Source organism: Ascaphus truei, chromosome 7 (genome assembly GCF_040206685.1).
Source record: "Ascaphus truei isolate aAscTru1 chromosome 7, aAscTru1.hap1, whole genome shotgun sequence".
Lineage (NCBI taxonomy): Eukaryota > Metazoa > Chordata > Amphibia > Anura > Ascaphidae > Ascaphus > Ascaphus truei.
In genome coordinates, this window is record NC_134489.1 from 100,824,044 (window position 1) to 100,894,932 (window position 70,889).

General features: G+C 49.9%; 2 protein-coding genes across 2 annotated transcripts; both read left to right on the top strand.

The window, feature by feature from the left end:
* Window positions 1-6,858: 6,858 nt before the first annotated feature.
* AAMP (angio associated migratory cell protein) lies at window positions 6,859-30,368 on the top strand. The gene is made up of 12 exons (XM_075609684.1): window positions 6,859-7,071; window positions 7,855-8,031; window positions 8,895-9,050; window positions 9,546-9,665; window positions 10,227-10,366; window positions 11,284-11,428; window positions 12,251-12,334; window positions 13,041-13,156; window positions 14,085-14,188; window positions 15,107-15,197; window positions 24,451-24,605; window positions 28,689-30,368. The coding sequence occupies exons 1-12, from the start codon at window positions 6,888-6,890 to the stop codon at window positions 28,762-28,764; spliced, it is 1,548 nt and encodes a 515-aa protein (XP_075465799.1). The 5' UTR covers window positions 6,859-6,887; the 3' UTR covers window positions 28,765-30,368.
* A 4,295-nt stretch (window positions 30,369-34,663) lies between these two features.
* GPBAR1 (G protein-coupled bile acid receptor 1) lies at window positions 34,664-53,046 on the top strand. The gene is made up of 2 exons (XM_075609691.1): window positions 34,664-34,743; window positions 51,171-53,046. The coding sequence occupies exon 2, from the start codon at window positions 51,307-51,309 to the stop codon at window positions 52,324-52,326; it is 1,020 nt and encodes a 339-aa protein (XP_075465806.1). The 5' UTR covers window positions 34,664-34,743; window positions 51,171-51,306; the 3' UTR covers window positions 52,327-53,046.
* The last annotated feature ends 17,843 nt before the right edge of the window (window positions 53,047-70,889 follow it).

Below are 70,889 nucleotides of genomic sequence, written 5' to 3' on the forward strand. Positions count from 1 at the left end.
AAAAAGAGATTGCAAGTTAACCCCTTCAGTGCAAGAGTAGTTTGCAGGTCCCTTTGAGGTTACAATTCGTTTAATAAAATTGTACGGCGAGATGATAATCACAGATTGTGTTATTTTACAGTACCCTCTATAAACAAGAGAACATGTTAGAAAGAAAGCAGGAACTATGATCATTTCTATGTCTCCAATCTTCTTTTTAGATACTTTGAGGCATTGATGCTTAAAATAGCTCCGATGTTATCCAATCAAACACCCCCCTGGAACATGTCAAATGAGGTCAAATTCAGGCCTTCCACACATTCGTCTACTTATCCTACCTCCCACCAGTGAGATTCAAGAGCATGTATAAGGCTTTGTCGCGGGGGGCCGCGAGCGTGCCGCGCACAAGGCGGGCCCCAGTCGGCATGTGTGCGTGGGCGCACAAGGCGCGATCGCCTTTGCCAAAAGACAAGATTTTTGTCTTTTGGCACGGCGGCCGAGCATTGGCCACTTCGCTGCGGTGGTTCAGCCAATGAGGGCGAACCAACCGCGTGATATCATAGCCGACCCTCCCCCCACCCCCACCCCCCCCGTAGCGATCTCCTGCTCTTCACCACAGGTCGCGGCTCACACTGGTGCACATGCCGCCAGGCGCTCCGACGCGCGCACGCTGGGACTGGGGCCATAGCCTGAGCAGCGAGGGATATATGTTTTATAGCACACAAAGTCTACAGTTATTTTTCAAAGTAATCAACCCCCTTGACTCCAAAGGCAGTTTACCGTGCGATAGAGCTGTTCGCTGAAGTGCAATGTAGTAAGCCTGCAATAAACCGAGCACCATAAGCACTTATCATAATCCGGGGTCTGATCTCACAGCAATGCAAAGTTGAATAAAATATGTACAGTTTATATTATATTCATGTTAAAAAAAATAAATCAATATGCAAATGCAGCATTTGTGGCCAGACACATTTTGTTCTTTTGCACAGTAACAGAAAGGAAGTGATGAAGTCACAAGGGCGCTGAACCGACTTACTTTCTACCGCTCTGCTGGCGTTTTCTGATTGATTCACAGTTATACAGAATACACATTCTTCCCCCATATCTTTGCATGGTCATGGTACTATTGTTACAAGTTCTCAAATAGCTCTATGTATGTGGCTGAGGGTTCAGGTTACTGCCTCCCTTACCATGCAATGCCCACTTTCTTCATGGGGTTTTTTGCTTTGCGTTTCGGGATGTACTCCGGTCCATCGATAGCCGGACCCTCTGGCTCAGATTTTGCTCGTAGTGCTGAGGCGGTGTGGAGAGGTTTGGCATTTTGTGGGACCGATCTGAACACCGACGCCTGTCTCCAAATGTTCCCAGGGAGGGAGCCTTAATGATCAGAAAAGAAAAGTATGAAGTACACAGTACTGACCCAGGACTAACATCTCTGCTTCAACATGAATCGTGCCATATGTAACTCTAGCTAAGCTGGGCTGAGTAAGAACAATATGCGTGTTTGTGTGTGAAACTTGCAAGTAGGATTACTGAGAGATATAGGTCAATTATTGACTCAGATGTGTCAAGAGTATAAATAAAGGTTCAGAAGGAATAAACATCAAACAAAGGATCATGCTCTAAAGATAAAGGGGAGGTTGGACTCTAGGGAAATGTTAGGATGTATTTCTTCCAAAAAAAGTGTAGTTGGAACACCTGCCCAGCTGTGGTGGAAGGAGAAATACATTCTAGAATTGGTATGTGCATGTGCTAAAGGGTTAGGATATGCATTCTAACAGTTAGAAATCAACCGATGACTAAAGTTGCAGAATTCATAGGAAAAGCAGGCAGATTAGGTAGATCTTATCTAATATCAGCTTCTGCACCTTTGTGTTAACTATATTGTATGAGCAGAGACTAGAACTAGAAAGGAAAGCGTTCTTTACAGTAAAGGCGGTTAAAATGTTAAAATTAATTTCCCATGGAGACTGTGATGGCAGATACAATACATATGTTCAACAAAAATGGTTAGACATCCTTTTAGAAAGGAAAGGGATACAGGGATTTACCAATTAAGTAAACATGGGAAGGATGTTGATCCAGGGAGAAATCTGATTGCCATTATTGGAGTCAGGAGGAATGTATTTGTTCCCCTTATGAGACATTGTCTGATGAGTCACTGGGGTTTTTTGTTTGCCTTCCTCTGAATAAATATATTGTAAGTACAAATATAAGCTAAGTATCTGTCTAAATTTAACATAGGATGTACTTGATGGACGTATGTCTTTTTTCAACCACATCTACTATGTAACTGGCTCTGTCTTTTCGTGAGCAGCTGCTAGCCAAACTTCTTATTCCCACATCTATTGTTTTACTGCATACGTTTTCTAGTGAGGTAAGAATTACTGAAATTGTATTTTTGGACCAAATACAAAATAGTATGATATGCGCGCGCGCACACACACACACACACACACATTTATATAGTACACAAATTAATAGAGCAAAAGAAACCAGAAGTTACAGTATATTGAACAGCAGCTGAAAGGTTTTGTACAGTTTTTGGTGTTAAAAGTGACAGTGGGAAATTATTTTGTAGAAATTCAAAAGTAATAAAATGTGCGACTTCTAATACAGCCTCAGAAGCAGGTTATTAAACGGAAGTGTGACGGGTTTCAAATGCACTGACAGGTGTGTAAGGTCAGTGCCTCCAATGCAGGAATAATACCAGCACTCCCAGGCATGTTAATCTCACACACGTGTCACTTCTTACGCCACTATTCCTATCAGCTTCCACCATGCAATACGTATCCAAAAGACGTGTATGTACCCGGAGATCGCACCCATCTTTCCCGTATGCGTTTCCTTTGGTTGCACTAATAGAGTAATAGTTCTCATCTATAATGCTTGTGTTGCATCCATTACTAATATACACATGCACCTTGTTGTTGAGACTGTACAGGTTTATCTTACAGGAATAATACACCTTGCCAAATTTGACTCATTTCAGAGTCAGTCTTGCTCATTTTTTGAATCACTGGTTTTGCAGATTTTAGTGGAGTCTCCCTCTTTAAAGTCAACATAGTTGTACCAAAAAAAGATCCTTTTGTTTTGGTCCAGATGCCCCGAGACTGCCTGATTTGGGTCCTGTAAGCTGACAATCTCTGGCCAACTAGTAATGACTCCCACACAAGTGCGGTGTGTGTGTGTGTGTGTGTGTGTGTGTATATGTGTGTGTGTGTGTGTGTGTGTGTGTGTGTGTGTGTGTGTGTGTGTGTGTGTATATATATATATATATATATATATATATATATATATATATATATATATATAAAATCACTTTTCTATGGAGTGCAAGGACAAGGCAAGGAGCTCACAGTGCACAGGACTCAGTAACATTTCCCATCTCCTGCATGTGAGCAAACCTTCCCTTCTTGTTTATTCCATGTCTACATATTCATATTCTACAGACTGAAAGGCACTGACAGAATGGGAAAAGGATACAAAAGAATAATATATATATACTTACCCCAACAGCTCCCTCCTCTTCTTGCTACTGACACCAACAACCTGCTAATGGGCGCCGCCATGTTTGCTCAACTTGCCCCTGTAGGATTTAATGTGTCACTTCCTGTTTCACCTCTCGGCATCCTGGGAGTTGTAGTTTTTCATAAGCATTTGGACTGTAGTAGTTGATTGGCAGTGATATGTTTTATAAGAAGAAGAATGTTTTATTAACCTTAGTCTTCTTTATTCCAATCACCCTGCAAATATATGTATATATCACACTGGTTATTAGCAGGTTATTAGGTGGATAGAAATGGAAAAGCCTTATATACTCTTTCCCACAGTTACACTTAACCCTGCCTTGTGAATCTGGAGTTAACAGATCCTAATTGGTTCATTTGATTCCAGGTGTACATACCACAAGTAAAAACGAATCCTGGCACCAATTCAAGTTCTGGTCGCTGTATTCAGGGCCGCCAACAGAAATCATGGGGCCCAGGACAAATGAAAGGAGCAGCCCCCCCCCCCCCCAAACCCATAGCGCACCTACCACGAAAAAAAACAATTTCCGTGCGCAACTTTTACTTAACTGTTTTCTTCTTATTGTAACACGGAAAAAACATTGCAATGCAATCTGTTTATTTAAATATTTTCAACAAAAGACAAAGATACCCAATGTTACATCCAATGTGACAAAAGGCCTGGGGGGTTAAGTATGGGCTTGGGGGGGTTAAGTATGGGCCTGGAGGGGGTTAAGTATGGGCCTGGGGAGGGGGGTTAAGTATGGGCCTGGGGAGGTTAAGTATGGCCCTTGGGGAGGGGGGTTAAGTATGGGCTGGGGGGTGTGTGGGAGTTGGGGGTTAAGTATGGGCCTGGGGAGGGGGTTTAAGTATGGGCCTTGGGGGGTTAAGTATGGACCTAAGGGGTAAAGTACAGTATAGGACTAAAATTAATTATAGTACCTCAATTCAACCGGCCCGCGGGGGGAGGCTTCAACCAGCCCGGAGAGGGGAGCCTTCAACCGGCCGGGGAAGCCTTCAACCGGCCCGCGCTTCAACCGGCCCGCGCTTCAACCGGCCGGAGGGGGGAGGGGGCCTTCATTTGGCAGGCGGTGGGCTGGTTTCAGAGGGGAGATGGAAGGCACGTGGGTGACTGACTGCCTGGGTTGGTGACTGACTGACTGCCTGGGTTGACTGACTGCCTGGGTTGGTGACTGACTGACTGACTGCCTGGGTTGACTGACTGACTGACTGCCTGGGTTGACTGACTGACTGACTGCCTGGGTTGACTGACTGACTGCCTGCCTGGGTTGACTGACTGACTGACTGCCTGGGTTGACTGACTGACTGCCTGCCTGGGTTGACTGACTGACTGACTGCCTGGGTTGACTGACTGACTGACTGCCTGGGTTGACTGACTGACTGACTGCCTGGGTTGACTGACTGACTGCCTGCCTGGGTGGGTGGGTGACTGACTGCCTGGGTGGGTGACTGCCTGGGTGCTTGGATGACTGCATGGGTGGGTTGACTGCATGGGTGGGTGACTGCCTGGGTGGGTGCATTTAGTGTCCCCCTCTCCCCGCCCCCCGATGCCACATGCCAAGACTTCTGCTCTACGCATGCGCCCGGGTTCACATGCATTTTTTTTTTGTACTTTTTTTCATGAGACGGGCACGGCCGTGCTGGGCCCCCTGACTCACGGGCCCGGGATGCCAACCCCGCCAGCCCCCCCCCCCCTGTTGGCGGGCCTAGCTGTATTGATCCTGGTATAAGCTGTGTTACATTCTGATGAACCAAACTTGGGAGTTCTTGTTAGATTCAATTATGGTGAACAGAGCTTCTCCAACTCATATCTCTCAGTAAAAGCTCTATGCCAGGGGTGGTCAACTGCTGTCCTCAAGGGCAACCAACAGGTCAGGTTTTAAGGATATCCGTGCTTCAGCACAGGTGGCACATTCAATGGCTCAGTCGTTGACTGAGCCATCTGTGATGAAGCAGGGATATCCTTAAAACCTGACCTGTTGGTTGCCCTTGAGGACTGGGGTTGGCCTCCCCTGCTCTATACATAATAATCTCTATTGAAATCTCTTGCTGGTCTTCAAAAATGTATCTATAACACATTACAAATAGTTCCATAAATAACAAATAAAAAAGCTTTAGCAAACACAAATAATAGAAATAATAGGCAAAAACACACATACATGGATAATGACTTGCATTTTATTTACTGGGTTATTTTACTTGACAAGCAGTCCGAGTACAATATATGCCCAATACTACCCAAGTCCCCTTTATCATATTAGTGGGACTCCCTCATACTTAGTTGGAACACAGATCATGTTCCTACTTTCTCCTTAATAAAACTCTCTTCACAAACCAGATGTATGGAAGAGACCCACTCCCCAAACTCTCCTGGGAGCAGTGTATAACATTTCGGGATGGACTTCAACCTGTTTCTAAGGCTTTGCTTAGGCTAAGGTCCCGCTGGAGGATGCTGCACGCGCGCCTGGCGTCCTGGAGGCGCGTGCACAGCGATCTGCGGTCTGCAGGCAGAGTTCTCAGGTGCGGGTGGGCGCGGCCATTATGGCTTTTATGTTAAAAAAGAGTAAATAAAGTCCCCCACCGCTCGCTTCCCCCCTCCTCGAAATGAAAAACCTGAAAATGCTGCGAGGAGCCGCGGAAAAGTCACTGCGCCAGCGATCACCGGGCGCAGGAGGCTGAAGAGGAGGATTCAAAGTGGACGGTGATGAGAGTGGCAGGGCAGGAGCAAACCGCCTCTCTGATTGGCTCCCTGACGCGTCGCCGCACGGGAACACAATCCTGTTGTAGCCCCTGCTGGCTGACGCGTCACAGTATGCAGTGAGCCAGGAGGGACTGGGGACAGCTAGGGACGAGGTAAGGAGCTGGTGAGAGGCGCGCGCACGCCGCCGGCTGCACTGGGGGACCTAGCCTTATAGTGCTGGCGACGGTAGGCTACGGTCACTGGAAAAATCTAAAACTGAGATGACTTCCAGCGATCGTGACCAAGCCGCCACTTCGTCGCTCCTCGCTTACTATAAGCAAACGTGACGGCGGCAATGCATTTGTTTGGACGCGACGTCGCTGTTGCCAGCACTATAAGCGCAGCATTATACAGTTTTTACTATGCTTTTAACCCTATGTGCCCTGGTGAAGTTTTTGGACAAGAGCAAAATGCCATTGCACCCACAGTGGCTGCCAACAAACCAATGCATTCATCAACACCAGTGACAAAACTACAACTCCCAGCATGCTCCAGGGCACGCATGCGCATGGAGCCTTGTTTATGTCCCTTCCATGCGCGGTCACCCAGGCTTTATTGGGTGGAATGAGCGCTCATTGGCTGGCTCCCGTCGCTCTCGCTTGCTATTGGCGGCTGAGCTCAGCGCTGTCTCACAGCTGATGAGCAGGTTAGGTTGCAGTGAGTTCTGTGGAGAGGAGGAGAGCCCACGTGTGTGTGCCCTGGTGGTACAGGCCGCGGGAGGAGGAGTGCCCACGTGTGTGTGCGCGCCCTGTGTTTGCCCTGGGAGTATACGCGTGGAGTTACTTTCACTGCCAACAACTAGCATTAATTGGTCTCCTGCAGGTAACACCCGCCATCTTTTTATCGGCACCTTACAATCTCTGTGGTGGAGTGACAGGGAGGTGGGGTGACAGGGAGGTGGGATGACAGGTTCAAGTGACCAAGTCAGTATTGCTGTCCATGATGTTAAAAACGGAAATGTTATTTGTATTACTACCCACCAGCACTGTTAGGAGCTGTGAGGGGGTTAGTAATGAGGCCTCAGACAGGGCCAGGTGTTTACATGTCCCTGAACAGATTAGTGTTGTTCTTTGTAATCTTTCATTGTCAGAGAAGCCAACAACCAAAAGAAATGGGACCTTTTTAAATCTAAATGGAAAGAGTCTATTTTCTCTGGCATCATGCTATTGTAATGCAAATGTGTGCAATCTAAAGTACACCACGGTACTTCTTATTACATAGGTGACCTCCCTCCGAAAGTTACTAGAAGGCCCATGAAATAAATGCTGTATTCTACTGGAATAGTTCTGGAGGTATCCCATCCATTCCCCACTGTTTGTTCCTAATGCTTGTCAGCGCTTTAAAATAAGGGAGCCTGACAGCGACAGGAACTGTGTGTAGTAGCTTACGTAATAATTGTCATATTTTTGTAAGATGTCAAGGTAGGAAATGATCAGATGATGATAAAACAACTAATGCAGTGGCATATCAAAGTTTGGTTAACACCGTCAGCTTCCGTCACATTTCACGTGTCCGTGATAAGTTACCAGGCGGTGCAAGTTTTCTCTCTGGTTGTTGTGTGTTACGAAGTTGTCAGTCTGCTAATTTTTTCCCCACTCTTCACAGTTGCCACCCTGTGCCCCAGTGGTCGGAAGGTGATGGAAGGGGCAGGAGCTGGGAACGGAGAAGGGTCTGGATCTCCAAGCCCAGAGCCGGAAGGGGTGGCTGCACCAGTTGTAGAGTTTCACGAGGATGAAGAGATCATTGAGGTGCTGGAACTCAATGATGTTGAGCCAGACGCAGGTACAGTCGGCGCTTGTGGGCTGTAGAGGTTTGATGATGGCGTGATGATGGAGCAGTAACCAGGTGCTATTTTCACTTGGAAACGTTTAGTTTAAAGGTTTTTCGTAGTTACGTTTATTCAGAGGGGATCCACGTCTATCTTTATCTTTGTTAAACCATATGGATTTATATGTGTTTGCAAATTCATTGGTCATAAACTTGTTACAGCTTCAGGTAAGACCCGGATATGTTTTGGAGTGACTGCAAATCGCTAAGAGCCTGTTTGTATGTAGGACGCTGGAAAGCGGTGCATCGTGAGGGCCTCCTGACCGTTGAGACTAAAGGAGCAATCCAAGCCCTTTTATTTATTTCCTAATTTTTTTTAAGATGGGTTTGAAGCAGGGGGTCTTTGGAGCTGATTTCTATTAATTTCAGTTCCGGGGAACCCCTCCCCAAGATACAGACACCTGAAGGGGGTGCTGTTATCTCCGCAAAATGTAAAGCTCCCGCATCACGCGGGCCAATTGGAAGCCAAACTTGATGACGTCACGTCTCCCTATTGGTGCGCGGGAGTTTTAAAACTCTGCCTTTTATATGAGCCCTGGTAGCCGAGCCGCTTCCGACACCCCCTATGGAAGGTAAGTATCTCTGGAATCAGGGGGTCCCTGCAGCTGAAATTAATGGGGGTCAGCTCTGGAGACCCCCTGCTTCAATACCAAGTTAAAAATAAAATAAAAAATCGCCCCCCCAAAAAAAAATCACGCGCTTGGATTGCCACTTTAATAGGTCCTCACGTGTGGACAAGTGACATCATGATGTAACCGTGAGAACATATCCTGAGCATCTTCCCTTCCAACATGCCTCCTTTCTCCTCCTTTCCGCAGACGATCTTGCCAGTGACATGGAGGATGTGGATTTTGCAGACGAGCCCGAGGAGGTGGACCTGGCAGATAACGAGGAGTTGGAGACTGAGGACGAGGGCGTAGAGGAAGGAGCAGAGCCCCACGATGACAGCGAGCTGACCTTCTCCAAACATACAGGTGCCACGCAGGAACAATCCCAACATCATTCGCCTGTCACCAAGATAGGATGCCATTTGTATGTGTGTGGATGGCGCTGGAGCCATTGTACGATCTTGTATTTGTAGTGTATCTTTAAACATGTGTGTACCAAGTGTATTTTGGAGGTGTTCATAAAGTCACTTATGGGGTGGCATTTCTGTCTTGGCAGTCTCTAAAGGTGAAAAGAATAATACAGTATTTGTATTGCTTATCTATTAGACCAGGTCTTCAGCCTTTTGATATTACAGGAGCAGTGATGTATAAATGCACCTGAGGAGTTTGGCTATCGTTTGATTCACCGGAGTTCTTTAGTTCTGCTGTACCCATAATGTATAGATCTTTTACTAGCTGAGCTCTGGAAGTCACTGCTATTTCTCAGATAACGACGTATGCTGAAACGCTGGGAGCTGTGCCCCCCCCCCTCCCGATGGACCCCCCTCAGTGTTCTGACAGACCCTGTTTCCTTTTCTTCAGCTTCCGTGTTCTGTGTTAACCTGGACCCCAAGGAGAGCACCCTTGCCGTGACGGGAGGAGAGGATGACAAGGCCTTTGTTTGGCGCCTGAGTGATGGGGAGACACTGTTTGAGTGCACAGGTGAGGTTTAAAGGGCTCCACTGTTGCCCTAGTACCAGAAGGCAGGAGAAGAAACGCATGTATCTCTGCGCTGATTAATAGCTTGTGCAATGCCCTGACTCGGGGGTGCTCAACTCCAGTCCTCAAGCCCCCCCCAACAGGTCAGGTTTTCAGGATATCCCAGCTCCAGCACAGGTGGCTCAATTCGACTGAAGCAGGGGCTGATTGAACCACCTGTGTTGAAGTAGGGATATCCTGAAAACCTGACCTGTTGGGGGGAGCTTGAGGACAGGAGTTGAGCACCGCAGCCCTGACTTATCCAAACACGAAGCAGTTAGTTTCCTTGTCCATTCCCCTAAGTATCAGTCTAATCTCATGCCCTAACCTGTCCAGCTTCACAGTTAACATGCTGCATTTATTCCAGCTTGGATGTGATGGGCGTTGCATTTTTCTAACTCGCCCCATTCTGGCTGTTCACACCTCCGGTGGCAGGCTCTACATCCCCAAACTAATTACCCCATCTCCTGAGTTACTTAGTTGACATGGTCCCCTTATTCACGTGCCGTTGCCTTCTCCTGTCAGGTCACAAGGACTCGGTCACCTGTGTCCTCTTCAGCTACGACTCCACTATGGTGGCCACTGGTGACATGAGCGGCCTCATCAAGGTGTGGAAAGTGGAGGGTGGGCAGGAGATCTGGTCATTCGAGGTGGGAGACTTGGAGGTAAGGAAACTGAAGACGTTCCTCCCGCTCCCAGCACAGGACAATGCTGTATCCATTCTTCCTCCTTTGCAGAAACACAGTGCATGCTTTGGGTCATTCTTCTGCCGCTTGAGATGAGCCATCGCATGTGAAGGGAAACAACCAAAGTTTCTAATTTATAGGATGGCCCGTTTCATTGTTTAGCTCCCCAAGTACCATAAATACTTCTTTCTGATACAGCGGCATGTCGCCCTCAAATCAGTATAAAAAGCTTGGTCTAAAGCAGTGGCGCGCAAGCTGGTTGGCGCGCGATTGCAGAGCCCCCGCGCTTTCCCTCCAGGCGTGTAAACTAAATGCCGGGGGAGGCGCGAGGCCTCTGCAACTTCACTTACCTGCTCTCAGCCGGCGCTTCCGTGATGCGTCGCCATGACAACGCGGCGTCAAATGGCAAACGTTGTGACGTTGTATGACACGTGGAGTCCGAGAGCAGGTAATGAGGGGGGCTGAGGCCAGGGGGACCGCGAACTTAAGTTTGTGCACCCCTGGTCTAAAGCAGTCAGTAGAACATGTCCCTATATGACCCTGTGCCAGCTTCTCTCCTTTCTCTTTGCCCCCTGCTTTCTTAGCTCTCTCAGATTTTTTGTAATTGCTCTCCTGTGCACCCCTCCTCCCCCTCTTCCTTTCTTTCTTTCCTTTCTTTCCTTTGTTTGACTTTTTTATTTTTTTTTTTTTTTTTCCCTCCCGCCTCAACTTTATTGAAAAAAATGTCTTCAGGCTCTGCTCAAATATTCATCGCCTCTTTCTCGCCCTTCCTCTTATTTTCTTCCTCAACTCTTTTTTTCCTTTTGACCTTCGTCCCCCTCTTTATTTTTCTGATCTCTTTGGTTACTCTCTGCCTTCTCCCCCTCTCAGTGTTTGTCTCTTTCACCCCCTCGCAGTGGTTGGAGTGGCACCCCTGTGCCCACGTATTGTTGGCTGGCACTGCAGACGGGAACACCTGGATGTGGAAGATGCCCAGCGGCGAGTGTAAAACCTTCCAGGGTCCCAGCTGCCCAGCCACCTGCGGTCAGTTCCTGCCGGATGGTAAGAGGCGCACTGGGGGACGGGTTCGCAGACCTGTGTGTAAGTGCCTCACATCACCTCTTCCTGCCGTGTGTTGGCGAGGGTGAAATGCTGCCTTCTCTGTCTCTAGTGAGCGGTACAGCGAAGCTGCACGTGTGCTTGGAGACAGGGAGTCTAGCATGGGATATGCTGCTGCCTTTATTGTGCGGTTTGAAGTAAAGCTTAATGCCGGCGAGAGTATTAAACACGTTTGTAAATCCTAAAACAAGTTAAGTCAGGAGGGGGGCTGCTGGAGAATCTGTAGCGGTCGTGTCACTACGGCGGGGGGGGGGGGGGGAGTCATTACCAATGCCGGCGTCGGCTCTCTTTGTGACCGTGGGAAGGTAACTTCCTGGGCCTCAGGCTCCAACATTAGATTGTCAGTTCTACGGGGAGAATTCTGTCTGCAGGGCTGCGTATGCTGTCGGCGCTCTGTAAGAAACAAATATAATTATCAATAAAATAATGTAGAATGTGTTAAATGGTTGAGTTCTTTGAATACATTTTGTATGTCTGGGAGCGGAACCTTTCAGGGATTGTTGTGCAGAGTGCGTGTTGTAGAGGAAGTTTGCGTTGCTTGTTCTGTGTTCTTTCTATATGTAAATGGAGGTTTCCTTTAAGTACAAGTTCCACGCGGAACCCTGGCCCACGCGGAACCCTGGCCCACGCGGAACCCTGGCCCACGCGGAACCCTAGCCCACACGGAACCCTAGCCCATGCGGAACCCTAGCTTTGCTGCTTCATTGGTTTGTTCCTTTATGCCTCGACATCGAATAAAACCTTCTCGTCTCCTTCTCTCCAAAGGAAGGCAAGCTGTTGTGGGTTATGAAGATGGCAGTATGCGAATCTGGGACCTGAAACAAGGAAGCCCTCTGCATGTCCTTAAAGGTGAACGATCTTTAGTAAGCCTCCTCCACACCGCGCCTACGCCCTCCCCCATCCTCCCATCTCTGGTAGTGCCACAAAGCAGAGGCACCTCGTCATTGGAGGGTGCCGCTTCCACAGGGACCGTAGTGCAAATTTTAACATAAGATCAGGTGCCAAAGAGACGGCATCCCCCGTAAGGGCAGATCCTCTTAAATAAAGTAGCTCACTACCAGTTTAGAAGTCTTCATTGCCTGTGTTTACCAAGCTGGTAGCCTCATACTTTGAAGAAAAAAAAAAAGAGGAGACCTATAAAACATTGAGCTTTGTCTTTCCAACGGCTGAGCAACATAGTGACACAGAGTATGGACCTATGTTTCATTTGGTCTAGGGGTAGGCAACTCCAGTCCTGAACGGCCACCAACAGGTCAGGTTTTCAGGATATCCCTGCTTCAGCACAGGTGGCTCGACTGAGCCACTGATTGAGCCACCTGTGCCGAAGCAGGGATATCCTGGGAACCTGACCTATTGGTGGCCCTTGATGATTAGAGTTGCCCACGCCTGATTTAGTCTTTCCCTTCCGTCACTAAGTGGCAGAGTGATACAAAGGGCCTGTGGCCCCTTAAGTCAGTTCCATTCCCCGACTTGACTCGGCGGAATCCCTGTCTATGTAGTTTGATGATACGATGGCTTTGTATTTCTCTGACTGACGTTCTTGTTCATGCTTCAGGTGCAGACGGGCATACAAGGCCTCTAACATGTGTGTCTTCTAATACTGATGGTAGCCTGGTGCTGACCGGTTCTGTGGACTGTGACACCAAGATGGTGAACACGGCAACTGGCAAGGTTCGTCTTGGAAGACGGCTCTTAACCGTTCCTCCTTCCTATCTCTCCTTTACCAGCACATGGTGGCTGAACTCCTACCGTGCATCAAGTATTAAATCTATGATGAATGTTCTTGGTTCGATCTCCTAAGTGCCAGGATGCCCTGCATGTCATAGCAATGTATTGTCGTTACCTTGGCAAGGGGGGCTGATGAGTGAGATTTGGTAGACCCTTTAGTGTGTGTGTGTGTGTGTGTGTGTCCTTGTTAAGTGTAATCTGCCCGAGTTCCTGCTAACAAGCAGAGCGCTCTAGTTATCCATCCTAAACAGATCTGCGGTATATTATCTGCGAGGATTTTACAATAAGCCTCATAATGTGAATTCAAATTGAGAAAATTCTTAAACCTACAGGTGGTCCTCGCTATCCGACCGTTTGTTTTCCGTCGAGCGGCTTATCTGACGCTGGATAATACACTCCGCTGAACGCATTATCTGACGTCGGAACGGCTTATCCGACGCTGGATAATACACTCCGCTGAACGCATTATCTGACGTCGGAACGGCTGATCCAACGCTCACCGCCACAGATTAACATGGACCCGCAATCCACGGCGGTTTGCGGGATGCGTTCCGGCGGATAAGCGAGAACCGGCTGTATTCCATATTTTTTTGGGGGGGCATCTAATCGGCAGAAAGTTTTGGTGCATTTAATTACTGAAATTGTAATCCCCGGCGGACTCTGATAACTTGTGTTAATTGATAGTGACAGACTTGACTTTCTATATACTCGTGCGGCTGCACGGGGAGTACATTTAATGGACCGTACTGCCTGCTTGTGTCCTCGCAGTGGGATGGAGGAACGTGGTCGTAACATGATGGAACCGCAGAGCTAAAGCCTGTCCCCTTCTGTGTGAGGGTCGGGATTGAAGCAATGTCCCTTTTTTCTTCAGGTTGTTGGCGTGTTCAGGACAGAGAGCAACGTCTCAAAAGCCGCGAGGCGCGAGGAGGGGGAGAAGGAATCCAACTCCGTGGAGTCTTTGGGCTTCTGTAGTGTGTAAGTGGACAGAGGGGGAGCCCAAGATGTGTACCCCTATACGTTTATGCCACTATTTAATAGGCTGTGAAGCCGCCTTTCACTTGCTTGGGAAGATTGCAGCTCCTTTCATTTGAATGGGGCTGAAAGATTCACTTTATAAGATGTTCAATAGGATATACAGTATAGGAGCTGTGGACACATGAAACATTTGGATGCCTGTAACGCTTTTAGCGCCCTGTCCCAGGTACACACGTATGTAGTGAGAGCTTATGTGGGCTGGGTTCTCTTCACAAGCTGAAGACTCACAAGGTCTGTTTTCCAGATGTGCAGCAGAGTTCAGGAAGACGAGACTAGATGGCTTTATTCAGATTAAGGCTGCTGCACTTGTGAAGAAGACACGCGAGGTCTCGTGCTCTATATACAGACCACGTGTAGTTAGATTGGTTTACTGATGGATATCACTATTTGCCAGAGATCTTTGTATTATTGTTATTATTTCCTTGTTACTATGGGCCTATACAGCTCCTGTGGTTTTGCATGTCACCTGGCTTTGTGCCGGTCCCTAGTGCTTATGTAAGGGGGACTGTGTGCAGCCCGGAGCCACTAGAATGTTCTGTCTATGGACTGGTTTAATGTTCGGCTTGAGGAAGAATGGGATAGTGCACGAGGGCCCAACTCCAGTCCTCAAGGCACCCCCAACATGTCAGGTTTTCAGGATATCTCTGCTTCAGCACAGGGGGCTCTGTCTTTGAGCCACCTGTGCTGAAGCAGGGATATCCTGAATGCCTGGCCTGTTGGTGGCCCTTGCGGACTGGAGTTGGCGCCACCCCATGGATAGTGCATCTTCTTTCTGTCCTCTCTCTCTCACCTGCTCTCTTCATTGGTCTCCCTCCTCCTCCGTACCCACTCTCCTATCCCCTGCTGTCTCCTATGTAGGCTGCCTCTGGCTGCTGTCGGTTACCTGGATGGGACATTGGCTATTTATGACATCTCCAATCAGAGTTTGAGACACCGATGTCAGCACGAGGTGAGAAATGTGCTGAATGTGCGCTCGGTGCTGTGCAGGGGGGCGGTAAAACCCGCTCAGGACCTCATTCGGCACCACAGATGATCATGATGATAATATTAGTATGTAGTAAGAAGAATATATCCTTTCTATGGTTCTTCTCTGTGCTCCCTCACTTGCTCTCTGTAACCTTTCCAGTGCTCTTGATGCAATTACCAGCAGCCGTGGGAAGGCATGACTAGCATGCTGCAGATGTGCTGCGAGCTGTGTACCACGGATGTGCTGCGGGTGTGTTGTGTGCTGTGTGCTGCTGTGTGCTGTGTGTTGCTGTGAGCTGTGTGCTGCTGTGTGCTGCTGTGTGCTGCTGTGAGCTGTGTGCTACGGATGTGCTGCTGTGAGCTGTGAGCTGTGCTTCTGTGGGTGAGCTGTGAGCTGTGAGCTGTGCTTCTGTGGGTGTGCTGTGAGCTGTGCTTCTGTGGGTGAGCTGTGTGCTGTGCTTCTGTGGGTGAGCTGTGTGCTGTGCTTCTGTGGGTGAGCTGTGTGCTGTGTGCTGTGCTTCTGTGGGTGAGCTGTGAGCTGTGCTGCTGTGGGTGAGCTGTGCTGCTGTGGGTGAGCTGTGCTGCTGTGGGTGAGCTGTGCTGCTGTGGGTGAGCTGTGCTGCTGTGGGTGAGCTGTGCTGCTGTGGGTGAGCTGTGCTGCTGTGGGTGAGCTGTGCTGCTGTGGGTGTGCTGTGCTGCTGTGGGTGTGCTGTGCTGCTGTGGGTGTGCTGTGCTGCTGTGGGTGTGCTGTGCTGCTGTGGGTGAGCTGTGGTGCTGTGCTTCTGTGGGTGAGCTGTGTGCTGTGCTTCTGTGGGTGAGCTGTGTGCTGTGCTTCTGTGGGTGAGCTGTGTGCTGTGCTTCTGTGGGTGAGCTGTGTGCTGTGTGCTGTGCTTCTGTGGGTGAGCTGTGAGCTGTGTGCTGTGCTTCTGTGGGTGAGCTGTGTGCTGTGCTTCTGTGGGTGAGCTGTGTGCTGTGCTTCTGTGGCTGAGCTGTGTGCTGTGTGCTGTGCTTCTGTGGCTGAGCTGTGTGCTGTGTGCTGTGCTTCTGTGGCTGAGCTGTGTGCTGTGTGCTGTGTGCTGTGTGCTGTGCTTCTGTGGCTGAGCTGTGTGCTGTGTGCTGGGCTTCTGTGGGTGAGCTGTGTGCTGCTGTGGGTGTGCTGTGAGCTGTGCTTCTGTGGGTGAGCTATGTGCTGTGACCTGTGTGCTACGGATGTGCTTCTGTGGGTGAGCTGTGTGCTGCTGTGGGTGAGCTGTGTGCTGCTTTGGGTAGGCTGTGAGCTGTGTGCTGCTGTGGGTGAGCTGTGTGCTGCTTTGGGTAGGCTGTGAGCTGTGTGCTGCTGTGGGTGAGCTGTGTGCTACGGATGTGCTGCTGTGAGCTGTGTGCTGCATGCGGCTGTGCTGTGAGCTGTGCTTCTGTGGGTGTGCTGCTGTGAGCTGTGTGCTGCATGCTGCTGTGAGCTTTGTGCTGCATGCTGCTGTGCTGTGAGCTGTGAGCTGTGCTTCTGTGGGTGAGCTGTGCGTCTGTGGGTGAGCTGTGCTGCTGTGCTGCTGTGGGTGAGCTGTGCTGCTGTGGGTGAGCTGTGCTGCTGTGGGTGAGCTGTGCTGCTGTGGGTGAGCTGTGCTGCTGTGGGTGTGCTGTGCTTCTGTGTGCTGTGCTTCTGTGGGTGAGCTGTGTGCTGTGTGCTGTGCTTCTGTGGGTGAGCTGTGTGCTGTGTGCTGTGTGCTGTGCTTCTGTGGGTGAGCTGTGTGCTGTGCTTCTGTGGGTGAGCTGTGTGCTGTGTGCTGTGTGCTGTGCTTCTGTGGGTGAGCTGTGTGCTGTGCTTCTGTGGGTGAGCTGTGTGCTGTGCTTCTGTGGGTGAGCTGTGTGCTGTGCTTCTGTGGGTGAGCTGTGTGCTGTGCTTCTGTGGGTGAGCTCTGAGCTGTGTGCTGTGCTTCTGTGGGTGAGCTCTGAGCTGTGTGCTGTGTTTCTGTGGGTGTGCTGTGCTTCTGTGGGTGAGCTGTGTGCTGTGCTTCTGTGGGTGAGCTGTGTGCTGTGCTTCTGTGGGTGAGCTGTGTGCTGTGCTTCTGTGGGTGAGCTGTGTGCTGTGCTTCTGTGGGTGAGCTGTGTGCTGTGCTTCTGTGGGTGAGCTGTGTGCTGTGCTTCTGTGGGTGTGCTGTGCTTCTGTGGGTGAGCTGTGAGCTGTGTGCTGTGCTTCTGTGGGTGAGCTGTGAGCTGTGTGCTGTGCTTCTGTGGGTGAGCTGTGAGCTGTGCTTCTGTGGGTGAGCTGTGCTTCTGTGGGTGAGCTGTGCGCTGTGCTTCTGTGGGTGAGCTGTGCGCTGTGCTTCTGTGGGTGAGCTGTGCGCTGTGCTTCTGTGGGTGAGCTGTGCGCTGTGCTTCTGTGGGTGAGCTGTGCGCTGTGCTTCTGTGGGTGAGCTGTGCGCTGTGCTTCTGTGGGTGAGCTGTGCGCTGTGCTTCTGTGGGTGAGCTGTGCGCTGTGCTTCTGTGGGTGAGCTGTGCGCTGTGCTTCTGTGGGTGAGCTGTGCGCTGTGCTTCTGTGGGTGAGCTGTGCGCTGTGCTTCTGTGGGTGAGCTGTGCGCTGTGCTTCTGTGGGTGAGCTGTGTGCTGTGCTTCTGTGGGTGAGCTGTGTGCTGTGCTTCTGTGGGTGAGCTGTGTGCTGTGCTTCTGTGGGTGAGCTGTGTGCTGTGCTTCTGTGGGTGAGCTGTGTGCTGTGCTTCTGTGGATCAGCTGTGAGCTGTGTGCTGTGCTTCTGTGGGTGAGCTGTGAGCTGTGTGCTGTGCTTCTGTGGGTGAGCTGTGAGCTTTGTGCTGTGCTTCTGTGGGTGAGCTGTGAGCTGTGTGCTGTGCTTCTGTGGGTGAGCTGTGAGCTGTGCTTCTGTGGGTGAGCTGTGAGCTGTGCTTCTATGGGTGAGCTGTGAGCTGTGCTTCTGTGGGTGAGCTGTGAGCTGTGCTTCTGTGGGTGAGCTGTGAGCTGTGCTTCTGTGGGTGAGCTGTGTGCTGTGCTTATGTGGGTGAGCTGTGTGCTCTGCTTCTGTGGGTGAGCTGTGAGCTGTGCTTCTGTGAGTGAGTTGTGAGCTGTGTGCTGTGCTTCTGTGGGTGAGCTGTGAGCTGTGTGCTGTGCTTCTGTGGGTGAGCTGTGTGCTGTGCTTCTGTGGGTGAGCTGTGAGCTGTGTGCTGTGCTTCTGTGGGTGAGCTGTGTGCTGTGCTTCTGTGGGTGAGCTGTGTGCTGTGCTTCTGTGGGCGAGCTGTGTGCTGTGCTTCTGTGGGTGAGCTGTGCTTCTGTGGGTGAGCTATGTGCTGTGCTTCTGTGGGTGAGCTGTGAGCTGTGCTTCTGTGGGTGAGCTGTGAGCTGTCTGCTGTGCTTCTGTGGGTGAGCTGTGAGCTGTGTGCTGTGCTTCTGTGGGTGAGCTGTGAGCTGTGCTTCTGTGGGTGAGCTGTGAGCTGTGCTTCTGTGGGTGAGCTGTGAGCTGTGCTTCTGTGGGCGAGCTGTGAGCTGTGTGCTGTGCTTCTGTGGGTGAGCTGTGAGCTGTGCTTCTGTGGGTGAGCTGTGTGCTGTGTGCTATGCTTCTGTGGGTGAGCTGTGAGTGAGCGGTGAGCTGTGTGCTGTACTTCTGTGGGTGAGCTGTGTGCTGTGCTTCTGTGGGTGAGCTGTGTGCTTTGCTTCTGTGGGTGAGCTGTGTGCTGTGCTTCTGTGGGTGAGCTGTGAGCTGTGCTTCTGTGGGTGAGCTGTACTTCTGTGGGTGAGCTGTGAGTGAGCGGTGAGCTGTGTGCTGTGCTTCTGTGTGTGAGCTGTGTGCTGTGCTTCTGTGGGTGAGCTGTGAGCTGTGCTTCTGTGGGTGAGCTGTGCTTCTGTGGGTGAGCTGTGAGCTGTGCTTCTGTGGGTGAGCTGTGAGCTGTGCTTCTGTGGGTGAGCTGTGGGCTGTGCTTCTGTGGGTGAGCTGTGGGCTGTGCTTCTGTGGGTGAGCTGTGAGCTGTGCTTCTGTGGGTGAGCTGTGAGCTGTGAGCTGTGCTTCTGTGGGTGAGCTGTGTGCTGTGCTTCTGTGGGTGAGCTGTGTGCTGTGCGTCTGTGGGTGAGCTGTGAGCTGTGTGTCTGTGGGTGAGCTGTGTGCTGTGATCTGTGAGCTGTGCTTCTGTGGGTGAGCTGTGTGCTGTGCTTCTGTGGGTGAGCTGTGTGCTGTGCTTCTGTGGGTGAGCTGTGTGCTGTGCTTCTGTGGGTGAGCTGTGTGCTGTGCTTCTGTGGATGAGCTGTGAGGTGTGCTTCTGTGGGTGAGCTGTGTGCTGTGCTTCTGTGGGTGAGCTGTGTGCTGTGCTTCTGTGGGTGAGTTGTGAGCTGTGCTTCTGTGGGTGAGTTGTGCTTCTGTGGGTGAGCTGTGTGCTGTGCTTCTGTGGGTGAGTTGTGCTTCTGTGGGTGAGCTGTGTGCTGTGCTTCTGTGGGTGAGCTGTGCTTCTGTGGGTGAGTTGTGAGCTGTGTGCTGTGCTTATGTGGGTGAGTTGTGCTTCTGTGGGTGTGCTGTGAGCTGTGCTTCTGTGGGTGAGCTGTGTGCTGTGCTTCTGTGGGTGAGCTGTGTGCTGTGCTTCTGTGGGTGAGCTGTGTGCTGTGCTTCTGTGGGTGAGCTGTGCTTCTGTGGGTGAGCTGTGAGCTGTGCTTCTGTGGGTGAGCTGTGTGCTGTGCTTCTGTGGGTGAGCTGTGTGCTGTGCTTCTGTGGGTGAGCTGTGTGCTGTGCTTCTGTGGGTGAGCTGTGTGCTGTGCTTCTGTGGGTGAGCTGTGAGCTGTGAGCTGTGCTTCTGTGGGTGAGCTGTGAGCTGTGAGCTGTGCTTCTGTGGGTGAGCTGTGTGCTGTGCTTCTTTGGGTGAGCTGTGTGCTGTGCTTCTGTGGGTGAGCTATGAGCTGTGTGCTGTGCTTCCTTGGGTGAGCTGTGAGCTGTGTGCTGTGCTTCTGTGGGTGAGTTGTGAGCTGTGCTTCTGTGGGTGAGCTGTGAGCTGTGGGTGAGCTGTGCTTCTGTGGGTGAGCTGTGCTTCTGTGGGTGAGCTGTGCTTCTGTGGGTGAGCTGTGCTTCTGTGGGTGAGCTGTGCTTCTGTGGGTGAGCTGTGTGCTGTGAGCTGTGTGCTGTGAGCTGTGCTTCTGTGCTTCTGTGGGTGAGCTGTGAGCTGTGCTTCTGTGGGTGAGCTGTGTGCTGTGCTTCTGTGGGTGAGCTGTGTGCTGTGCTTCTGTGGGTGAGCTGTGTGCTGTGCTTCTGTGGGTGAGCTATGAGCTGTGTGCTGTGCTTCCTTGGGTGAGCTGTGAGCTGTGTGCTGTGCTTCTGTGGGTGAGTTGTGAGCTGTGCTTCTGTGGGTGAGCTGTGCTTCTGTGGGTGAGCTGTGCTTCTGTGGGTGAGCTGTGCTTCTGTGGGTGAGCTGTGCTTCTGTGGGTGAGCTGTGTGCTGTGAGCTGTGCTTCTGTGCTTCTGTGGGTGAGCTGTGTGCTGTGAGCTGTGAGCTGTGCTTCTGTGGTTGAGTTGTGAGTTGTGAGTTGTGTGCTGTGTGCTGTGCTTCTGTGGGTGTGCTGTGAGCTGTGCTTCTGAGCTGTGTGCTGTGCTTCTGTGGGTGTGCTGTGTGCTGTGCTTCTGTGGGTGAGTTGTGTGCTGTGCTTCTGTGGGTGTGCTGTGTGCTGTGCTTCTGTGGGTGAGTTGTGAGCTGTGTGCTGTGTGCTGTGCTTCTGTGAGTGAGCTGTGTGCTGTGCTTCTGTGGGTGTGCTGTGTGCTGTGCTTCTGTGGGTGAGCTGTGAGCTGTGAGCTGTGTGATGTGTGCTATGCTTCTGTGGTTGAGCTGTGTGCTGTGCTTCTGTGGGTGAGCTGTGTGCTGTGCTTCTGTGGGTGTGCTGTGTGCTGTGCTTCTGTGGGTGAGCTGTGTGCTGTGCTTCTGTGGGTGAGCTGTGTGCTGTGTGCTGTGCTTCTGTGGGTGAGCTGTGTGCTGTGTGCTGTGAGCTGTGCTTCTGTGGTTGAGTTGTGAGTTGTGTGCTGTGTGCTGTGTGCTGTGCTTCTGTGGGTGTGCTGTGAGCTGTGAGCTGTGCTTCTGAGCTGTGTGCTGTGCTTCTGTGGGTGTGCTGTGTGCTGTGCTTCTGTGGGTGAGTTGTGTGCTGTGCTTCTGTGGGTGTGCTGTGTGCTGTGCTTCTGTGGGTGAGTTGTGAGTTGTGAGTTGTGAGCTGTGTGCTGTGCTTCTGTGAGTGAGCTGTGTGCTGTGCTTCTGTGGGTGTGCTGTGTGCTGTGCTTCTGTGGGTGAGCTGTGAGCTGTGAGCTGTGTGATGTGTGCTATGCTTCTGTGGTTGAGCTGTGTGCTGTGCTTCTGTGGGTGAGCTGTGTGCTGTGCTTCTGTGGGTGAGCTGTGTGCTGTGCTTCTGTGGGTGTGCTGTGTGCTGTGCTTCTGTGGGTGAGCTGTGTGCTGTGCTTCTGTGGGTGAGCTGTGTGCTGTGTGCTGTGCTTCTGTGGGTGAGCTGTGTGCTGTGTGCTGTGTGCTGTGCTTCTGTGGGTGAGCTGTGTGCTGTGCTTCTGTGGGTGAGCTGTGAGCTGTGTGCTGTGCTTCTGTGGGTGAGCTGTGTGCTGTGCTTCTGTGGGTGAGCTGTGTGCTGTGCTTCTGTGGGTGAGCTGTGTGCTGTGCTTCTGTGGGTGAGCTGTGAGCTGTGTGCTGTGCTTCTTTGGGTGAGCTGTGTGCTGTGCTTCTGTGGGTGAGCTGTGAGCTGTGCTTCTGTGGGTGAGCTGTGCGCTGTGCTTCTGTGGATGAGCTGTGCTTTGGGTGAGCTGTGAGCTGTGCTTCTGTGGGTGAGCTGTGTGCTGTGCTTCTGTGGGTGAGCTGTGGGCTGTGCTTCTGTGGGTGAGCTGTGAGCTGTGCTTCTGTGGGTGAGCTGTGTGCTGTGCGTCTGGGTGAGCTGTGAGCTGTGTGTCTGTGGGTGAGCTGTGTGCTGTGATCTGTGAGCTGTGCTTCTGTGGGTGAGCTGTGAGCTGTGTGCTGTGCTTCTGTGGGTGAGCTGTGTGCTGTGCTTCTGTGGGTGTGCTGTGTGCTGTGCTTCTGTGGGTGTGCTGTGTGCTGTGCTTCTGTGGGTGTGCTGTGTACTGTGCTTCTGTGGGTGAGCTGTGTGCTGTGCTTCTGTGGGTGAGCTGTGTGCTGTGTGCTGTGCTTCTGTGGGTGAGCTGTGAGCTGTGTGCTGTGCTTCTGTGGGTGAGCTGTGTGCTGTGTGCTGTGCTTCTGTGGGTGAGCTGTGAGCTGTGTGCTGTGCTTCTGTGGGTGAGCTGTGTGCTGTGCTTCTGTGGGTGAGCTGTGAGCTGTGTGCTGTGCTTCTTTGGGTGAGCTGTGTGCTGTGCTTCTGTGGGTGAGCTGTGAGCTGTGCTTCTGTGGGTGAGCTGTGAGCTGTGCTTCTGTGGGTGAGCTGTGCGCTGTGCTTCTGTGGGTGAGCTGTGCTTCTTTGGGTGAGCTGTGAGCTGTGCTTCTGTGGGTGAGCTGTGTGCTGTGCTTCTGTGGGTGAGCTGTGTGCTGTGAGCTGTGTGTCTGTGGGTGAGCTGTGTGCTGTGATCTGTGAGCTGTGCTTCTGTGGGTGAGCTGTGAGCTGTGTGCTGTGCTTCTGTGGGTGAGCTGTGTGCTGTGCTTCTGTGGGTGAGCTGTGTGCTGTGCTTCTGTGGATGAGCTGTGAGGTGTGCTTCTGTGGATGAGCTGTGAGGTGTGCTTCTGTGGGTGAGCTGTGTGCTGTGCTTCTGTGGGTGAGCTGTGTGCTGTGCTTCTGTGGATGAGCTGTGTGCTGTGCTTCTGTGGATGAGCTGTGAGGTGTGCTTCTGTGGATGAGCTGTGAGGTGTGCTTCTGTGGGTGAGCTGTGTGCTGTGCTTCTGTGGGTGAGCTGTGTGCTGTGAGCTGTGCTTCTGTGGGTGAGTTGTGAGCTGTGCTTCTGTGGGTGATTTGTGCTTCTGTGGGTGAGCTGTGTGCTGTGCTTCTGTGGGTGAGTTGTGCTTCTGTGGGTGAGCTGTGTGCTGTGCTTCTGTGGGTGAGCTGTGCTTCTGTGGGTGAGTTGTGAGCTGTGCTGTGCTTATGTGGGTGAGTTGTGCTTCTGTGGGTGAGCTGTGAGCTGTGCTTCTGTGGGTGAGCTGTGAGCTGTGCTTCTGTGGGTGAGCTGTGTGCTGTGCTTCTGTGGGTGAGCTGTGTGCTGTGCTTCTGTGGGTGAGCTGTGTGCTGTGCTTCTGTGGGTGAGCTGTGTGCTGTGCTTCTGTGGGTGAGCTGTGTGCTGTGCTTCTGTGGGTGAGCTGTGAGCTGTGCTTCTGTGGGTGAGCTGTGAGCTGTGCTTCTGTGGGTGAGCTGTGCTTCTGTGGGTGAGCTGTGTGCTGTGCTTCTGTGGGTGAGCTGTGTGCTGTGCTTCTGTGGGTGAGCTGTGTGCTGTGCTTCTGTGGGTGAGCTGTGTGCTGTGCTTCTGTGGGTGAGCTGTGTGCTGTGCTTCTGTGGGTGAGCTGTGAGCTGTGTGCTGTGCTTCTGTGGGTGAGTTGTGAGCTGTGCTTTTGTGGGTGAGTTGTGAGCTGTGAGCTGTGAGCTGTGCTTCTGTGGGTGAGCTGTGCTTCTGTGGGTGAGCTGTGTGCTGTGAGCTGTGCTTCTGTGCTTCTGTGGGTGAGCTGTGTGCTGTGAGCTGTGCTTCTGTGCTTCTGTGGGTGAGCTGTGAGCTGTGAGCTGTGAGCTGTGAGCTGTGAGCTGTGTGCTGTGTGCTGTGTGCTGTGTGCTGTGTGCTGTGTGCTGTGTGCTGTGTGCTGTGTGCTGTGTGCTGTGCTTCTGTAGGTGTGCTGTGAACTGTGTGCTGTGCTTCTGTGGGTGTGCTGTGTGCTGTGCTTCTGTGGGTGAGTTGTGAGCTGTGTGCTGTGCTTCTGTGGGTGAGCTGTGAGCTGTGTGCTGTGCTTCTGTGGGTGTGCGGTGAGCTGTGTTTCTGTGGGTGAGTTGTGAGTTGTGAGCTGTGTGCTGTGTGCTGTGCTTCTGTGTGTGTGCTGTGTGCTGTGGGTGTGCTGTGTGCTGTGCTTCTGTGGGTGAGCTGTGTGCTGTGCTTCTGTGGGTGAGCTGTGTGCTGTGCTTCTGTGGGTGAGCTGTGTGCTGTGCTTCTGTGGGTGAGCTGTGTGCTGTGCTTCTGTGGGTGTGCTGTGTGCTGTGCTTCTGTGGGTGTGCTGTGTGCTGTGCTTCTGTGGGTGAGCTGTGAGCTGCTTCCGCAGCTGTGCTATGAGCTCCTGCCTGTCTCTTTCTGTGCAGTCCGGTATCGTGCAGCTCCTGTGGGAGGACAACTCGCCTGTGGTTTACACATGCAGCTTGGACGGGGCTGTCAGACTGTGGGACTCGCGATCAGGGAAAATGATCAGCGAATACCGCGGGCACGCTGCCGAAATCCTCGACTTTGCACTTAACAAGTGAGTATCCAAGGTAGCAAGAGAAAAGCGAATGTGATCAGATATATAGCATATAAACACAGTAAGTGTCCCTGTATACGGAGAGATCAGAGCAAGTCTTCTAACCAGGTATAAATCTGGATGATCCCAGGGTAATGGACTAAGGATGTAATACAAGGTGAATGTGCCTTGTTCATGATTGGACATCCACTGGGGTAACGCCGAACCAAAGCCCCGGTTACAACCGATGGATTCTAAAGCTTCCGGAGCGAGAGAACCTGCAGACCGCGCAGATACCAGTGTCCTAGAGCAACCGTGCGCAGAATACTCACCGAAGGAATAAATCCATCCACAGGGTATAGTGGATATCAACGTATTACTTGCACGAGTAGTGTGTCCATAGGTTTTCCCCATCGCGGAGTGAGCGGGCTGATCGTATATCAGATGGGCGAATGAAAGATGGATAAACTCGCCCCATGCACGTCAGGCAAAATGTATAAAAACAGGAGAATTTGTGTTCCTATTTTGAGCTCGCGGCTCTTCAATAAATCCTTTTTTTCTAATTCTCCAGCTCTCCGCCCCTCATACGTTGTCTGCCGTGCACGGTGCGGTTTCAGACATTGTCTGCCGTGCACGGTGCGGTTTCATACATTGTCTGCCGTGCACGGTGCGGTTTCATACATTGTCTGCCGTGCACGGTGCGGTTTCATACATTGTCTGCCGTGCACGGTGCGGTTTCATACATTGTCTGCTGTGCACGGTGCGGTTTCATTGTCTGCCGTGCACGGTGCGGTTTCATACATTGTCTGCCGTGCACGGTGCGGTTTCATACATTGTCTGCCGTGCACGGTGCGGTTTCATACATTGTCTGCCGTGCACGGTGCGGTTTCATACATTGTCTGCCGTGCACGGTGCGGTTTCATACATTGTCTGCCGTGCACGGTGCGGTTTCATACATTGTCTGCCGTGCACGGTGCGGTTTCATACATTGTCTGCCGTGCACGGTGCGGTTTCATACATTGTCTGCCGTGCATGGTGCGGTTTCAGACATTGTCTGCCGTGCACGGTGCGGTTTCAGACATTGTCTGCCGTGCACGGTGCGGTTTCATTGTCTGCCGTGCACGGTGCGGTTTCATACATTGTCTGCCGTGCACGGTGCGGTTTCATGCATTGTCTGCCGTGCACGGTGCGGTTTCAGACATTGTCTGCCGCGCACGGTGCGGTTTCAGACATTGTCTGCCGCGCACGGTGCGGTTTCATACATTGTCTGCCGCGCACGGTGCGGTTTCAGACATTGTCTGCCGTGCACGGTGCGATTTCATACATTGTCTGCCGTGCACGGTGCGGTTTCATACATTGGCTGCCGTGCACGGTGCGGTTTCATACATTGGCTGCCGTGCACGGTGCGGTTTCATACATTGGCTGCCGTGCACGGTGCGGTTTCATTCATTGTCTGCCGTGCACGGTGCGGTTTCAGACATTGTCTGCCGTGCACGGTGCGGTTTCAGACATTGTCTGCCGTGCACGGTGCGGTTTCAGACATTGTCTGCCGTGCACGGTGCGGTTTCAGACATTGTCTGCCGTGCACGGTGCGGTTTCAGACATTGTCTGCCGTGCACGGTGCGGTTTCAGACATTGTCTGCCGTGCACGGTGCGGTTTCAGACATTGTCTGCCGTGCACGGTGCGGTTTCAGACATTGTCTGTCTGCCGTGCACGGTGCGGTTTCAGACATTGTCTGCCGTGCACGGTGCGGTTTCAGACATTGTCTGCCGTGCACGGTGCGGTTTCATACATTGTCTGCCGTGCACGGTGCGGTTTCAGACATTGTCTGCCGTGCACGGTGCGGTTTCAGACATTGTCTGCCGTACACGGTGCGGTTTCAGACATTGTCTGCCGTGCACGGTGCGGTTTCATACATTGTCTGCCGTGCACGGTGCGGTTTCAGACATTGTCTGCCGTGCACGGTGCGGTTTCATACATTGTCTGCCGTGCACGGTGCGGTTTCAGACATTGTCTGCCGTGCGCGGTGCGGTTTCATACATTGTCTGCCGTGCACGGTGCGGTTTCAGACATTGTCTGCCGTGCACGGTGCGGTTTCAGACATTGTCTGCCGTGCACGGTGCGGTTTCAGACATTGTCTGCCGTGCACGGTGCGGTTTCATACATTGTCTGCTGTGCACGGTGCGGTTTCATTCATTGTCTGCCGTGCACGGTGCGGTTTCAGACATTGTCTGCCGTGCACGGTGCGGTTTCATACATTGTCTGCCGTGCACGGTGCGGTTTCATTGTCTGCCGTGCACGGTGCGGTTTCATACATTGTCTGCCGTGCACGGTGCGGTTTCAGACATTGTCTGCCGTGCACGGTGCGGTTTCATACATTGTCTGCCGTGCACGGTGCGGTTTCAGACATTGTCTGCCGTGCATGGTGCGGTTTCATACATTGTCTGCCGTGCACGGTGCGGTTTCAGACATTGTCTGCCGTGCACGGTGCGGTTTCAGACATTGTCTGCCGTGCACGGTGCGGTTTCAGACATTGTCTGCCGTGCACGGTGCGGTTTCATACATTGTCTGCCGTGCACGGTGCGGTTTCAGACATTGTCTGCCGTGCACGGTGCGGTTTCAGACATTGTCTGCCGTGCACGGTGTGGTTTCAGACATTGTCTGCCGTGCACGGTGCGGTTTCAGACATTGTCTGCCGTGCACGGTGCGGTTTCATACATTGTCTGCCGTGCACGGTGCGGTTTCATACATTGTCTGCCGTGCACGGTGCGGTTTCATACATTGTCTGCCGTGCACGGTGCGGTTTCAGACATTGTCTGCCGTGCACGGTGCGGTTTCAGACATTGTCTGCCGTGCACGGTGCGGTTTCAGACATTGTCTGCCGTGCACGGTGCGGTTTCAGACATTGTCTGCCGTGCACGGTGCGGTTTCAGACATTGTCTGCCGTGCACGGTGCGGTTTCAGACATTGTCTGCCGTGCACGGTGCGGTTTCATACATTGTCTGCCGTGCACGGTGCGGTTTCTCCTTTCTTCATTTGAGTATCCAAGGTAGCAGCATCTGTTATTGATCTGTGGTTCTGCCAGTGCCGGGTTTCACCCCCCTCTATGTTCCTGATTGCTCCGGTATTGCACACCAAAGATACGGTGCTCTTTTCTCTCTCCTAAATGGTAGACTAAGGCTGCGTCCATAGAAGGACAAGCAGCGCTGAGCCGTGCGAACGCTCCGCGCTGAGCCCCTGCATCATCAATGAGGATGTCTTTAGAGGGGGCTCACGCGAGCGTCCGCAGGCGTGCTGAGGAGTTGGATTTTTCAGCCGACAGCCAAGCTGTTTTTCAGCGCGCTGTCGGCTGAAAACATCCAATCGGCGCGAAGCAGCGACGGCGCCGTGACGTCAGTGCGTCGCGGGTGATTGGCCCAGCAACGTCACTGCCCCACCTCCCCCCGCCTCCCGATCGCGCCCGTTGGCTCGCCTGCATGTGCATGAAATCGCACAGCTTCAGCGGGCGAGCCTTAGCGTCAGCGCTGTTCAGCACTGCTCCCCCCCCCCTCTATGGACGCAGCCTTATGTGCATTGCAGGCTCCCGTCCAATGCCGTGCAGTTTTTCAGGGAGTGAGCTGGAAAGGAAAACCCGGCGTGACGGAATGTAGGACCGGGTCCGCTATGTTACTTGGCAAAGCTTCAGGACTCCTGTGGTTCATTGTCTTTGGGCAGATGGGTACATCACAGGGCTATTGTTTTGCTTAATGTAACAGCCGGTTAGGGGTTGTATAGTATCGGGCTAGCCCAGGAGTGGCCAACACCATCCCCAAGCGCCACCAACAGGCCAGGTATTAGGGATATCCCTGCTTCAGCACAGGTGATGCAGTCTTCGACTAAGCCACTGATTGAGCCACCTGTGCTGAAGCAGGGCTATCCGGAAAACCTTGCCTGCATGTGGCCCTTGAGGGCTGTAGTTGGCCACTCCTGGGCTAGTGTATTAGAGCAGGTAGTGACGTCACTAAGCCCAGCGATGGGACTTCACGATGTCGCAGCATTCGCCGTTGGTTACCGCCTGCACGGAAGCCCGTTTCCTGACACGTGTCCGATCTTTTCCTCCGCAGGGACGCTTCCATAGTGGTGACTGCGTCTGGCGACCACAAGGCGAAGGTTTTCTGCGTGCAGCAGCCCGATCGCTAGACGGACCCTGCGCCTGCCTCCTGTACAGAGAGCAAGCACAGTCTCTTATAGGAGGGGGAACCCAAGTGATGTAATCTTTACTGCATAAGTACAGTATGTGTGTGTGTTTTCCATACAGACAAATACTCACTGATGTATATACACTTACAAACCCATGTGACGCCGCGTGTGCATCTGTACAGCTTATTTTGCATCCTGCTTTGTGGCCTGCGGCTTTCACGGCGGGGTAGGGTGGCATAAGAGACCCATTTAGTTTTTAACCAGAAATTATTTCGTACAAAGCCACGGCAATTTTGGAATAGGTTTTGAGAATACAGAAGTCCATTCTTTTTTTCCTGACGTAAAGGGCTGTTAATATAATAATGTTGCTTTTGTAGCAATAAGGCACTCGGGAGTCTGTATCCTCTGAGAAACGAGCATGATGGCGAAGGAGGGAGGGGGAGGCGTGACATTGTCACGTCCTAATATTTTGGGAAGGAGTACAAGTACTTGGTTGCTTTGCCAGGTTCAATGCTAGTCTGTACGTGTGCCACGGAAGAGGCGTGCCCGCTCTGCTCTATCTACTGATGCATGCCACGGTCATTGATTTTACAAACAATAAAGCTCTGGGCTCTTCCTTAACCATTTGATTGCCACATGGAGCAGCAATCCAATGTTAAGCTGTGTGCCCGTGATTGCAGTTAAAGCAGCTTTGCTGAACTCCGCCAATCTAAGTGCTACAGGAGACTGGTATCTTCAAGGGTTCTCCTCTCTTGTGAACATCCCGAGGTAACCGGGGCATTTAGGAAGTAGGATGTGGGAGCCCCCGCCAGGGAACCTGCATACCTCCGAAATGGAAACCTCTTCCAAACATAACATTCTCTCTTACGTTTGCTCATTTACTTCCCCCCGTTGCCCGGAAGTGGGATCACTTGTAGGCATGTCAAACTATTTTAAATTCTAGCTCAATTATTAAACCTGCAGTGTTGCTTTAAAGGTGAGCTGCTTATTTGCGGAAACCATTTTTAGCCACTTCCCCCAAAAATGGATGTGCTGCATTATAAAGCAGTAGGGAGTAGGCCCAAACTTTCTACTCTGTGGCTCAAAGGACTTTGTGGGCAGGTACCACATAACACCAGCATTTCTGGAGTGGCTACCGTGGCTTCTTTTTCTTATATTCTATAGGAAGAAGTTTGTGGGGATACTTATTACCATTATGTAGCGCAGCATTGTACATTGCTCCTCTCTCCTTGCGATGCTTATTTAAGAGCCGACAATGACACACAGGTATTGGTGTCACTAACGTTTAGAGTGCCTTAGTGCTCGTACCCCTGCTGTCAGAGCGGCCTCCAACACATTGGGGGGTATTAATTAAACTGCGATAGTGCCGATCAGCATTTTATTGAATAAGCCCTATTGTCTTGAAAAATTGCCGCAGGTGGATTGATAATCTTTGGGTTTGGAGCATGAGACAAAATGCATCTATAAACACAGAGCTGTGTTCTCCACGGGTTATTTATAAGACTTGTTGTGCAGTTTTCTTCCTCTGAAAGAGAATTGGCTTTTTAAGAGTGTGAAGGATTCTGTATATCCCATTGTATTAAAGGAAAAGCTTTCATACTCCAGTCCTGTAAATGGTCTTGTTTTTGCTACCTCGTATCCTCTGGTGCAGCGCGGAGCATCATCGCGTTCTGCCGTGGAGCCTGCGCGTTCTGCCGCGGAGCGCAACTGATCAAAGCAAAGAAGCAAATGTGGGGCCATGTCTGCCACGAAGGCGCTGCTGGGGTGGGGGGGGTCGGGGGTCCATGCATCCGAATGGGTCCCGCCACCCTCCCTGCAGCAATAATGCTCTAGGGCCAAGTCCACCGCGGGTACGACACCAAAGGCGGCTGCATCTGCACTTTGCTGCCAGAGTGACCAGCAGAGCGATTCCGTGCTTCCCAAAAGGGGCCGCAAATATAATCTAGGGGGAAAATAGCAATTTTATGGCGAGTGGAGAAAATAGATTTTGAAACCAATGCTTAATGCCTCTCTCTATTGTAGCTTCGGAGTTGATGCCCTTTTACTGTAGGTCTGCGAAAAGTAATGTTTTCTGGGGCCACGTTTAAAATGGCTGCCACCTCGGTGGCTTTTTGATGCCCACATGAGGCCTATTTTTTGAAGTGTTACAAGTTTGTAAGACGAGGACTGAAGCGTGTGACCGTGACAATGCAGATACGGACTTGCTTGTCTGCCTCAGGGAAGAGGTCAAAGAAACTGCAGTCCAGGTGTTTGAGCCGTAGACTGGAGTGTGCCACGTAGAGCAGCACCACTAAGTAAAGACATGCATACATACATACATACATACATACATACATACATACATGCATGCATGCATACATACATACATACATGCATACATACATACGGGCCACGATGTTAAAACGGCAGAAATAAAACTTACCTGATGTACCATTCCGGCTATTTAAAGCAGCAGAACAGGCTGCATTGCATTTTAATTACTATTTTTATTATTACAGGATTGGAGCAGGGGGTTCCCCTGGTGCTGAACGGTGTTAATTACAGCTCCGGGGACCTCCCTGCATCCAGAGATACCACCCTAGGGGGTGCAGGTAGCCCTGTACACATTAAATGTCCCGGTCACGATGCCAATAGGAATGGATGATGTCACGGCTTCCTATTGGCCCACAGGACATTTAAAGCTGCAATTATGTTAGGCACACAGTTCCCTGGCTGCATGTATACCGGCACCGCTCTAGAGTGAAAGTAATAAGGTTCAGCTCTGGGGACCCCCCTGCTTCAATCCTGTAATTTAACGCCTGTCTTTGCACGTAACCAAGAAAGCTGTTTTTAAGACCAGCACAATTGCACTATATTAATGAACACACAATTGGGCTTTCTTGAGCTACTAGATCACGTGTGGCCAACTCCAGTCCTCGAGGGCCACCAACAGGTCGAGTTTTCAGAATATCCCTGCTTCAGCACAGACTGAGCCACATGTGCTGAAGCAGGGATATCCTTAAAACCTGCTGGTAGCCCTTGAGGACTTGAGTTGGCTACCCCTGCACTAGATGTTTTAGGTGATTTTCATTGTGTATAGCTGACATCAAATAAAAGCCTTATGGGAATCTACAATGAAGCAGTCAAAATGTACGCAGCGACGGCGTTCTGCAGTTAAATACATTTATTTGTAACTCAGAGACCAAGTATTATGTTGTGACGCTGAGAAGTGATTCTAAGAGTTGTCTCCTGATCTTTTTTTATAGTCCTAACAATGTCGTCATCTCATTTTTTTTTTTTTTTAATGGGTTCAAAACAATTTCCATGCTAATAATTATTAGAACACTTTCCCTCCATGTCCACCAATAATGTCACTTATTAAGTATTGAACCCCGAGACTTCACTGGCGCCCTTCCACTCCATTTCACCACAACGCTTGCCCACCCAGGAGCCAACGTCGTATCCATGAAGCCACTTTGCAGCCCACTTGTTGACCGCTCACCTTGTTTAGTCGTCCATTATGCAAGAGTGTTAAAGGCCGTGCTGCAAATAAAATATCACCTGTGAGCACATGCACACGTCTCGGGCAGGTCTGCAACCGTGCCGTTCCCCATTTATCTCCCAGCATACAGTGCTTCCACTGCAGCTAGGGATTCTGGGAAATGACATGCAAATGAGCACGCATTGTCACCTTTTGCTTGAAATCAATTTTAACATGAACATAAGCGTACCCATGCCGCATTACACAGCTTTTCAGCACAGCCTGGGTTAAATAAGCGCAGAGCTAGTAACCCTACTCACAGACAGCTCTTTTGGGTGTCAGTGTGAGGCTGATTGCACTGGCTTTGCAATATGAAGCTGGGATAGGTAATCAACCACACATTAAATAAGTTTATGGTGGGTAAAAAAGTTGACAAAAACCATTCCACCGTTCAGTGTAGAGCAAATAAAAATCATCCCATTCCGAGGCCATACTGAAATCCAGGTAACCCACACTTGCTGCCCCATACTGATCCATCTTGGTTTTGTACTAACCAGAGATCTGAAGTGTGTACAATGGTGTATCGGAGAAACTCCCTATCCGTTACTTTCACGGCCGGTTACACTTTAATCCGAAATAATGCCATGTTGGGGTATTTATCGTTCACTGTTCCCACCCTCTTTTCTACCGTCTACATTCTGGACAACATTATTGAATGGGTGGTTGCCACACTGTCCTTTTTTTTTCCGGCGAGACCTGTCTAATAAGAGATTCCCCATGTGGGAAGTGCCCCCTGTCCTCCCATGTAGTCTGTTAGGCAGTTGTACTGTACAATAAAATGTATCAAGATGTAACAGCACAAATAGAACACAACTCTACAAGAGAGAGCGCTTGGGGCTGGAGGGGAGATACAGTATTCATACTGGGAGACTGTAAACGGGTTAGGAAAATTCCATCTTGGCAATGTCGCTGGTCCCATTCAAATTAGACTCGAGCAGGAAACACAAGTCTGTGTGTGTATGTTTTCACTTGTCATGGTCAGAGCGATGTCTGTTTCCTGTGTGACTGCAGAGGGCATTCTCTGGTGTTAACCTTATCCCTGCCTGCCATCCAACCATGTATCTGCTCATCATAAACCACTAGACTTTAGCGAGGAGGCATACAAGCCGTATGCATAATGGAGTGTGAGAGGGGAGGTGCGTGTTGCATAGGACACGGTGTGAATGAGATGCGTTGTGTGGTTGTAATGGAAAGCGTTGTGTGTGACACTGGTGTACACCTTTGCTTGCTTCTTGCTTGGGAGAAAGTGTAGAGGAGGTTTTATTTCATTATTGAGATTGTGTGCGTGCGTGCTTGCGTGTGTGTGTGTGTGCGTGCGCGCATGTCATGACTTGAGGGATAATTCTGCATATGAAGTACTTCGAAGTGGACGTTCACTTTAATAGGGAGTCTTTGACCGAAAATGTTTATATTTAATTTTATATAGCGCTTCCCAGAATGGAAATAAGCACTTCAGACATAAAATACTAGGAAAAGGAGTCCCCTGCCCCGAAGGGCTTACAATCTACGTGGTAAGTGAGGAGAACTTAGAGACAGTAGGAGCGTGTTCTGTTAGGTGTCTACAGGGGGCCAATGTCCGTGAATGTGAGATGCATAGTATGGTCCAAACAGCCCCTTCCGAGTATATAGAACAATAAGCCCCCATGATCTCACTAACCAGCAAAAAGGTCGAAGCAAATTAATTCTTCCTCTCCTTACTGCTATTCAGGCCAGAAAAATGGCTTTCCGTGATCCCACCGCCCCAGAGGCAAAAGTGCTAATATCTCTGAAGTATAACGAGGAAGATTGCTGAAACTGAAAGATACTCAGTACACACAAATGGGCCATGTTTGCTCATCAGTTTCCTGCCATGACACCGCAGAGCCCATTAAGGCAATGTCCTATGGCAGCAAACCGCTCGGCCCAATCTTTCGTATGTGTTTATACAGGGATGTTTCCAGTTGCTCTGGCACCGTATGGGTTAAAACAAAAAAAAAGGTTTCAAGAAAAAGTAGTATCAATCAGGTTGTTTTTTTTTGTTTTACAAGGGAACAGAGGTTCTGCACTTTTTTTTTTTTTTTTTTTTTTTTTTAGAAATGGACAAGAATCTCCATATACAGTAGTGAGTTATACAATTATTAGGAATAAGGCTGGAGCGGACAAATGCCAACTACATTTATTTCAATGTTATTTTTGATATGCATTCTATTATTCTTTACTTGGGGTTTTCCCTACAGGTAATGTTCCTGTTTATTGCTGTCACTGCGCTCTTTAGGTTGCAGATATATTTGCTTATGCCTAAAGCCAGCACTCGATGTGTGTGTGGGAGGGAGGGAGGGAGGGAGGGACAGCGGGAGAGGATGGGACATAGAGCTGCACTTCCCCTGCCAGTAAGTCTTATTGAAGTGAGAGAAGAAGCAGAAGTTGTCCCTGATCGGTCACAGAGGGGACAGAGCAGCCGGCAGCACAGGACACTGCAGGTAACTAGCTACTTTCCCTTCATACAGCGTCATTCTGTCAGAGACCTGCTACACAGGTACGCACAGCTGGGGCACGAGACCGGTCCCCAGCTGGCTCTGCATCCAGCGGTGTGTATAGACCAGGAGTGGCCAACTCCAGTCCTCAAGGGCCACCAACACGTCAGGTTTTCAGGATATCCCTGCTTCAGCACAGGTGGTAAAGGCATGCTGACCGAGCCCCTGATTGAGCCACCTGTGCTGAAGCAGAGAGATCCTGAAAACCTGCCGTGTTAGTGGCCCTTGAGGACTGGAGTCGGCCACCACTAGTATAGTCTCTCTGTAGTGCTGTTATCGGCACTTGCTGAAGTGTAACAATACCAGGTGCTTTGGGGTACAACATTTTATATGGAAACTTATACTTCTTTTTTGAATATAGGATGATATATTGTAAAAGTGCTTCCTATCTAACTGCATCCCTGTTACATGGTACCAACCAGCGCTGTGTTCTTGCAATAAAGCACAGTACCACTACTTTATATGCCAGTTCCATCACAGCGTGTTGCATTGGAGCCGGAATAACGTCTCCCTAGTAATATCTCGCATGCTGTTTCTTTAGCGCTGTGTGGCGCACTCAAAACAAGTTGGACATCTCTGCTTATTTTTCTTTGACTTAAATAATGAAGATTTGTGGAGATCCCCCTGCTGTCTCCCACTTCAGTTCCCAGCATTACAGAAGCGATCTTTCTACTTCTGTGACTGTAAATTCACCGCTCGCACACATCTGGTTATTCTCACCTTCTGCTCACCTGCTCCCTCATCGGTCCCCATTGGATGTGCCGTGCGGCTTCTGCCCTGTGCTGGCGTAGATTTTAGTCCTGGTTAAGTAGCGTTGGACTGCTCTCCCGCAGGGTGTAAGCGGCTTTACAGCGTGAGAAATAGGAGCCCGTGTAGGCAATGCTGTGCCTTCTATTCCTTTGTTTCTCTCTGGTAGGGTACAGAGTGATCTCTCTCCCTGTAACATGCGCCGCTGTTATATTGCTTCTCATTGCACAGCTATCTGGCCTCCTTTCTCACAGCACAGCTATCTGGCCTCCTCTCTCACAGCACAGCTATCTGGCCTCCTCTCTCACAGCACAGCTATCTGGCCTCCTCTCTCACAGCACAGCTATCTGGCCTCCTCTCTCACAGCACAGCTATCTGGCCTCCTCTCACAGCACAGCTATCTGGCCTCCTTTCTCACAGCACAGCTATCTGGCCTCCTCTCTCACAGCACAGCTATCTGGCCTCCTCTCTCACAGCACAGCTATCTGGCCTCCTCTCTCACAGCACAGCTATCTGGCCTCCTCTCTCACAGCACAGCTATCTGGCCTCCTCTCTCACAGCACAGCTATCTGGCCTCCTCTCTCACAGCACAGCTATCTGGCCTCCTCTCTCACAGCACAGCTATCTGGCCTCCTCTCTCACAGCACAGCTATCTGGCCTCCTTTCTCACAGCACAGCTATCTGGCCTCCTCTCTCACAGCACAGCTATCTGGCCTCCTCTCTCACAGCACAGCTATCTGGCCTCCTCTCTCACAGCACAGCTATCTGGCCTCCTTTCTCACAGCACAGCTATCTGGCCTCCTTTCTCACAGCACAGCTATCTGTCATTCATGCCCACTGTAGTAACCGCAGGCCTCTCTCATATTTGTCCTACGTCACTATGGGATCCACACAGCTATGCTCTTCCATCCCTATACCAACCCTATTGGTACCAACTGGGCGGCTGCAATGCCATCCAACACCCCCTAACATCCACACCCCGAAACCTCAATAGATCCATCAGTGTGAGTGTGGCTGCACCATACTCCATCCTGATGCATACTTCGTCCAACAATGAGCAGACGCTTAACCTTTTGTTTTAAGGTTACCTCCTATTCCCTCGAGTGTAAGCTCTCAGGATCAGGGCCCTCGGTGCCTTCTGTATCTGTTAGCGCTGGTCTGTCCTTATTTCCATGTTATGTTTGACATTGATGTCCCTCTGTACCCCCTCTGTATCGCGCTCCATAATGTGTTTTACAAATAAAGGGTAATTAGACTAATATACAAAGCGCCAGCTCCAGCGCGATCCGCTCCTTCTGAGAAGAAATAGGAGCTCAGAGGGAGGACCCATCCCAACCGCAGCACTCATCCACACTCGTACCCGACTCCACCCACACTCGTACCCGACTCCACCCACACTCGTAGCCGACTCCACCCACACTCGTAGCCGACTCCACCCACACTCGTACCCCACTCCATCCACACTCGTACCCGACTCCATCCACACTCGTACCCGACTCCATCCACACTCGTACCCGACTCCATCCACACTCGTACCCGACTCCATCCACACTCGTACCCGACTCCATCCACACTCGTACCCGACTCCACCCACACTCGTACCCGACTCCACCCACACTCGTACCCGACTCCACCCACACTCGTACCCGACTCCACCCACACTCGTACCCGACTCCACCCACACTCGTACCCGACTCCAACCACACTCGTACCCGACTCCATCCACACTCGTGAATCCTGTAACCTGCCAGACAACGAGAGCATCCCTGAGACATTCTGTGCAGCATGGCATGCACCGACTACGATGCAGAAATATTTAACATCATTATACACACTTTCTTCGCTAATGAAATATACAACTGCGTGTTCTCTCTGCGGTTTTTATGTTCTTGAACTGGAACAAAACCAGCTTTGTGCGAGTACTTTTATCAGATGTTTCCTTTGCTCTGGCAGAATATTTTGCATGTTTCACGGCACCCATCCCATTCGCGGTCAGCATTGTTTGACGTGCCAGGATGCTCACGACTCGAAATGTCGCAGATTACACGGCACCTTTAGAAATCGCCCAATGTGAACTCATTATGCAGGTGCTTTTACAACCCGTTATGTCTGTATTTATTAAGCAACCACATGTAAAATAACTTGGGTTGCCAGTCGTCCAGTATATACGGGATTGTCCCGTTGTTCCTGAAAGGTCTGTCGGGACACGTAATTGTCCCGTATTTGAGGCAACGTGAAAATTCAGTGGCACACACAGGTCCGGAACGGCGGTGAGGGGAGAAGGATGGCGGCTGATGCAGAGGAAAATATTGGCGGCAGCAGTGGAGACCACCCCAGCAGTGTGACCCAAAAGTCGATTACAACTTCCGGTGTCTGCCGCTAGGATGGGCTCCACAGTAAGCTGCCCACCGCGACTGCCACGGAATTTTTTTAGCGTGGATGGATATTCAGGGGAGGGGGGGGGGCTGAGCTATCCTGGGAGGACGGGGGCTGAGAGATGCAGGGAGGAGGGGCGCTGAGAGATGCAGGGAGGAGGGGGGCTGAGAGATGCAGGGAGGAGGGGCGCTGAGAGATGCAGGGAGGAGGGGCGCTGAGAGATGCAGGGAGGAGGGGGGCTGAGAGATGCAGGGAGGAGGGGCGCTGAGAGATGCAGGGAGGAGGGGGGCTGAGAGATGCAGGGAGGAGGGGGGCTGAGAGATGCAGGGAGGAGGGGGGCTGAGAGATGCAGGGAGGAGGGGCGCTGAGAGATGCAGGGAGGAGGGGGGCTGAGAGATGCAGGGAGGAGGGGGGCTGAGAGATGCAGGGAGGAGGGGCGCTGAGAGATGCAGGGAGGAGGGGGGCTGAGAGATGCAGGGAGGAGGGGCGCTGAGAGATGCAGGGAGGAGGGGCGCTGAGAGATGCAGGGAGGAGGGGGGCTGAGAGATGCAGGGAGGAGGGGGGCTGAGAGATGCAGGGAGGAGGGGGGCTGAGAGATGCAGGGAGGAGGGGGGCTGAGAGATGCAGGGAGGAGGGGGGCTGAGAGATGCAGGGAGGAGGGGGGCTGAGAGATGCAGGGAGGAGGGGCGCTGAGAGATGCAGGGAGGAGGAGCGCTGAGAGATTCAGGGAGGAGGGGCGCTGAGAGATTCAGGGAGGAGGGGCGCTGAGAGATTCAGGGAGGAGGGGCGCAGAGAGATGCAGGGGCGAGGGGACTGAGAGATGCTTGGAGGAGGGGGGCAGAAAGATGCAGGGAGGAGGGGGGCTGAGATGCAGGGAGGAGGGGGGCTGAGATGCAGGGAGGATGGAGAGAATGATGGCGGAGAGGAGGAAAAAATGAATAGATTGAGGACAGAAAGAAAGATGGAGGGGAAGAAGAGAGAATGGGGGGGGGGGGAGAGAAATGGTATGTGTTTTTGTCACTAAAACATATAGGAAAAAAATGGCTTTAAATTTAATTATTCTCCTGGATTTTGGCATCCCCTATTATAAAAACGTAACTGTGGCAACCCTACAAATAACCAGTCATTGCCTGAAGTTGCAGGCTGTATGTGCGCTGCACTGAACAGCTGCTATGTCTTGATTTAGGTTTCAGTGGTCAAAATTGAGTTGCGAATGGAGTTGGCGATTCACCGTTGGTGCTGTTCAGGTGTCACATCACATACAATTCCCACTCAGGTGTCACATCACATACAATTCCCACTCAGGGGTCATATCAGTGAGAAATAACTATAAAACAACTACAAATTGGGAGAACTTACCGTTGGAGGAAGGAGATGGTTAGATTTAGGAGTGAATGGGTTAATAATCAGTGCAAGAAGCGTTAAGATGAAGTGGTTTAGCCTTGAAAATGTTTAGAAGATGTTGTTTGTGAAGATGTATTGTTCATAAGGGAAAGATTAAGAGATCAAGATTGGTGTAGAGCAGGGGTGGGCAACTCCAGTTCAAGGGCCACCAACAGGTCAGGTTTTAAGGCTATCCCTGCTTCAGCACAGGTGGCTCAGTCAAAGACAGCCACTGATTGAGCAACCTGTGCTGAACCAAGGACTGATTATGCCTGCTTCAGCACAGGTGGATCAGTCAAAGACAGCCACTGATTTGAGCAACCTGTGCTGAAGCAAGGACTGATTATGCCTGCTTCAGCACAGGTAGCTCCTTCTTAAAACCTTACCTGTTGGGGGGTCTTGAGGACTGGAGTCGAGCACCACTGCTCCAGGGGCTGAGGAAGACCCCAAGAGTGAGGGTCGAAACATTGGATAAATAACGTGACTAGTAAACTTGTTTTGGCATTCCAACATTTTGGAGGGGTTCTCCTTTATTCCATGGTGGCTGCAAGAACCCGGCGTTGCTCAGGAATTCTAAGAAACCAAAAAATACTCAGACTTATGAAGGGTTAATGACATTTTTTTTTTAGTTTCTTAAAGGGAAATCCCCCTGCTAAAACAGCAACTCCACCCAGAGTAGTTTCATTGCCTCTGAGGTCCTGAAGTGTTCGATCGAGCGCCTCCAATGCTGTGTGTTTGTGGGACGTTGTCCTCTCGTCCCAAACACTGACCTCGCGCGCGGGAAGAACTTTGGCCAACTCCTGTATTTTTGCTAATGTTGCCAATTGGATTTTCAGAGTGACCAAAATTAAGTGGCAGCTTGAGGGTTGTGTGATGGAATGATGTCATCAGTGATGTCATTTTTGAATTGCATCCAAACAGACAAAAATCTGCTTCTTGATCTCAGGAGCCATCATGCAAAATGTGGTTCCGATATCCTATGAGAGGTGTCCAAATGCCTAGTGACCAGACAACTTTCCAAACGATATAGTTGATTTTATACATGTCAAAAAATAGCGTGAGAAATAGAAAACAAAAAAAAAAAACATATATATATATATATATATATAGTGTTGTAGATTTGAGTACCCCAAAAAAACATAGGATAATTGTATCCCCTTATATTCACCTATTGGTAACCGCAGCCTTGTCAATATTTCAACATACTGTACATGCAATATTTGGGTCTTTGATAGCCATTTGTCTCCAGAAATGAAAATAAAATAGAGAAAACAGTGAACGAAAGACGTATTTACTGATAAAATCTACAGTTCAGTACACTGACACGTGTAAATGTTACACAAGCATGGCAGCCTGTGAGGTATGGGGTGACCGCGCCGATAACGGAGGTGTGGACGGCCTTCCTTACACCTTTTTGTAGGTCTTGTTTCTCTCTGCTTGCCAACTTCGTGTCACTTCTGGCCGTGGGCTTCCACCACACACTGCTCCTGTACTCCTAGCCAACGCATTCCACAGATCAATTGTGAGCTTCTTCAGGGGTCTGAATACAAATTCGCCTATCCCTCTTTCTACATGCCCCAATTAAGTCATATTCACCTATTCGTCACTGCACGTATTTGAATAAAAACGCAATGATCCATATATATATATATATATATATAAATATTGGTATCAGTCACAATTAAAAGAAGTATAAATGAATGACCAAGATTTATATATATATTTATACCCAAAGGAGTCAGAGTTTTTATTTTATGAATCCACAAGGTCTCTTTGAGGTCCAGGTGCACTAAGCTCCGTTAGCCTATGTAACTCTCCTCCTAAAGGGTTACTAACATGGCTATTGTATGCTGGGTTGCTATGGGGATCCAAATATCACGCAGGGGTATATAAGGAGGAGGGACTATTCTAGAAGGTTAGATTCCAGGAGGACATGAAGAGAGGAGCCTCGGGGAGAGTAGATAAGAAAGATGTATAAAAGGAAGAGTATAGACCAGACCCCCCCCGTTTATTATGTTGTAGATGGGGGCAGTGACCGTTAAGTTAGAATCCCCGAAAGAAGGACTGGAGTCCTGAATAAGTAATAAGAAGGAATACCGCACGCTATAGAGAGCCTCAGCAAAGATGGCTCCCGGGTGCTGGCGGATCAGCTCTAACTGCGGATCGGTGCTAAGATTCATTAGTCTGTATGGAAGTGACAGCTCTCAAACAGGCAAAAGGTATTGGGTCAAGTAAGAAAGACCCTCCAGGACTCCCGTAGGAGCCCAGAGTAATCGGATTAATATCGATAAGGGTTCTGAAGCAACAAGGAGTCCGGGTCCCATATTTACTCAGAGCAACTAAGTCAAAGTACCTTCATTGAAGTGTGAGAGTGGGCACTGATGGAAGAGCTGCATTCATGTATGTTTATTATAAACGACAGTACCACGTTATTAATATGTATGCGCGGCCCCTGTCCACGGGGCCACGAATAAATGACAGTTCTACTACAAATGTTCCTGGCGCCCGTTATTCTACATCCTTGCTGCCTCATCGCCCAGCCGCCTGAACCAGCCCCTGAGTCACGGTAAGCCATGCGGAGTAGCCATATAAAACACCGCGATGTAATCTCCCGGGCAGGGAGGGTTACACCTGATTAACCTAACCTTAATTTAAAATAACGCTGGTATCATCATTCATAACACCCACTCACTAAAGCACATTACGGTAACTCCGTGCTACTCCTTAAATAACGTCCGGTTATTTTGTTTCCAGGTGTTGGTGTTAATGATATGTTAATGATATGTGAATGAGGGGTTCTCCCTAACATCGCATGTGCACTAAAGGCCGTTCAGGTTCGAACAGGGATTTAACCTGACGTCATTTAGGTGAGAGAGATGCAATAACATACAGTAATGACTCCTATTAGCATATATCCCAGGTATCTTACGTGTGTTCCTTTTTGTGCACAGCTGTCTCTCCACATGTTGTTTAAAGGGAGGTTTCAGGGGATATATATAGCCCTTTGGCTATCGCCACCTCTGGGTAAAACATGACTTAAAGTCAGGTTATTTGAAGCTCACGCAAGGTAGTCCTAAATTTACCCAACGTTAACCCTTTGCTAATGAGTTAAACGACAGCTGTTGTTTTTGCATATAATTAGTTTAGTGGATACCTGTTAAACGCAGGGAAAATAACGTATATAGGTAACCTAATGTTATTTGCCATGATTTACCAGAGCTTAATGCATCTGACCCTGAGAGAGATCTGCAGTCCTATTCGCTTCTCGCCAATAGTCCTCAAGCCCATTCGGGTCACTGTTCTGAGCTTTGAAGTGGTTGGAGTGTGGGTATGCCAGTGTGTTCTAAACTCATCACAGGTAGTTGTCTGAATGTACACCCTATATACTGTGCACCAGTCCTCCATCCCCCCCCCCCCCCCAACAGGTCAGAATATCCCAGCTTCAGCACAGGAGGCTCAGTCAAAGAAAGCGCCTCTGGCTACCTGGTCTGAAGCAGGGACTGATTGAGCCACCTGTGCTGAAGCTGGGATATCCTGAAAACCGGATCTGTTGGGGGAGGCTTGAAGACTGGAGTTGCGCCCCCCTGTTCTACAGTGAGGCTACAGGGGAAGCCTATTTCAGTAGTGGCAAACTCCAGTCCTCAAGGGCCAACAACCGGTCAGGTGTTAAGGATATCCCTGCTTCAGCACAGGTGGCTCATATACTTTTGCTGTCTAGCACTGTGTACCTGGATTACGCTATCAAAATAGAGATATACATAATCAACATGTAGCATTATTATGCTGTCTGCAGGGATGCCTCCTTTCTTTGTGCTGGGGAACGTCAGCGATAGTGGCGGTTTTCTTTTAACCAGCTCACTGCTAGATGATGCCTGCAATGTTAAGGTTTTTCTGGAATGCAACAAATGTCTATTTTCTTTCCTCCCCAGGGACAAAAGATATTTCCATTTATAGATTACAGCAAATAAAAAATATAACTTGTGAGCACCTTCGCACGTCTCAGACAGGTCTGCAACCCTCCTTTTCCCTGTTATCTCCCAGCATACAGTGCTTCCACTGCAGCAAGGGATTCTGGGAAAGATATTGACTGCATATTACATGAGTGATGAGAGTACAGTTTCAAAACATGGAGATAAATATAAGAGGTTTGATTTCCTGTATTTATCTAAAAAAACAAAAAAAAAACAACAACAAACCTGTGAGTTGCTATACGTTGCTTACAGGAGCTGCCATGCTAAGCAACTCTCCCCTGTAAAACTGGAATTGTTATTTTGACCTTATTTTGCAGCAGAAAGCTGGTAATTACACCCCAGCGCCCCTGACAATGTTTCGGCGGAACATTCTGTGAATCTGAACATATTATATTTAAAAAATGCAACATTATTCTTTATTATAGGCTAAAGCTGTAAAATTCCGGGCATTACTGAAATCCCTGCTTTCTGATTGGTTAGAATTCCGGGCATTATTCATTCAGTAATGCCTGGAATTTCTGTTAACTTGCCAATTCACCTTTCAGAGATGCAGGGGGAGCGCTGAGAATTTGAATTAAAAAAACCTGCCAAAGGTAAAACTGCTAACAGTAAATACCTCTCCCGTCCAAGCTCCAGCAGCACCTCCATTCCTCTCCTACCACGCAGCATATGCAGTCATGCAGTCTCGCAGTCTCTCTCTCTCCCTCTTTTTCTCTCCCACCTATCTCCCCTCTCATTTGTTACTTTGCTTCTTTTTCCTACACAGGTGCATCGGCGCAGTTCCGATTTATATATCTATACAAAAGTGTGTTTTATGAGAAAAGCCTACATTTAGCATATAATAGTAATAATCCCCTCAGAACAGGACATTACTGGCCAATAATGCCCTGTTCTTCTGGGATTATTACTTAATTATAGGCTAAAGCTGGTAAATTTCGGGCATTATCGTAATGCCTGCTCTCTGATTGGTTAAAATTCCAGGCATTATCCAATCAGTAGTGGCCCGGAATTTTTGGCACCCTGCCAAGTTTTTGTGAATGAGAACTGAAAGCTGATTGCCTGAAAGAGCGTGATCAGTGTCACGGTAACTTTATGACAAGCTATAATATAATACACACCAAAATACCTGGGTTGAACTGAATACGACTAGGTATGATAAAATATAATTTATTCCTTGAAAAAGGTGAACACACGAGATATACAAATAACAGATAAAATATGCACTTACTTAGAATTGGAATGACGAAATAATCAAAAATCTTGATTAGCAGTTCATACAGCAATCTCAGGATGACACAAAGACAATTTGTGCCTGTTCTGTTCTGACTGACAGATTAAATCTGTCAGTGGTGATATTGGATACCGAGGCTTGAGATACCAGATCCAAAATACTATTCACAGCTTAATATCTTCACATATTAATATAAATCGGTTCCGTTGGGCCCAGTGGGCTGATACTTGCCAACTTTTCTTGCCGGAACTGTATCTCCATTGTGGCAAAGTCTCAGCCCTCTGCGATCCCCAGCACCGGAGATACACAAATGCAGGTAAAAACACTTTTAAAATACAGGATTCTTCCCTTTAAAAATGAATCTCTGCCTTTCACTCTTTCCCCATTGAAATCAACGGGTTCCGCCGCCATAGGCTTTTAATGGTGCGGCTCTGCCGTTGAAGTCAATGGGGTTCCCCGCCATAGACTTTCAATGGGGAGACGCCGCCATTGAAGTCTATGGAAAACCAAAAATCTTTACATTTGCCCATACTCCGTCTGGTTGTTCGGAGAGGGCTGGGAATGGCCATGCATTCATGCCGGAACCTTGGCTACAAGCCCTCTGGTCCTTCCAGAACCGGAGATATGGACTTACATTTTTCACCATTTCGAACTTAGCCGTTTTAACGCCACGCGGCTTTTCCCCATTGGAATCAATGGCCGGCGCCGCCATAGACAATGCATGGGCGCACGCCGCCATTGGATTCAATGGGACCTCCGCTCCGCCATTAAAGTCAATGGCACGACCCTCTTTCTCCGCTCGACCCTTTACGGGGGTCCCTCATTCCGGGACCCGATGGGGGTCGTGTGTGGGGCTAGGGGCTAGGACAAAAATAATTTTATTCCCAGGTGCCCTAGAACCTTAGATTCCCACGCCAATTGTCATTGAACTTGAACCAAGTGATAAAGTTCTTTTCAAAGACATTGTATCCGCTTTTGTGGTCTGCGGTTTGGATGGCTGCCAACCTGTTTCTGGAGATCGGCGTCGAGGAATCCCCATTGAAGTCAATGGCCCCATTGACTTACAATGGGAAACCGCCGCTCCTCCTCTCGGACGCCACCTGCTGGTCGTCGCTGGAAAACATGTCCAAAACCGCTACTTCTGCCATTGGAATGCATGGAGCTCCAATGGCGACTTATGGGACTCTGCAAAATGGTGTTTGAAAAGGCGGGAACATGGAACAAAGAGCTATAAACACTAAGTTAACCTTAACCCTTTACCTCCCGCATCAATCCCAGTGTATGTGTTGGTGCAAACACTGGAACAGAAACAATACATTTTTACAGGGGAATATACATTAGGATGCTGAAGCAAGGTAAAAACACATTACTGGACCACAGTCCAGTTAATCCCTTGCTTCCCAGGTGAGAGTAGGGGGTGGCCAAATGGGGTGTAACCCCTTTAATCCCGGGCCAAACCCCCTCTCCCATGACAATCAGCTCTCAGACAAGGGAGGTGATTGGACAGGAGGCAGCAGCAAGGCACTGACTCCTCCCCCACCCTGCCTGCAGCCAGACACTGACTCCTCCCCCTCCCTGCAGCCAGGCACTGACTCCTCCCCTCCGTGCCTGCAGCCAGACACTGACTCCTCCCCCTCCCTGCAGCCAGGCACTGACTCCTCCTCCACCCTGCCTGCAGCCAGGCACTGACTCCCCCCCTCCCTGCAGCCAGGCACTGACTCCCCCCCTCCCTGCAGCCAGACACTGACTCCTCCCCCTCCCTGCAGCCAGGCACTGACTCCTCCCCCTCCCTGCAGCCAGGCACTGACTCCCCCCCTCCCTGCAGCCAGACACTGACTCCTCCCCCTCCCTGCAGCCAGGCACTGACTCCTCCCCCTCCCTGCCTGCAGCCAGGCACTGACTCCCCCCCCCTCCCTGCAGCAAGGCACTTACTCCTCCCCCACCCTGCCTGCAGCCAGTTACTGACTCCCCCCCCTCCCTGCAGCCAGACACTGACTCCTCCCCCTCCCTGCAGCCAGGCACTGACTCCTCCCCCTCCCTGCCTGCAGCCAGGCACTGACTCCTCCCCCTCCCTGCAGCAGCCAGGCACTGACTCCTCCCCCTCCCTGCAGCAAGGCACTTACTCCTCCCCCACCCTGCCTGCAGCCAGTTACTGACTCTTCTCTCCCTGCAGCAGCCAGGCACTGACTCCTCCCTCCCTGCAGCAGCCAGGCACTGACTCCTCCCCCTCCCTGCAGCCAGTTACTGACTCCTCCCTCCCTGCAGCCAGTTACTGACTCCTCCCTCCCTGCAGCAGCCAGGCACTGACTCCTCCCCCTCCCTGCAGCCAGTTACTGACTCCTCCCTCCCTGCAGCAGCCAGGCACTGACTCCTCCCCCTCCCCCTCCCAGCTGTGTTTTGTGAATGTAGAGGTGGCAGAGTCTGTTTTGTTGGTTTGTGTATGTCCCTGCAGTGTGTGTTTTGTGGGTACAGAAGGGGGGCTGCAGTGGGTGTGTCAGTGTGTGTTTTGTAGGTGGAGGAGGGGTGCAGAGTGTTTTGTGTGTGTGTCTGCAATGTGTGGGTTTACAGGGGGGGGGGGGCTGCAGTGGGTGTAGAGGGGGGGGCTGCTGGTGTGTGTTTTGTGGATGTAGAGGGGGCAGCAGTCTGTTTTGTTGGTGTGTATGTGTCTGTAGTGTGTTTTGTGGGTGTAGAGGGTGGAGGAGGGCTGCAGTGTGCGTGCGTGTGTGCGTGTGTGCGTGTGTGCGTGTGTGCGTGTGTGTGTGCGTGTGTGTAGAGGGGGTCGGCTGTGTGTGTTTTGTGAGTGTAGAGGGTGGAGTAGGGTTGCAGAGTGTTTGTGTGTAAAGAGGGGGGCTGCAGTGTGTGTATGTACAATTTCCTTTTAATACACTTGCAGTAAAAGCATAAGAATGCAGACAATGCTGTTAAAAATCAATATGACTACAAAAGTGTCTTTTTTTTTAATGAAAAAAATAATAATAATAAGCCTACATTTAGCCTATAATATTAATAATAATCCCCTCAGAATAGGGCATTACTGGCCAATAATGCAATGGCTGGGTTACCCCTTAACAGAAGGAGGCACACCGCAGCAGGGCTACCACTTAACAGGAGGCACACCGCAGCAGGGTTACCGCTTAACAGAAGGAGGCACACCGTAGCAGGGTTACCCTTTAACAGAAGGAGGCACACCGCAGCAGGGTTACCTCTTAACAGTAGGAGGCACACCGTAGCAGGGTTACCCTTTAACAGAAGGAGGCACACCGCAGCAGGGTTACCGCTTAACAGAAGGAGGCACACCGCAGCAGGGTTACCTCTTAATAGAAAGAGGCACACCGCAGCAGGGTTACCGCTTAACAGAAAGAGGCACACCGCAGCAGGGTTACCTCTTAACAGAAGGAGGCACACCGTAGCAGGGTTACCCTTTAACAGAAGGAGGCACACCGCAGCAGGGTTACCCCTTAACAGAAGGAGGCACACCGCAGCAGGGTTACCTCTTAACAGAAGGAGGCACACCGCAGCAGGGTTACCTCTTAACAGTAGGAGGCACACCGTAGCAGGGTTACCCTTTAACAGAAGGAGGCACACCGTAGCAGGGTTACCCTTTAACAGAAGGAGGCACACCGCAGCAGGGTTACCGCTTAACAGAAGGAGGCACACCGCAGCAGGGTTACCTCTTAATAGAAAGAGGCACACCGCAGCAGGGTTACCGCTTAACAGAAAGAGGCACACCGCAGCAGGGTTACCTCTTAACAGAAGGAGGCACACCGTAGCAGGGTTACCCTTTAACAGAAGGAGGCACACCGCAGCAGGGTTACCTCTTAATAGAAAGAGGCACACCGCAGCAGGGTTACCGCTTAACAGAAAGAGGCACACCGCAGCAGGGTTACCTCTTAACAGAAGGAGGCACACCGTAGCAGGGTTACCCTTTAACAGAAGGAGGCACACTGCAGCAGGGTTACCCCTTAACAGAAGGAGGCACACCGCAGCAGGGTTACCTCTTAACAGAAGGAGGCACACCGTAGCAGGGTTACCCTTTAACAGAAGGAGGCACACCGCAGCAGGGTTACCCCTTAACAGAAGGAGGCACACCGCAGCAGGGTTACCTCTTAACAGAAGGAGGCACACCGCAGCAGGGTTACCTCTTAACAGAAGGAGGCACACCGTAGCAGGGTTACCCTTTAACAGAAGGAGGCACACCGCAGCAGGGTAACCCCTTAACAGAAGGAGGCACACCGCAGCAGGGTTACCGCTTAACAGAAGGAGGCACACTGCAGCAGGGTTACCTCTTAATAGAAAGAGGCACACCGCAGCAGGGCTACCGCTTAACAGAAAGAGGCACACCACAGCAGGGTTACACGTCACTAACCTTGCTGTGACAACTGTCCGTGCTGTGTGCCTGGGTTGCAGCTTCCACTTATTGCCTGTTTGCTGACTTTAATGATATAATTGAATCCTACTTTATAGAAAAGTGGCTATAAAAAGCCACTTGCCTCAGCGGATGTTGATGCAGTTTGGATTCAACGCCCCCGTAAGACAAGGGAATTTGGTCGGATTTTTATGGCCCCGTCCCATCTCTCACCATAAAGCTGTGGTTGCTATAGCTCTGTATGAAAGGTCTGTGCAGCCAGATGAGGAGGCTTCATATATGCACAATAATGGATTTTGCTCTCACCTCCTGCATATAGAGGGGTGGCAATGGTACCTCAGTGACACCATTACCTCTCATAATCCCCCCTCTCATGCCCCCTCTCTCTCTCACTTTCCTCCCTCTCACTTCCCTCCCCCCTCTTTCTAACTTCTCCCTATCTCACACTCCCCTCTCCCCCCTCTCAGTCTCCTTCTGACTCAATCCCCCCTCTACCACCATACCTTTCTCTCTCGCCCCTTCCTCTCACTCCTCACCCCTCGGTAACTTCCCCCCCTCCTCCTCACTTAGGCTGCTGTACTTTAACTGCCGCCCCTCTGATAGTATAGTCACACTGGGTCATGAGAATAATGCTGTTTACTCCTATTGGTATTTAGACCAAGGGGTATCTCCAGGCTGCACTTCTATTTGTTTCTGTTTCCAGGCACTTTATCTACTGGGAAATGGTACTACTTACTCACACTTTTATCTACATACAGTAACAGCATACTTGTGCTATGCTTCGGAAGCAAACCACACCATGTTGTGAAATATATGAGATAAAAACCTACACTTCGTCAAGAGCTGATCATTCAGAATCAGTAAAATGTGCAGTCTTATGCGTATGGTCTATCTGCCTTTAAGTTGTATATTTCAAAATAATTGTGTATGTGTATACATTGTGTTTTGGTCCAATGAACTGTCTTTTGCACCAGTGGTGGCTATATTGCAATGTTTCTTGAACTTTTGGGGAGGTTAAAGGACCCTATAATTATATTTTGAAATTATCTGGAACCCCAACCCTCTCTAATAGTGTGTCTGAGATCAGATGCATTGTAAGGAACCCCAACCCTCTCTAATAGCGTGTCTGAGATCAGATGCATTGTAAGGAACCCCAACCCTTTCTAATAACGTGTCTGATATCAGATGCATTGTAAGGAACCCCAACCCTCTCTAATAGCGCGTCTGAGATCAGATGCATTGTAAGGAACCCCAACCCTCACTAATAGCGCGTCTGAGATCAGATGCATTGTAAGGATCCCCAACCCTCTCTAATAGCGCGTCTGAGATCAGATGTATTGTAAGGAACCCCAACCCTCTCTAATAGCGCGTCTGAGATCAGATGCATTGTAAGGATCCCCAACCCTCTCTAATAGCGCGTCTGAGATCAGATGCATTGTAAGGAACCCCAACCCTCTCTAATAGCGCGTCTGAGATCAGATGCATTGTAAGGAACCCCAACCCTCTCTAATAGCGCGTCTGAGATCAGATGCAATGTAAGGATCCCCAACCCTCTCTAATTGCGCGTCTGAGATCAGATGCATTGTAAGGATCCCCAACCCTCTCTAATTGCGCGTCTGAGATCAGATGCATTGTAAAGTCTTCGGTATTTGGCACATTTTTCAAATGTAATGGAAAGGGAGATAGGGAGAGAGATTGGAAGACCCTGTCAGCTACTGGAATACAGGGTAGAAACTAGGAAAGTGGATAATGGAAGTGGATAATTTTCAAATTACCTTAAAATTGCAGGGAACCCTTTAGGGACACCCTGGGAAGCCAAGTGCTCCTAGGAACCCCTGTTGAAAAACACTGCTCTACTGCATTATTCTGATTTATATTATGGTGGAGATGTCACAGCCTGTGGGTTACAGAACAACATTCCACATTGGAAAATTGTGAGTTCAAGTTCTGGCCTGTGCAACAGGCCAAGGAGACTTATAGGTGCAAAAGTGACCATTTAAAGTTGCAATATTTCTTGAGGCAATAGTAAGAAAAACCTGTTCTTTTATTATTTTTAGACATAATATTGTGATATCTGGTGTACAAAATAAATAGACACAATACACACTGTCACCTAAGTCTTGTGGTGTTTTTTTCCCATGGCCATAAATTGCAAAATGTCATGTATGTGCCTTTGAATTCAGTGTGACTGTAGTTTCCTGTGTTCGATACACTAGATGTCCTATAAATTTACAATGATGGAAATGTGATCAACGTGAATATATCGGCCTCATATGTCTTTGGTCTTCTTTCAATATAGTTTCGCTTGATGTGGATATACAGCCCTTTTGCTTCCTATCTGCCTGGAGGGCCTTGGCTACTGCATCGTGTTCCAGTGGAAGAATGGATCTAAAATACACAGAAGGGACTCCTCCTAATCACTAACTGGCCAAGGAATGGAGGAAGCTGAAGTAGGCAATATTTCTAGCCAGTCCTCTGAGCGGGAATTCCAGCAGAATCTTATCATCCTGTTCTCCAGCCCTCTATCCTTCTTCATCATCCTCTCTAACCTCTTCATCATCGTGGGGATTGTCTTCAACCGTAAGCTGCACAACACGACCAACTACTTCTTCCTTAGCTTGCTGTTTGCCGACTTCTTCACTGGGGTTGCTCTGCCCTGCATCCCCCACATGAGGTACAGCAAAAATCTGGATTATCTTGGGTGTCTCTTCACCTACACATCCCCCAATTTCTTTTTTCTCTCCTTCTTGGCCAACCTTCTGATGGTCCACTATGAGAAGTATCTGTGCATCATATATCCTTTGCACTACCGCAACTCGTGGGTCCACCGCTGTGTGCCATTCTCCTTGTTCCTGGTGTGGACGCTGCCGCTGGTATTCGCCTGCTTGCCCATACTGGGCTGGAATAAATGGGATAGTAATTCCACGTGCTCCTACAGGCATGTCTTCCCAAACGCCTACCTTTACCTGGAGATCTACGGCTTCCTCATCCCTTCCATCTTGGCCATCATCTTCATCACGGTGAAAGTGCTCTCTGTGGCCAGGAGGCAGCTAAAGGACATCAAGAAGCTCCACCGTTCAGTGCAGAGGGAGGCAGCCACGGAGTTAGAGCATCAGATGGACCTGAGGTATGCCAAGTGCATTGCCATTGTCTCCCTGATTTTCCTGGTTTGCTGGGTCCCCTACATTGCCTTCCTCCACGTCACTGTGTTTGCCATAGAGAAATACGAAATCAACTGGTGGATTTTCCTCATCCTAACGTGCGTGGGGAGCGGCAGCGCTGCCATTATCCCGGTCATCCTGGGGCTCAGCCACCGGCAGTATACTGAGCTGTGGAGGGACATCTGCAGGAAGTACTGCCGCTCCTGCTGCAAGTGTCGAGACAAGTCGGCCAGCCTCCATGACATGACGAGCAAGGATGCAACATTGGAGGATGGTTTGAACGTTGTTAAATAATTACATTACATGCCCTTAGAATAAACAAAAACGGCTTTGCACCACTGTCCGATGAAGCTCCCTCCACTATTTAGTAAAATCTCCATCTTGCATTGCACTGCTGTGCTGAGGTTGGCAAAGCCACACATACCGGTAGTTACACAGTGCAGAGACCTAATAGGAAGTGCTCTGTGCAGGGCTTCTATTGGCAACATTCCCATTCCACCATGACTACAGTGAACAGCAGAATGTAATTCAATAGAGACACCTGTGTGCTGCTGTTTGTGTTTAACAGCTGTGGAAGCTCAGTTCAGAAATGAAGGACAACTACAAGAGCAGTCAGACTGTGCAAGGGTGGTACAGGGCATGAAGTCTGTTACTGAACATTTTGGGGGTTATAACCTTACGGTTATTCCACTATTCCATTGTACTCACTGACACTTGAATCTTTGTGATGTTATAATAACCCTGTATCCATTTTTGTGTTTGTATCTCTTAATCTGCCACAGACATCGTTCCACCCTGTATGTTCCCGAAGTAACTGCAATACTGTGTATATTGTTACAAAGGAATTAAGAGGGAAGATAGTACTTGATAACCCAATAAAAATGAAGATTGCAATAGGCTATGGTATTGGTATTTAGACAGAGTAGAAAGGAACTAGTCCCAAATATCGGTGCTCAGTAGGCAAATGGACAATAGTACATGAAGATTCTGGTATAGAATATCACTTGAAGTGGGACTGAGCTCTGATTAAAGCTTAGTGAGACTCATAAGACCGGTGCATATATCTCCTGTATGAGTGGAAAGTATAACAGTCCCTGTGATAAAGACAGACCTATGTATCAATGGTCATGGTCATGTCTATGATACCACTGGGACAAACACCCTGGATTGGCACTGTAGAGATGGTCATAAACTCCTCAAAATGATATGGAGAATGGAGTACTCACATTAGAAGCAGCTCATCCGGATGCGTGCGTCACGCCAATAAGTATCAGAGAAGACGATCCGAGGATCCAAAACGGAGCACAGCTGTGTAAGAAAACGGGGGCTAAACACCAGCAAAACTGTTAAAAAACCTTTAATCCATGATGAGGGGTACAAAAGAACACTCTGACGCGTTTCAGGAGACAATCCCTTTGTCAAAGAGTATGCTCGCGTCAGCTAATGCTCCTGAACTTGTATACGATCCCCCGCCCCCAAACAGTAACGTCACGCAGTTGGAAATGGCGCGAAGACCTCCGCGGGCAAATCTCATTGGCGGAGACTATCCACCAATAGACCGCCGGGTGAGGGACCGCACTCACAGGAGGCAGGTTTGTCTCCCGAAACGCGTCAGAGTGTTCTTTTGTACCCCTCACTTACCATGGATTAAAGGTTTTTAAAAAGTTTTGCTGGTGATTAGCCCCCGTTTTCTTACACAGCTGTGCTCCATTTTGGATCCTCGGATCGTCTCCTCTGATATTGGTATTTAGGATGTCTATGGCAGGTTACACTCTCTTTATAATGCAGCAGCAACACAGCCTAAAAATGTATATATATACACTCTGGCTTTGCACAACACTTCTAAGGAGAAAGAAAGGCTAACCCAATCAGGTGTTTTTTTTTAATCATATGTATTTCATTGTGGTTTAAGTTATTTTAGACATAGACAGAGTAAGTCTTCTAGATGTATTTCAATTTGAAGCAAAATAGTTTAACAGCAGTAATCTGCCGTGTAACATGCAGCATTTCAGGTGCATGAATCCCACACCTGGCAGTGCTTATCATAAATTGTCACCCTAAAAGTCCAATCTCCCAAATCCCATCTCTCCTCCTTACCCCACTACCCCCAAAATACACTCCAAAAACATCTTGGTGACGTTGCGGAGAAGAAAAACCATGGAACGGAGTTGAGACCTACCCTTTCGGGGAACTACTTACATAAAACTGTTGGAGATGATTCAATATCCCATATAATGAAGAACTCAGCCTGAACCTGCACAGTAAGTGGCTCTGCTGCTTCCTCATTGGCAGATCTCGGGAACAACACGCAAAGCACACACTTCAAAAATCACTGAATTGAAATGCTGTCACATTTAATGTCTCTTAACGGTACACAAGATACAGTAAGTGGAACATAGATCAATATTTCACCAGGGTTGAGAATGGCATGTTTCCTTGAAATGTTGATTCTTGTTCCCTTTTTGTGTCCATTAGGATATATTATATGCATCAGTCCTAATTGATACCTAGAGACTGCGGTCTGGGACATCTCTGCTATTAGTAACTCTTTCCCTTCCGAATTACAATCTGCGTGGGAGCTATTTAAGATGAACCTACCACTATGAATACTTGTGTGTGTTGAACTCTGGCATCTCCTTGGTACGGTGTCTAAGACTTTTCTTAGAACGGAACATTCTTGCTACAAGTCAAAGTACACATGTGAAGTCAAATGGTATACCTTCTCCTTATTCCTTTTAGAGATCAGAGCTGCCTAGTGAATGAATGAAAGGTCAATTTCACCAACTGTGAAATAGGAAAGAGAGCAATGGGCACACAAATAAATCAACTCTGCCATTGCCTGTCCCTCTGGCAAAGGGGTTTAAATAAGGGGAGAAGGGATGAAGGACAGAAACGTCACTGATTCTGAAAACCGGGGCACCGAGTTTGGAGCAGGGGAGCGCGGTTCCTATCCTGGTGTCGGCGCCTTGTGACCTTGGGCAAGTCACTTTATCTCAGGCACAAAAAAATAGATTGTGAGCCCTAAGGCTACATCCGTAGTGGAAGCGATGGCGTGAGCGACATCGCGCGCGCCAAATTAAAAACACCTGAAGGCAAGGCGCGATGGCCATGGAGCGCACGTGCATGAGAGCGCCGGGGCGACCCATACTTCACGAGACAAACTTGTTTGAATTTGCCGTGCGACGGCCGGGTCACATGACGTCACGGCCCCGTTCCCAAACATTGAATGGCAGCTGCTTTTTGTTGCGTCTCATCCTCCATCCCCCTACAGAGCCATGGATCGCCTGAGCTGCAGGCGCGCCTGACGTCACGCGAGCAACTGCTATGTACAAAGCCTAAGGGCCAGGGACTCGTGCCTGCAGAAATCCTATGCACAGCGCTGTGTATACTGTCAAGAAAAAAAATCCATCCTAAAAATGATTCCTTATAATATCACTCCACTGGGGATATGATTGGAACATGATGCCAAACTTCAGTCTGTGTCAAAGGAAGAGACGACACAGCCGCCCGGTCACTGCCATGTGGTTTGCAGAAGGGCAATCTCAAAACGTCATGTGTTCTTATGGAGAATCTCTGTGGTTCTGTAATGCAAGACAGGTCTTTAGCGGTTCCTGTGCAGTCACTGATTATCTCAATATCATATATATGAGTGTTACCTTGTTGCACTATTACTGTGCAAACACCAGGTGACCTCACACGCCTCCTCACTGCATACTGTATATGAGTGTTACCTTGTTACACTATTACTAGGTGACCTCACGCCTCCTCACTGCATACTGTATATGAGTGTTACCTTGTTACACTATTACTAGGTGACCTCACGCCTCCTCACTGCATACTGTATATGAGTGTTACCTTGTTGCACTATTACTAGGTGACCTCACGCCTCCTCACTGCATACTGTATATGAGTGTTACCTTGTTGCACTATTACTGTGCAAACACCAGGTGACCTCACACGCCTCCTCACTGCATACTGTATATGAGTGTTACCTTGTTACACTATTACTAGGTGACCTCACGCCTCCTCACTGCATACTGTATGGTCCCATACTCTCATTCCAGTAAGCTGTATTACCTGTATTAGTAAAGCCAATAGTGACCATCTATAAAACACAATTATTACCAGTAATGCCTTGTCACAACACACAGAAAACTCCCCAACTACTCACGTGAGACCTTGACCCCGAAAATGGTCAACTCCAGTCCTCAAGGGCAACCAGGTCACGTTTTCTGGATATCCCTACTTCAGCACAGGTGGCTCATTAGTCAAAGACTGAGCCACCTGTGCTGAAGCAGGGCTATCCTTAATTCCTGGCCTCTAGGTGGCCCTTGAGGACTGGAGATGTCCGCCCCTGGCTTAGCGTATAGCAATAGGAAATTCCCCTTCTTGCATCGTACAGCAGATTCATTCTGTATATATGGAGGTTTTGTTCATGCTTATTTTGTCTTTTTGTTTACTATTATATGGGATCTTTCCGTCATTATCGTTAATTTATTTATCTGCCCAGCTCATTATGTCTGTATCATCAAATAGAAGGGGCTATTCTGTGGGGGGTTTCTAACAGCTGAAGAGTTGTTTTCTAATAATAAATATAAGATCACCACTAAAAGGGATTATTTGTGCACACGTGGGTACGGACGTTTGTTTCTGATTGTCTAGGAGTGGAACTTCTTCGACTGAGCCACTGATTGAGCCACCTGTGCTGAAGCAGGAATATCCTTAAAACCTGACCTGTTGGTGGCCATTGAGGACTGAAGTTGGCCGCCCCTGATCTAGTGCAATAAATATAGTTTATTTTTGCCCCAAACACACCCCTCATCAGGTGCATCCTTGATCATTACTTCTAGAGCAGGTGTGGCCAACTCCAGTCCTCAAGGGCCACCAACAGGTCAAGTCTTAACTCATTGACTAAGCCATTGATTGAGCCACCTGTCCTGAAGCAGGGATATCCCTGATACCTGGCCTGTTGGTGGCCCTTGAAGACTGGGGTTGGCCACCTCTGTCCTAGGAGATTTTTGATAGGGTGACATTAACTTATGGGTAACCTAAAACTGGAGTCTCGTCACACATCAGCAAGATCACTGAGAAGTAGCTGCAATACACCCAGAACGTTATTATACCGCCCATATTCTCCTCATTTACATTCACACAATAGGTAAAGCCCACATTTGTGATGTCAGCAAGTACTTCCCTTACCCAACCTCGATTCCGATCCCTTCCTATCCAACCTTCAATAAACACGCTAACACAAGAATTAGTGGAGTGAAACAAGTCACAGCTTTTCTTAACATATCATAACAATGATACATAACCCAACACTACACCACTACACAACACTACACCACGACACGCCTCATTTTTCTGACCGCTTCAACAGAATGCCCATGGGATACCCGTGGCTCAAACCCCAAATTACTACTGCCGTCACAAGCCTGATGACACTACAAATAGATATTCCTTTTTGGGAGGTTACTCCCGTGCCTACTGCATTAGTTTAACATGACACTACCTCCCCCATGACCACACCTCAAGACGTCCAACGACCAAGAATAGAGCCAACACTCTGACATCACATAGCGACCCGACGTTACATGGTAATGCGTGTCGCCTTGACAATGCGATGTCGCATGACGCCGTGACTTCATGACGCCGTGTCGTATGAGGAAGAGGAGGGACGGTATGAGAGAACTCGCTTGGCAGATATTTGTCTGCAATCCACCCCTGGCAGAAACCCACATTGTGTTAGTGCCTTTGTGGATCAGCCTCCCAGCAGAGGTGGTAGAGGGTAATACAGTAAGGGAATTAAACAATGCTTGGGATAGACATGAGGCTATCCTAAATACAAAAGAAATCCACGGATCACACAGGGTGTGAGGTTTTACAGCAGATAGGAAGACTGGGACAGAGAGGCTCCATAATATTAGGTGTTTCTATGTTGGAGCATCTTAAATACAAAATTCCCAGACATAATGGGAACATTTAGCAGGTTCCCCCGCATGGAAGACCCTATTAACTAATAATACTTATATGGCGCACTCCTGCGTTAGAATGAGAGCTCATGATCAGTGCTATCTCTGGATGCCCATTTCCATCTCTGCCTCTCTGTCCCGTTTCCATGGGCTGCCAGGCAGCGCAGGCAGGGTGAGGAGAATCTCACCCTGACGCTGGTGCAGTTACGTTAGCGCCACTCACTTGCATTGTACGAGGTTTACGATGTTTGAGCCGTAAGTGTGCAGATGTGGGGACCAGAGCTCTCAGCTCGTAAAAAGCCAGGTCTGCAAACACACTGCTCCCTGCGAAGCGGATCTGAAGCTGACATCTAGCTGGATTAATGTGTTTGCTGAGGGGCCTTATTCATACAGTTAAACATTAATGCTAAGCGTAGGTCTAATGATCGCGGTCACAGTGACAGCCCAAAGAGAGGGCCTGGAAGTTGGTCCGTCAGTCTGGCTGCTGGCATGTATTAGCAACTGTGTAATTAGATCCATGTGTTAAAAAAGTTATTTGATACCGATTTCAGGAAATTTGAAACCCAATAAATCAGGGGTTTCCACCCTATTTGCCCTGTGCTCCCCCTGCTAGAAATGATGTTCTTCAAACCCCTAATCAATAAATCTTATTGCCGACTCATCAGGCCATCGCTAACAAAACTGTTTGATCGATCCCAGGCAGTACAGTGTCCTGAGCTTGTGGGGGGAACACACGCTTACTAAGACCCCCAAACTGCCCCTCTGTGTGTGCAGACAGCATGGGGGTTATAGCGGTCACTCACTGTGGGAGCTTCCAAAGTCACACCCCACAATGCCTTGCTGCGGTGGATGCAAAGCATCGTGGGAAGCGACGTTGGAAGCTCCTGCTGTATTTGACAAAATGCCACTGCGACCCCCCCTGCTGGCTCCTCGGGAGATTGCATCAGTGTTTCTATTATTGGCTATTGATAAGGCATTATTACCTTATTCAGGGTGCTGGATCCGTGCAGCTGGGCGATGAGGTAGCAAAGATAGAAATGATGGGCACCAGGAACCTTTGTGGTATAAATAACACTATATTTGTGCCCTCTTGGTATTAGGGCTCTTCTCATTCATTCACAGTATACATTGACATAGCTGTTATCCATTTCATTGGAAGTCTGTACTCTTAACAAGTTGCATCCGCCGACGCCTGCTCTTAATACACAGGGGAGGTGCAGAGGTGCGGAGGTGCGGGTATGATATACCCGATCATAGATCAATCTACTCTATTCTATGAATTTGAACATGTTCATATCGGACCAAACATTTTGGTCATTTATATATATTTTTTTTCTGCGGGTATGGTGCGGGTGCGGAGGTGACTTCTCTTAATGGGCCCGTCTGTTCTGCATAATGTCTGTTGTGCTCTGTCACTATGGGCCCATCCTTGCACCCTGGCCGACTCAATATATTTAGGGGATCTACACCACATTTCTGTCACTGAACAACCACTTCTAGACAGACTAGGTTTTGAGGCATGTGGGGATCTGCCTATAGGGCTGACCCTATAGCACCCGGAGCCCTCCTGATAAGAACCTCTGGGGCGTGCCTGCCTCCTCTTCTGTGAACTATTGAGCTCACCTTGGCCATACCTCAGGACACTATCTTGAAGGGGCACTGTCCCTATCTAGAACATAATAAATGGGGACTGGTCCTTCCTGCACACGCAGGAACTTATTTTTTTTACTATACACACTGAGGCTCTTCTCCTTTCATCCTCCAGGAACCTAACCTCTAGAATCTTCTCCTCCTATATGCTTCCTGTGATGTCATTGTTCCCCAGACAACGCAGGGCAGAGCTTAGCATCTGCTAACTCACCCCCAATCCTGGGTTATACGAAAGTATCACTCTCTGTGGGTGTGGACCATTAACCCCTGCAAGACCATGGTAATCCCATAGGGGAGTTACCCTACTCACACTAAGGTGCAGTTTGGGGGCTTACTAAGTGTGCAGTCCCCACACAGGTTCAGGAACCCAATATACTGCCTGGGATCTGCTAGTACATATTTTTTCGGACACACCCCTTGGAGTCACCTCCCGGACACCCAGTTGGGAATCGCTGTAATAAACAACAGGGCCTCGTGTTCTACAAATTTAAACCATTTTTATACCATAGAAAAAAACCCTAAAAAATATTTGATAAGAAATTCCTGTTGAAAAATGAAGTAGACCGTTAGGTGTTCAAATATAGAAGCGGTGATACTCTTGGTATGTAAATAAGAGCAGCAGGGGTACTCTGCACCCCTCATTACATCCCACTTCCGCCACAATCAGATTATTGTGTCTTAATGTGATGTTGTGCTGGCAAACAAAGGTGAATGGGACGGCAGAGATTATAATTATAAAATGATTTCTTAACGGCTAATGTTTTCTTTCCCTCTTTTTTTCTTTCCTTTGACTCCCTTCTCACTCCCATCACAATTCTCTCCTTTTTTTTGCAGAACTCCATAAGCGCTTCCTTTGTTTACCCTTTATTTTTGCCCATTTTGTTTATTCTCCGTTCCCTTCCTGGCTTTCTCTCCCTCGCTGGAGCGCTTACCGGAAACTCATGAATTTCCTTTTAAACAGAGGCAGAAATGTGTTCAGTAAAGTGAGACTATTCGCTGATAAGCCGTTCCTTTCCCTCTCTTATTACAATTTCACTGTGGAATGCAACAAACAGTGCAAGTAATGGGATTGTAATAACCCTTTCAGTTACCCTGGGGCCTGTCCATGCAGAATAACCCTTTCAGTTTCCCTGGGGTCTGCCCATGCAGAATAACCCTTTCAGTTTACCTGGGGCCTGTCCATGCAGAATAACCCTTTCAGTTTCCCTGGGGCATGTCCATGCAGAATAGCCCTTTCAGTTTCCCTGGGGCCTGTCCATGCAGAAGAACCCTTTCAGTTTACCTGGGGCCTGTCCATGCAGAAGAACCCTTTCAGTTTCCCTGGGGTCTGCCCATGCAGAATAACCCTTTCAGTTCCCCTGGGACTTGTCCATGCAGAATAACCCTTTCAGTTCCCCTGGGGCTTGTCCATGCAGAATAGCCCCTTCAGTTTCCCTGGGGTCTGCCCATGCAGAATAGCTCTTCAGTTCCCCTGGGGCCTGTCCATGCAGAATAACCCTTTCAGTTTCCCTGGGGTCTGCCCATGCAGAATAGCCCCTTCAGTTTCCCTGGGGTCTTCCCATGCAGAATAGCCCCTTCTGTTTCCCTGGGGTCTGCCCATGCAGAATAGCCCCTTCTGTTTCCCTGGGGTCTGCCCATGCAGAATAGCCCCTTCAGTTTCCCTGGGGCCTGCCCATGCAGAATAGCTCGTTCCGTTTCCCTGGAATCAGACCCAGCTATGGACTCAAACTCTGGTAGTGAAAGGCAGCTTTGCCCAACACAATCCCACCACCACAACTAAGACCTGAGGTGCCGTTGGGGGTCCCAGATCGAGAATGTGACTCTGAGCAGGTTTCCTTAACTACGAACGATCCGGCTTTTCAGTATATGTAGTCATGGCACCTATGTTGTTCTGTTATCCACAACACTGTATTCACTGACAACTCTGTATTAGGTTATTAGTTTACTAAGCTTCCTCTTTCCATCCACTGCCAACCCGGCACGCAAGCATCCCACTGATATAACTCGGCCTGGCACGACTTCATAGCCCAACTCCTTTTAGCTGACAGAGAGCCTGCAATTCATCAACATGATATTATCAACATGATAACAACGAGATAAAGCCATCTCCATCTGCAATGGGGAGAAAAGGAGGTTAAAGAAGAACGCCTTATATGTTCCACAAATCTCTCCCGACACGATAACTCACAGTACTGGGACGCTGGGTCCTAGAACAGCCCCTTCCTTGTTGAAAAGTGTCCCTTGGACTTTGTTGAGGTTCTCTACCAACGAGGAAAGGGCTGGCTGTGTACCCATGCTGCGTGAGAGGAGAGCACCCCCAGGAAAGGGCTGGCTGTGTACCCATGCTGCGTGAGAGGAGAGCACCCCCAGGAAAGGGCTGGCTGTGTACCCATGCTGTGTGAGAGGAGAGCACCCCCAGGAAAGGGCTGGCTGTGTACCCATGCTGCGTGAGAGGAGAGCACCCCCAGGAAAGGGCTGGCTGTGTACCCATGCTGCGTGAGAGGAGAGCACCCCCAGGAAAGGGCTGGCTGTGTACCCATGCTGCGTGAGAGGAGAGCACCCCCAGGAAAGGGCTGGCTGTGTACCCATGCTGCGTGAGAGGAGAGCACCCCCAGGAAAGGGCTGGCTGTGTACCCATGCTGTGTGAGAGGAGAGCACCCCCAGGAAAGGGCTGGCTGTGTACCCATGCTGTGTGAGAGGAGAGCACCCCCAGGAAAGGGCTGGCTGTGTACCCATGCTGTGTGAGAGGAGAGCACCCCCAGGAAAGGGCTGGCTGTGTACCCCTGCTGCGTGAGAGGAGAGCACCCCCAGGAAAGGGCTGGCTGTGTACTCCTGCTGTGTGAGAGGAGAGCACCCCCAGGAAAGGGCTGGCTGTGTACCCCTGCTGCGTGAGAGAGCACCCCCAGGAAAGGGCTGGCTGTGTACCCATGCTGTGTGAGAGGAGAGCACCCCCAGGAAAGGGCTGGCTGTGTACCCCTGCTGTGTGAGAGGAGAGCACCCCCAGGAAAGGGTCTCCCGGACTTTGAGGACTGGCAGCTGTGTGCTTTTCCTTTATAATGACCACTAGAAGGAGCGAGCGGTTAATTACATCCCTTCGTTGTTTTGTGAGCTGCTGCGAATACTGGATGGTGAGGGTCCGCAGCTACTCCCGGCTTTTTTACCTTGGGGACCGTTTTGCTTCACCGGCCTTTTCCATTTCTTTAACATGATGAGATTCTGAGATTTCCCTTAAGCCTTGTTCAGGGTGCTGGCTTCGGAGGGAGGGCGTGCTGCCGTGCGTGCTGCCGTGCGAAACAAAGTATTCAATTTGAATACTGGTTTTCAGGGTAGCAACCGCCCTGTCTCTGAAGCCAGGAGTTGAAGCTGACTACAGTTTCAATAAACGAAAATTTCGTTTTTTGGAGTTGCAGCAGCGTCACAGGGACCAAGGCAGCCAATGAAATCATTCCTCAGAATGATTTCATGACTGCAACTTGGATACTTACCCTGCCGTGTGTAACCCCGCCCCCTCCCCAACGCTGAAAAGTCTGCTGGGGGATAAACACAGATCGCCCAGCAAACTGCAGCACTGCCTCCCTCACGCCCTCCCTCCGAGTCCTGCAGCTGACACCCTGAACGAGGCCTTATTCGTTTTTTGTCATATTTTTGGGGTCTTATCGCCAGGCCGTGTGCAGGAAGAGATGCAAGATCCTCCCCCTCCCCCCCCGTTCCGACATCTACTCCAGCAAAGTAATTAGCAACACCTCTATCACCCCCTGAAACTCAACAAGTCCCCTTATCCTTGCATCTAAGTCAGGCCTCGTTGTCCACTTCCCCATCTCAACGCGTAAACTCATTCTCCCCTGACTTGGCCGGCTTGGAACATGGCGGGGCGCAGTGGGTGCGCGGGACCTCTTACCTCCCCGTGGAGCCCGCCCCCTCACGCCACGTGATGATGTCGTGTCGTCACCTGACGTACCTGCTGGCGCTTACAGAGAGGCCTGCCGCGCTCTCCCCCCCCCCCCCCGCCCAACTTCCGTAATTACAGTTTAAATGTTGTGCTGGTTAAAGTGACTTTAAACTTGGATTACGGAAATTGCGCGGGGGGGGGGGGGGGGGGGAGCTGTAAGCGCGGGCCCCGGTGCTGGTACCGGCATCTACCGGCTCTCCTCCTAGAAAAAGTGCATTTACCCTTAGCATGTATATTATGACATCTACTTTCCCATTTCGAGCCTGGTCATATAATACATTGTGAAATTATCCAGCAGTAATTTTTAGACAAATATTGTTGTCACATACTGTATATATAAAACTAAACAGAGAATGGTAAATGTGCACCTTAACCCAGGGGGGCCAACTCCAGTCTTCACCATCCCCCAGGTTTTAAGGATATTACTGCTTCAGCACAGGTAGCTCAATCACAGGCTCAGTCAAAGACTGAGCCTGTGATTGAGCCACCTGTGCTGAAGCAAGGACTGACTGGGCCACCTGTGCTGAAGCAGAGACTGATTGAGCCACCTGTGTTAAAGCAGGGATATCCATAAAACCTGACCTGTTGGGGGGTCTTGTGGACTGGAGTTGAGAACCCTTGCCTTAACCTTTACAGTGCCAGCGGTGTGACCCCTCCGACCTCCGTGTCATTTTGATCGGGTCGGCCGATCCGTCTCACCGGCCTGCCCCTAGAAAACAAGCACCTGCCCACGATCTACAGTTCCAGGTATCTCACGAGGGCTCTCTAAATTATATCCCCCCCTTATATAGCGCTGACAGTCCACGCAGGGCAGTACATAGAATTTCGCAGGCACAATGAATCCCTGACCCGTAGAGCTTACAATCTCAATTATAGTGCCGGAGGCACAAGGAGATAAAGTGACTTGCCCAGGGTCACTGGGAATCAAATCAGGTTCCTTCACTTATCTGTTTATCCCAATAAGCGATCAGACGTGAGAGATTATCTGCTGCTACATGCACCAGCGGTTACTTTGTGACACTCCAGGGATGTGAACATGTTAAATCCATGCCTCTCATTTCCCCCTCATCTGTTTGCTGGCTTCAGATCTCAGCTATTTCATCCGTACATCCATCATAAAAAAAAGAAAAAAAAGAAAGAACTTTACATGCAACTTCAATGGGTCGCCCACTTTTGTGCCGACACCTTTATCTTCACCGAGTAAAATGCAGAAGAGCTTTAAGAGACACGTGACCACCAGGGGTATGACCGAGGTTGAGATGGGAAGATAAAGTGACTGCTATAACCCAGTGGTACCCAGCATCAGTCTCGCGGCTGAGTCATCTCCTGTTTCCTTGTGCTTCCCGGTATCTGTCTGGAGGATGTTCTGGGACATACTGTCTGGAATTCAAATCTGTTTCTTTATACTGGATAACATCACTGACACCTTCACTATAGGCAGGGTTAACGTTAGCTGAGGCTGAAGGAAGCAAGGATAGATACTCCACAAGTTGTGTCCCTACAGTTTCTCAATAAAACATCAAACCAAATCTTCATATCTCAGACAGGTCCCCAACCCTGTCTTTTCCCACAGTCACTCAGCATACCGTGCTTGAACTGCAGCCAGGGATTCTGGGTAATTACATGCAAATGAGCAATCACAGCGTGTCACTTTTTTGCTTCTTGTCCATATAACATGGATCCCTATAAGCGTATCCCTGCCGCATTACACAGCTTTCCCAGCACAGCCTGGGTTAAAGAAGTGCATGGCCAGCAACCCTACTCACAGACAGTTGTTTCAATCTCTTGAGGTCTCATCATCCTCAGTGTGAGGCTAGTTAGTGGCCATTGTGAAGCTGGTAGTGTGTACATGTGCCTGGCCAGCAAACCTTTAACAGCTTTGTAATGCGGGAGGCTTAAGCTTTAAGGGATCCATGTTAAAATGAAGAACAAGCAACAAGTGTCAGCGCTCATTTGCATGTCATTACCCAGAATCCCTGCCTGTAGCGGACGCATGGTATGCTGAGTGATTATGGGGAAAAGGTAGGTTTGTGGACCCGCCTGAGGAATGGGAATGTGCTCATAAACGTTTGGGTTGAAATCTTTATAAGGCATTGAATTCCTACCTCGCCGGCCCATCTGTCCGCCTGGAAGACAGGTCCTGGAGCATCATCGTTTCCCCTGATAAGCTGCTGCGCCAGATGCCAAAGGAAGATGCTATTTATACTGATAACAAATGAAGCCCTTCATCTCTGTGTAAATCCTGTCTCCTTGACATCTCGCAGGGGTCCGACACTGCCAGGCCCAAGCCCCCCCCGTCACCCCCCCCCCGCCGCTCCCCCCGTCCCAGTTCCGCGGCTCCCTTTCAACATTCTGTGTGTTCTGACATCTTTTAAATATTTAACGTAATCTGAAAAAGGAAAAGATGTATTTCTTTTATTAAGTTGTGCACAGAGAGTGGGTGACAGGAGGGGGTAGGTATTTATTTAGGTTCAGAATAGGTTACTATTCTAATCTATAGAGTAACTATAGGTTACTCACTAATTATAGTGAGTGGGATAATCGAAGATAAAATATAACCCTGAAACGTACGGTGCTGATTCCCCAACACAACACGGCTCTTTCAATGCATTTTAAAAATATATATGTAACGGGTATTCCCTATGAATACCGCCGCTACTACCTGCTGTGCTACCTGTTGGCTCTCAGGAGCCTAAGCCTCCGCTTGGGGAACCTGGGGTACATACATATCATACATCTCTAGGTGCAACGCCTCCACCTGGGAGGGATCCCAACGGAGTGGGAGGAGGCCCTCACAGGAAACAACCACACAAAGCGAGTAAATGTAAAACAGGACTGGCTTTACTGCATGGAAACACATATATCACTCAATAACATGATAACATCATCATGCGCCACGGTAGGCGCTAACCACACTGGGTGTCACGGAGGACACTACCACCTCTAGGCGTCACGGCGGACGCTACCACCCACAATGTGACCCCACCCTGTGTCCAGTAACCCCCACCCAAATGTCTCGTACTCCCAGAGTCAAATACCACTGTGCATATGTGTGTGTGACTGCGCAGCCACTATGTTTGGTGATAGGCCTGGTTGGTGCACGTGAGTTGCAGGTTACCTGCCCGGGCTCCAGCCACGGGTACCGCGATATCAATCCGCACGATCCGACATTGTCCTCCACACCACGTGGGTTGAAAGTCCAGCGCAAACAATGTCTCTCCTGGTGTTAGGGTCTTTGGTGGTGTTCTGAGCCCAGAACCCACCTCGCAGGGCCGCACGGCTTCCGCTCTGTGTCCCTGACTACTTGACCAAATAATGGGGCAGTGTCCCTATCTAGGGCCTGTCCCTAAGCTCCACAAGCTATTAGGTGACTCAGGACCTAACTGGGACCTTGGGGGCTGCTGGCCTATGCAGAGGGTCACTGACCCCTGCATCCACCTCTTACCCCTAGCTGGTCCGGATCCTGAGTGCCTGCGTAGCTGCAAAACCCCGCGAAATGTATCTAACTGGGAGCAGGGGAATCCGGCCTTCTGATTGGCTCCCTGGCGTCAGGTGTCTCTGCCCCTAAGCACCCTGGGGCTGGCAGTCTATTCTCGCGCATGCGCGAGCTGTCTGAGCCTCCCGCGCTGTGCACTGCCATTGCGCATGCGCAACAGCCCTGTGTATGCGGCGCCCTGCTTCCCGAGCCGCCAGGCCGGTGGCAACGCGATCGCGGCCTTAGCGACGGCCCGATCGCGTCCCCGGCAACCGGCCTGCTCGCCGCTCGCGTCCCTAGCTACCAGGGATCACTATGCTTCCGCTCCAGCCCGATCCACACGCGCGCTCGCAACTGGGAAGGAGGGGGTGAGTGCGCGAGGGGGGGGAACCTGACTACACGCGAGGGGGACCTGGCTACATCCTCCCCCTGGTGAAAATTCCAACGTCCTCGCTTGGACCACATAACTTCCCACCAATGTACAAAAATTATATAATAAAAATGCAGTAAACATATAACTTAGCACAGGTAACTCTAAACGAGATTGCATAATTCGTTGAGCATCACAATCACAGACTGTATCTTACTACGAGAACACTGCTGAGCCTCATAATGGGGTGCCCCCATTTGATCATAAGTAACCCTAGTTGGCGGGTACCTAACTCGTTGACTCCGTCGGAGTTGTTCTTCGGCAACTCCCTCGGGGGAGTAATAAGCATAGTCCTGAGGCCTAGCCTCTTCCCTTGAGGGGAGAAATGTCTCTGAGGGTACAAAACACGGGCTCTGTGGATCCAAAGGCTGGCCTGTTGGTGCCACCTTAGTAGGCATTGGCCTACGGGGCCCTTTACCCGTAGCTCCTTCGGGAGATGCCCCTTCTGCGGGGTGGTCCCTTTGAGAGGGTCCCTCCATAGGGTCTTCCGGAGTTTCAGAGTGAGTCTCGTTAGTTACAGTCTCTTGACCCACTTCTGATAGATCGAACTCACCGTTGAGCGGTGTGGCCTGTAGTTCCTCTTCTTCATCTCCCACTTGGGGGATGGGGAGAAGGTGATTACGATGCCAAACCTTTACCCGACCATCGGTGTCTCTGATGCGATAAACCGGGAGGCCAGGCATCTGTGACTCCACCTCATATACGCCATCTCTCCACCGGTCCGCCAGTTTATGTTTTCCGGGGATTCCCAAATTATGAAGTAACACTGCATCCCCAGGACGTAACTCTCGATACTTGACTTTATTGTCATAACGTCTCTTGTTACCAGCATTCAGTTTGGCTGTAGACTTCTCAGCCTGTTGGTACGCTTGTTGCAGACTGTCTTTTAGCCTTTGCACGTACTTAAAATGAGTGTTATTGAATATCCCATCCGTTGATACTCGGAGACGCACATCTACTGGAAGTCTGGCCTCCCGCCCAAACATGAGGAAGTACGGGGAGAACCCCGTGGACTCATGGCGAGTACAGTTATACGCGTGTACCAAAGTCTCCACATGACGACTCCATTCTGTTTTCTGCATTCCCTTCAGGGTTCCAAGCATGTCCAACAGGGTCCTGTTGAATCGTTCAGGTAAAGCATCTCCTTCAGGGTGGTACGGCGTCGTCCGGGATTTGGCGATGTTCAGCATTTTAAGTAATTCTCGGATCAGAGTACTCTCAAAATCTCGCCCTTGGTCGGAGTGAAGTCGGTTTGGAAGACCGTAGTGAACGAAGAACTTTTCCCATAGAACTTTCGCGACCGTGATAGCCTTCTGGTCTTTTGTGGGGAAGGCCTGTGCATAGCGGGTGTAATGGTCCGTGATGACCAGCACATTACCGATTCCTCGACTATCAGGTTCGATACACAGGAAGTCCATACACACCAGGTCCATTGGACCAGAACTCTTTAGATGGGCCATGGGAGCTGCTCGGGTAGGCAACGTCTTGCGTTGAACGCACCGGGAACAACGGCGGCAGTGTTGTTCCACCGCTTCCCGCATCTTGGGCCAGAAAAACCGGTCTCGGACTAGCCCAAAAGTCTTCTCTACCCCGAGATGCCCGTGGTCATCGTGTAGAGACTTCAACACCATATATCTCAAGTTTTGGGGTAGAACTAGTTGTCGCCTATCAGGGTGGTTATGATATGGAACTACCCTATAGAGCAAACAATTATCTATCTCAAACTTGTCCACCTCACGCATGAGTAACGCGACCAGATCTCGGGGAGCACTCTTCAATAGAGCAGGGTTCTTCCGCTGAACGGCTTGTCGAATTATGCTGATCACTGGATCTCTTAATTGATAGTCTACTAAGTCTTTCCATCTTATGACTTTGTCCTGGGTTATGTTCATCCCTGCGGGGCCGCAGTAGGCTGCAGGGATCGCTTGCGACTGGCACCCTAACGAATCGGCAACTCTTAGTTCAGAGAATGCGACCTGATCATTGATGACGGCCGCTATACTACACATTGCACGCATCCCAGGTCCAGGGATCTCTTCCCATTCATCATCATCAGGGGTGGCACTCAATCCTGGTCGTCGTGATAGAGCATCGCCCCCAATGTTCAGAGGCCCTGGCTTGTACTTCAGGGAGAATCGGTAATTACATAGTGTCGCCAACCATCGGTGTCCGGCGGCATCCAATTTGGCGGAAGTATTGATGTACGTGAGGGGATTGTTATCGGTCCTTACCTCAAACGTAACACCATAGAGGTAATCATGAAGTTTCTCCGTGATCGCCCATTTGAGAGCCAGGAACTCTAACTTGTGCACCGGATATTTCTGCTCACTGGGTGTCAGACTGCGGCTGATGTAGGCTACCGGCCGAAGACCCTCGGGGTGTTTCTGATGAAGGACAGCGCCCAGTCCATTGAGACTGGCATCCACATGCAGGACATATGGTTGTTCTGGGTCAGCATATGCAAGCACTGGTGCTTCAGTCAGGCTTTTCTTCAAATTCAGGAAGGCCCGTTCACACTCAGGCGTCCACTTATCACCAAACGGTTGACGGGCCGACGTGGCCTTTCTCCCAGTATCTTCAGGGTATATCTTCAGCAAATTGTTCAGGGGTTTAGCTCGACTAGAGTACCCTTCTACGAACCGACGGTAATACCCACAGAACCCGAGGAAGGATCGCAGTTCCGCGACATTATCGGGACGCGGCCAGTTCACCACCGCTTCTACTTTGGCTGGATCAGTAGCAATCCCCTGGGCAGACACGATGTGTCCCACGTAGGTCACTGAGGTGTGGCAAAACCTACACTTGTCGAGTGATAGCTTCAATCCTTCTTGGCCAAGACGATCTATCACCTTCAGTAGCCTCTCCTCGTGTTCTTCTAAGGTCTTCCCAAAGACAATGATATCGTCCAGGTAAACCAGGCACTCCCGAGGATTCATGTCCCCTATTGTTTTTTCCATCAACCGCTGGAAGGTAGCAGGGGCTCCGCATATACCTTGGGGCATACGCGTGAACTGGTAGAAGCCCAGGGGACAGACGAAGGCAGTCTTTTCCTGATCCTCTTCACTCATGGGTACCTGGTAGTACCCAGATCGCAAATCGAGCACACTAAACCATTGGCTCCCGTTCAGAGCGTTCAGGATCTCTTCAATACGAGGGAGATTGTATTGGTCAGGTACCGTACGATTATTTAGGGTTCGATAATCGACGCACAATCTTACAGATCCATTCTTCTTCCTTACTACCACTATGGGTGAGGCATAAGGACTCCGCGACTCCGTCAGTATTCCAGCGGTCTTCATCTCCTCCAGGACATCCCTTACATCGTCCACATCCCTGGGGGCGATACGACGAGAGCGTTCACGGAACGGAGTGGCGTCATTC

Excerpts from the sequence above, each read along its gene's own strand:
- AAMP (XM_075609684.1), top strand. The coding sequence starts at position 6,888 with ATGAGCAGGTTAGGTTGCAGTGAGTTCTGTGGAGAGGAGGAGAGCCCA. Across the intron at positions 9,051-9,545 it reads GACCTTCTCCAAACATACAG|CTTCCGTGTTCTGTGTTAAC; the intron begins GTGCCACGCAGG and ends CCTTTTCTTCAG. Across the intron at positions 10,367-11,283 it reads TCGAGGTGGGAGACTTGGAG|TGGTTGGAGTGGCACCCCTG; the intron begins GTAAGGAAACTG and ends ACCCCCTCGCAG.
- GPBAR1 (XM_075609691.1), top strand. The coding sequence starts at position 51,307 with ATGGAGGAAGCTGAAGTAGGCAATATTTCTAGCCAGTCCTCTGAGCGG.